Source organism: Mesoplodon bidens (assembly GCF_964165515.1).
Source record: "Mesoplodon bidens genome assembly, contig: HAP1_SCAFFOLD_96, whole genome shotgun sequence".
Classification (NCBI taxonomy): domain Eukaryota; kingdom Metazoa; phylum Chordata; class Mammalia; order Artiodactyla; family Ziphiidae; genus Mesoplodon; species Mesoplodon bidens.
Genome location: NW_027671845.1, coordinates 1,824,470 through 1,896,558, shown reverse-complemented (window position 1 = coordinate 1,896,558; position 72,089 = coordinate 1,824,470). Strand labels below are relative to the sequence as shown.

The following is a 72,089-nucleotide window of genomic DNA, read 5'->3' as shown; positions in this document are numbered from 1 at the left end:
AGATGAAGAGATTTGGAGTTATTTGAGGTCGCTCTTAATGATGGCTGGTGTTGGTGATTAAAGTTGTAGGTTTTAGAGTTGGAAGTGATCTTGCTGAGTCTCACAGTTATGGCAAATCTCTCCCTACTGTAGCATCCCTGACAGATGATCAAGTCTGAGCTTGAATAACTGTATATGAAAGACCCTAACCAGGGCACCCTCCTAGCTCTGCCAGGTCAGATAGAATTTTGGACTATTCTCTTTCTCTCTCTTGTAGACAGCCACTGTCATTTGGTAAGCCATAAGCCTTCCTTTGCTTTGACTGTGGTTAGTGTGTTTGCTGGATTTCTAAAATATATTTTTAGTGTTTACTTGTTTAGATTGAAAAGATTGGGCTATATTTTTAAAAGTTTATCCCTCCATTTTGGAAGGCCTTTTAAGTTGAGATATTGCATGCAAGAGAGCTAAGGGAATTCTGGACTCCATATTTTCGTTTTTACCTTTTTTTTTCTTCTCAGACTTTGAACTAACAATGGCTAAGAATGAGAGGCACTCAGACCCGAATATTTTTTCCCTTGTCAAGCACAGAGAATATGGGAAAGAATGAAATTGGGAAATTGTTTTGCTCCTCTTCCTTTCCTCCTTTTTGGTCAGTTACCTTAGTCGTCCACCTCACTTTGTATTTCTAGCCTGGCTTCAGAAGACCTGAATTTGATGAACTACACACTGATGGAGTAGTAGATTGCTAGAAGGAATGGCGGCTTCACAGAATTATTTTCAAGAAGGATGGTCCAGCCAATTTCCTCACTTCCACTGTGAAAGGAGTTCCCTATTCCTAAGAAAATGGACCTATGTCCGACTGACACAGAAGATGGAGATTTATCCCAGTGCATGTATATATGTATATCTATTAAATTTATGTATATATATATAATGCCTAATGGAAACATCTCAGATGTTCTCTTTGGTATTTTTCTTTAATTTTACTTATAAAATTGTGACCATTTTTTAATTCAGAAGAGGAGAACCTTAAAAATTAATTAAGAAGACATCCTCAGTAGTCTAAGGTTCAGAGTGACTTGGCAGAGAAAATTGCTGAATGGTTAGATAATAGTGCTGGTATGCTTGGCTATTGTAACACTTTACATTTGAGTTTCTCTTCCTTGAAATTACAAGAACTATATGACTCAAGAGAAAGATTGATAATTAGGAATATTCTGCTTGCTTTATTTTATTTATTTTGTTGTTGTCGTTGTTGCGGTACGCGGGCCTCTCACTGCTGCGGCCTCTCCCGTTGCGGAGCACAGGCTCCGGACGCGCAGGCCCAGCGGCCATGGCTCACGGGCCCAGCCGCTCCGCGGCATGTGGGATCCTCCTGGGCACGAACCCGTCTCCCCTGCATCGGCAGGCAGACTCCCAACCACTGTGCCACCAGGGAAGCCCCTCTGCTTGCTTTTTATATAGCGTATTGAAGAACATTTTAATTATTTGGAGGTCATAGGAAGGAACCTTCATGATCTAAGTTTTGAACAAGTAGTGTTGCAACACAAAGCTATGACTTAAAAAGGAAATTTGAAATGACCTATTTCTTTTGGCATCTCAATCCAGATATCTGTCAGTAAAATGAGTCACTTTTCAGTCAAATGGGTGGTCAGCAATATAATTTTTTATTGGGAAGCTGAAAGACACCATTGCCAAGCAGAGCACCTGCAGTGTTCACATCTATATTTGAGCATCTTTCGTTTTCCCAAGGGGTGCAAGTGAAGAGAAGGCAGGCAGAGAAATGGCACTTGAATAAAGTTTTTCAAGATGGATAGAACAGAGAGCATTCCCAGAGGCAGGTCAAGTCCAACCCAAGAACAACTCTCTCAGTGCTTTCACAACTAGGTAAAATACAAGACCAGTAGTAACTCAGCTCTCAAATCAGTGCTGAAATCCAGTGGAAGGTTGTTAATATTGATACGGTTAACATACATCAAATAGGATTACTGAATTTTCTGAATCCAACTGAACTCCCAGGATTGTTTGGTTTCATAGGCTATTGGGCTCAAGACGCATTTGGTTTTAAATAATCCTTCCTAAAATGTTCAGCTTTCAGTCTAATATGATTGAAACCCAGCTTGAGTGTGTCTTATAATACACTGGACTGGAAAGACTATGGGCATTGAATTATTCAAAACATGGCAGGCGAAGGAGTGATATGTGGGGAGGATGTGATCATAGAAATGAGTGAGACTTGATATGTCTTGTTATCCCATTTGATTTACCTGTTAGAACTCTTCCAAATATTAGAGGAAAGAAATCAATATCAATTTTCACCTGTCACGTTCCACACTTCAATGATTAATGAATGTCAAATTTGACCACAGTTTTCTGTACCACCTGCTCTGAAATAATATTTCTGGGCCTTTATTAAAAATGTAAAATTTTCATTGAATTTCCAAATATGATTCTGCAGTGGCTAATTCAGCTTGTTTTATTAGTAAGCAAGTTCTGATGAGTAATACTAATTTAATAAGCCTGCATGTGAGGTTAAAGTGTCAACTGTTCCTGCCGAAGGTGATGAGATATGACTGTGATGAGGTGGTAGGACACTCACCTTCCTGAACGAACCCTGCGAGCACACAGTTCTTGGGAGAAACCAGTACTGCATATAGTAGCAAATCTGATATCATTTTGCATGTCTCCTGTAGCAGTGGAATGCGCACACATACAAACATGATCATGGGTGAAAAAACACACATGCGCACCTTAGAGGCTTACATTAATTTCTGAATATAGTTCTCCGGAAAGAAAAAGCTTTACTGATGATTTGTATTTTTATAGTTTATTGTTTTATCCATACTAAAACACTTCATGAAATCACTTCCTGTTTTGTTGTCCATGGAATCCTTTCCATTTTGAGATGCTAAATATAAATCGAAATAATGATTATAGTCCTTGGCCATGAAAGACTAAGTTACAGAGAACCCGGTGACTGGAGGTCAGAGCTGCCACGGAATTATTCTCTGCTCCAGAGACCATCAGAATATCACTGTGTACCCACTTAAGGATAGAATGCTGCTATTGAGAAACGAGCTCTCTTTTATTTCTACTAAAAGGAGAGAACAGTAGGGGACCTTGGCTGCGCGAGTGTATGAGACTTTCTCTGTTTTGTACAATAAGCCAAAAACAATACCTGAAATAGCCTCACGCCTTTTGTCTTTTGTACCCAGCTCCTTCCTGTATTGCTCCTGATCCATTACACTGAAATCAACAAGAGTTGCTTGAACATTTTGACAGTTATGTTCCCCATACCCTGAAGCCTTTTTAAAGGGTTACTGAGATAAAGCTATTTCAAAAATACTCCCTCCAAATTTTTTCAGGGTGGCATCAATGAAAGTAACTTAGAGGAAAAAAACTTGAGTTCCTGGCCTACCACTCTAAGGCCAGGCAAGCATAAACCTTCATAGCAAAACCTAAGTTTGCTCCCAGTTGAGAATTTGGTTTCCACGGTCTTATATAAAAAGTATATGGAGACTTTAATTCCCTATAAGCCCTTTCCAAAGAGTGAATACAGTTCATCATTCGTAAGAGATGATGAAAGTTACAATTTTGTTGAATAGGTGGAATATATATTACATATAATATACATATTTATTTTTAATATATATATATAATATATATAAAGTTACTATTCAGAGTCCTAAAACGTGGATTTTTCTTACTTACCAAGAATGAACAGTAACTTGATCTCTAAACAATAAAGCACCTGGTCATAACAGAATCATAACAAATATTTGATATCAGAATGAATTCACTGTTCAGGTGTAAAGAGGGAATAGCTTCAGTTTTCCTCTTTCGTGCACCCCATTATTGCATCCTGGACAGAGGGGATTTTCTTGATTTTAATCTAAAGGAGAAATGGTCACTTTTGTTGAGATGGAAATTGACCACCTCAGTAGGCAGAGGCACTGTTTTTATTTGGCTGAATTCATGTTTCTAGTGATAATTCAAGGTGTAATAGGGTTTTCTCAGCCACTCCAAAATCTGAAAATGATAAGCATCTCACCAGAGTTTCAGGATGGCCCATTACCTATTCTGTGGAAAGGATATTCAAAATACCATGCTTCATCAATGTCTTCTTTGACTTATTAATGAATGGACAACTACTGAGTTAAGACAGTGTCTTATCCTTGCTTAAAAAAAATAAAAACAGAAAACCCCCACAAACACAAAAAAACTGTTAACAACGAAAACTTATTATGCCAGGCCTTAGTATGGCCTGACTTGGAAATTTAGTTTCAGAGGCTTTTGTGAATATACCAAGGAAAGAGGACCTAGGTGTATCTTATTCCCACAGGCCGCCAATAAATATTTGCTTAACGGACAAAATATGAATATATAGTGTAGGAGAGAACCTGACAGATGCTTAACATTATTGAGTGATAGCAATGCCCAAACTCATCTGTGATCAAACACTATGAAAGTATCCTCCTAAGGATAAACTTATTACAAATCAGAAGTGAAAATTCAGTTATGCAGATACTTTCAGTGTCAGCTCTGATATGCAAAAAGCATGGAAGTTGTCACTGTATCTTGTCCTTACAAGATAATGCTGTACAAAATGAAAATCAGTGACTTTTCTCAGACGTGATTAATAAAACATGTAACTATGAAAGAATTTTCAAACGGTAATTATGTATGTGTATATATGTGTCTCTGAAAAATCTTTGTCAAAGAAAACTGAGGCTATCAGTATAAACTTCTTTAACTTCTATCTCTTCTTACCTTTATTTCCTCCCAAACTTACCAGTATCCATCCAGCTCGAAGGATACAAGTGATTTTTATATACTGTGCAAGGTGTTTTTCTTATTCATATGTCCGTGTTTCCCCAATTCTCTAAATTATTATCTACATCTTCAGGATCTCCTTTATCGGTTCCTCCATTTCAACATATAAAATACAAGTCCTTCTCATTCTAAAAAATTCTTTTTTGCTAATTATTTTCTCTTTTCATCCAAACTCCTTGAGAGCAGCCTATTCCCACTGTCCTCACTAGCCCCGCCTGGCCCCGACAGGCAGCCCTACACCCTCAGTTTATTGCCATCTGGCTTTCTGTCCACCACTTCCCTGCACTGCTCTCAGGTCACTGGGGACCTAACTGCCCGAATCCAATGGACACTCACAGTCTCTGAAGGACGACGCTGGCATCTCCTTCCTCCTTCTTGAATCTCTAGCACCTCTCTCCTTCCCAGAATTCTTTCTCTGCTTATCACTGAAACGTTGTCAGGACTCACAATTCTCTGACATCTCATCCATTTTCATGATTTTAATGACTGCTGCTATGTGCTGAGGACATTCAAATTTTTATCTTTCCATGTCTTCACGTGCATGTCCAGTTATCTACCAGTTTGTCTTCGGAATTCTACAGGTGCTTCAAAATTCTACATGTCCAGAACTAAAGTCTTTTCCCCACTTCAGTTCTTTATCCCCTATTTCCAAACTCAATGATACCACCACCCAACCTTAGTCACACAGATGGGGGTTCAGCCTCCGCCTCCTACTTCTTCCGTACTTCCCAAGGTCAAGTCTTGCTGGTAATTTCCTAAATACAATTAGAACTTATTTCCTCCCTTCATCTATACCTTATTTCAGACCCCTTTCTTCTTGCTATTACCTGGTCTAGAAGTTACGAAATTGCTCTTCGGTGGAACCAGTTGTTAGACATTCTATTAAAAAAGGACTCTAGGGTCAAATAGCTTTGAGGATGGCTGTGTACCATACGCCTACTGTGACGATCCAGAATGAACATTAGCCTACAGCAGCCCCGAGAAGCTGTACAGTAAAGGAACCTGATTAACTTTACTTAAGCCAGGTTCTCCCTTCTGCCGGCCTATAAACCTTTCAGTAGGGACAGGAGAGGAGGTGGCAGCGTGAAAATCCCACTTGAAAATATAAAGCACTGCTCCTCAGAAGAGTGGGGCATAATTATCTCCAGGCTTCTTCAGATTCCTCATCCATACTGACGTCAGTGGTCTAAAATGCCACCCGAACTTGTCCTTTCCATTCTTAGCTATTTTCTGAGGAAACCAGCTCCACGCACATGGTTGGTTAAGACATGCTCTCCTCCTCCTCACTGCCTCCTTTAGGGGCACTTGCCGCTGCCTGGGGACACTGCACTGATCCTCCAGAGCCTGTGCCTGTGGCTCTGTAACACACCCCTCGCACACTCACGGCTCTGGACTTCCGCTGTCCACTCTGCCTTGAGTATCCTTGCCTTTCACCGGCTGACTCACCAGTTTCTCACGAGTCCTTTAAGACTTAGCTTAGGGACTGCCCCTTTTGATGACTTTTCTTTGCCTCACGGCTCCCCCTCTTCTTCCACAAACACTGACTAAACGCCCTGAATATGCCCGTCACAGCAGGTCACGTGCAGGATGAGACATCTGCTGTGCGTCTTCCCCTCTGACTCCACTGCTAAAGGGCCAACACTACATCTTGCTCATTGTTTCACTCCTCTTACACTCAACCCATGACTAATGAACTAACTAGTACTGTAGTAGCCCTCTTAGTAACAATCAGGCAGGACCTTCTACAAGAAATCTGACACTCCAGCTTTTCTCTGATCTCACCTTTCACTCTGATTGAACTAAAGACTTATCTGTACATGTTTTACCAGGGAGACATAATTTAATCCAGAGATGTGTCATCACATACTCTTACATACTCTGCCGTTTAAAAATTCTGCTCACAATGGGGGAAGGAGACAGGTGTGCTTTCTGACAGCCCCACTGTTTTTGCACTTCTAGTGGTCACTGGCTTCTCTCTGTGCCTTCCTTAAACCCTTCTTAACAAGGGAACAGGATAACAAAGTAATTAAGAGCCTGGTTACAGCCTATGTGTGAACAGAAACATAAACAGGGACATAGAGAATAGACTAGCGGTTGCCAAGGAGGAGGGGGTGGGAGAGGGTTGGATTGGGAGTTTGGGATTAGCAGATGCAAACTGGTGTATATACAGGATGGATAAACATAAAGGTCCTACATGGGACTTCCCTGGTGGCGCAGTGGTTAAGAATACGCCTGCCAATGCAGGGGACATGGGTTCAAGCCCTGGTCCGGGAAGATCCCACATGCCAGAGAGCAACTAAGCCGGATGTCACAACTACTGAAGTCCAGGCACCTAGAGCCCGTGCTCTGCAACAAGAGAAGCCACCACAATGAGAAGCATGTGCACCTCAACTAGAGGAAGCCCACGTGCAGCAACAAAGGCCAAACACAGCCAAAAATAAATACATACATGCATTTATTTTTAAAAAGTGCATGTATTTAAAAAAAACCCAAAAAGGTCCTACTGTAGAGCACAGGGAACTATATTCTATATCCTGTGATAAACCGTAATGGAAAAGAATATGAAAAAGAATGTACATAAATGTGTAACTGAGTCACTTTCCTGTACAGCAGTAATTAACACAACACTGTAATTCAAGTGTATGTCAATAAAAAATAAAATTTAAAAAAATTGCCAGAAAAATAGTCACATAAGGGGAACTTCCCTGGTGGTCCAGTGGTTAAGACTTTGCCTTCCAATGGAGGGGGTGAGGGTTCAATCCCTGGTCGGGGAGCTAAGATCCCACATGCCTTGAGGCCAAAAAACCAAAATATAAAACAGAAGCAATACTGTAACAAATGCAATAAACACTTTAAAAATGGTTGACAGCATAAAAAATCTTTAAAGAAAAAATTCACATAAATCAGAAACAAATGAAAGATAATAAAGTCCATACATTAAAAAAAAAAAAAGAGCATGGGTTCGGGTCACATTGCAACTTCCCACTTACTTATAGCTGTGTAATTCTGGGCAACTCACATAATGTCTCCTCAGACTGTTCATCTATAAAATGGGGATGGTAAGAGTTCCCTACCTCAGAGCGTTGCTGTAATCCATAAACACGGTTAAGTGTCTTGGTAAATGTTTGAGGCTCTCTGGTTATTATGAATTAAAATATGTCAATGGCTTCTGGCTGTGTGATTTATATAATAGTTTGATGTTTAACCAAATGGTAAAACTATTCCATTTATTATTCCCATCTCTTTTTAACCCTTAGCCTGCTTTGTTGTTTATGTTTTCTGCCACCACAGAGTGCTAGTTCCAGGAGAGTAAAGGCTTTATTTTGTTCACTGCTGAAAGCAACAGCACCCAGAAAAGTACTGTACATATGAAGCCCTCAGTAAACACTAGCTGAATGAATGGTGCAAAGTGTTACAAGGAAAAGTACACCCAAACTTTCATTATAATAAAAAAGTATAGATAAAAAAATCTTTCTCTAATGGCTTCCAGTCAAGTAACTGAAAACACCATATGCTATAATAATAACATAAGTAATTTATTAAAATTTGAAGGCAAAAACATAATTTTAAAAGATTTAGACCTACATTAGGTGTGATAGAGTATGGATGCTTTCTTGAAATTCACAATCAGATCCAAGAGTATCACTTTCAGACTGTTCTAGTACACTGAGTTTACTTTTAGTTGTCTTTGATGACACAGTCACTATTCTACTCTCTTTCTTAACAGAAATGTGTTTTCTCGAAGACTCACTTTTAATTGGTTTATTAACCAAAGAATTATTTTGCCCAATTCCTTTGCTTTTCTGCTTTACAGGTGAGTCAGAGCAGGAATGCAGGTCCTTCCCAGGTTGTTTCTTAGCAGAGTATTTTTTGGTCTATTCATCTGCTTTGCTCATTTTCTCTGAAGAAGACCTGCTCTTTCTAGATAATTCCTCTTCTTTTCTTTGACTTCCAGTTCCAGAAATGACGTCTGCTGAAGGAGAATATGTTCTAGCAATGAAATCTTCAAAAGACTCCTGCCGCTGCTCTGTGACTGGGACCCCCAGGTTGTCTTTGGAAGTTTCTAAGGCCTCCTGAGTAGACGCTGGGACACGGAAGGAGTCGAGAGGCAAAGGAATCCTAGCATCACCTGTAATTTTCGGAAAGTGGAGGGGAAGACAAAAGACAAGACAAAAATTCAGTGATGAACAAAGCCAACCATTAAAAAGTAGAGTTCAGAACTTCAATGTTACTCTGTAATCTTATTATTAACACAGTCAATTGATTAATCAGAAGATTTCAGAGCCAGTTTTTTTTGTAATTATATCTTGCCAAGTGATTCTCAGCTTAACCTAGCTATATCCAAGGCTATGTCCGCTACGTTTTCAGACTTTGGTGATTGGGGTAGTTATTACCCATTTCCTTTCCCTCACTAAAAATAAAACCCTATTCTGTAGGATAATTAATGTCTTTTCCATCCTCCAGGCACATGTAAACCGTATGTAGTTTGTGACCAGGCTGTGTTCTCAAGCTGTCAGTTCCCAAGACCACTCTGAGATGGGCTGATGGGGGCTCCAAGTAAGGCTGGAGGAAAAGCTGACAGGTTTTCCCCTCCCATTCCCATAACCAGGTGATTCACTCTAATATGTTACCTATTAGCTATGTCTGGATTACTTATTTTAAAAATTATATCAGTATGTGTACCTTCATTACTGTTCCTTCATTGTAAGCTGACTGCATACAAATAGAAACCTAGATAAAATATGAACAGAATAGACATTTATACAATTTAAAATCTGGAATATTTTCTCTAATGTCTTCTTTCTTCATTAAGGATAGTTTGCTTTAACTCATAAATTTTCTCAAGAACTTCCAGTCTCCTTATTTACAAAAGTACAGTATCATGAAATGGGCCCACATTTACTAATCTCAGATTTCGAAAGGATTCCAGAGTCTTCTAGCTCCCGGGCATGTGAACTATTAGAGACTGATCGTTATTGTTTTCTCGCTGACTTGGACATTTCCTTTTTGCTAATCACTCTTAGAATCATTAAGTGCTGTTCTGTCCATTTACTTGGCTATTTTGCATTTGTTATGGGGCACCCTGTTTTGATTCTGATTTTTCCTCTTCAAGTGCCTTCTTTTCTTCTTTAGGTGGACTACTAACAGGAGAATTCATCTGGGGACGACCTAGTAAATGAAAATCTGACTGATCTATACCAGCCATTGTGGCCAACTGCCCAAGCCTAGACAAGAGGAGGAAAGGAGAAAAGACAAAGGTTATTATAATCACAGAAGAGCAGTTTAGATTTCCCCAGACTTAAAATCATGAAATACTTCTAAAATCTTTTTTTTTTTTTTTTTTTTTTTTTGCGGTACACGGGCCTCTCACTCCTGTGGCCTCTCCCATTGCGGAGCACAGGCTCCGGACGCGCAGGCTCAGCGGCCATGGTCACGGGCCCAGCCGCTCCGCGCCATGCGGGATCCTCCCAGACCTGGGCACAAACCATAGCCCCTGCATCGGCAGGCGGACTCTCAACCACCCCGCCACCAGGGAAGCCCTACTTCTAAAATCTTAAAAGCTAACATCCTACTCCAGACTACAAGCCTCTCTCTCCCCCAAATCCTCAGCCATTTCCAGATTCATCCTCTAGGAGACATCCCACTGTCTCACTAGAAGCTTCAATATGTTCCATGCACCCTGTCCACTGCCTGTCACACCTCCATTCCTACACTTCTTTACCACCTTTCCTCCAGTTTCCAAGAATGTGTTTGTTCCTTCCTTCCCAACACCAACACCAATTCATTCACTGACAAAACACCACTCCATCAACTATCAATCTCCACTTCCCTCTTTCAGCAAAATTGCTCCCGGTTGAGAACCACTGACCTATATCTCCCCTGCAGATTAATAATCATTTTTATGTCTAAGGCAAAGATAACTTTAATTCAAACTTACCAAACAAGCAAAAGAAGTGAAAGATAGGAAAATTCTTATGCATTCCCGACTATTTTCAATGAAAACTGCCTTTAATTTAGTCTTTACAAAACAACTATACCTACTAATTACTCTGTCTACAGGTTACTCTTTTATAATGGGCTCCCCACTCTACCAAAGCAGGCTTCCCTATTTGCATTTCTTAGAAAATTTAATTCCTCATTTTAAAATGTCAACTATATTACCTATAATTACACTAAATTTGGCTAAATATAGCCACGTAAGTGATGAAAATTGCTCCAGTTCCTCAGCAAACTACCATTAGAGTCGCAAAGAGAAGAATGCCATGAAGAGAAATGAACTAACCCAGCATCTTTAAGGAGAACCAGGAAAGCATGGAACTTCTGAAAAGAATTCTCAGTGCTGCCCCAAACACCTTCATCATCCAGGATCATGCTTGTCAATGAGTGGGCATGAAGGGCTTCAGACAAAGAGAAAGTTGTGTTTCTTAACTGGGCATTTTCATGTTCCAGCTATACAAGAAGACTGAAAACGTCTGACATGATTTTTTCTCATTGTCATCAAAAGTAGTCTTGCCTTGGGCTTCCCTGGTGGCGCAGTGGTTGCGAGTCCGCCTGCCGATGCAGGGGACACGGGTTCGTGCCCCACTCTGGGAAGATCCCACATGCTGCGTAGCGGCTGGGCCCGTGAGCCATGGCCGCTGAGCCTGTGCGTCCGGAGTCTGTGCTCCGCAACGGGAGAGGCCACAACAGTAAGAGGCTCACATACCGCAAAAAAAAACCCAAAAAACAACAAACAAAGAAAAAGTAGTCTTGCCTAGTTTCAAGGAACAAAACTAAAACACTCAAAATGTAATTATTTTATAATTAATGTAACCCTCCGCCAGTAAAGACAGAGACCATATCACATAATAACCAAAGCCCACAGGCACCCAACAAAGTTTCCTATATAACACTTAGGTGGTATATAAATAAACCCAAGTTACCGTTTTATTAATGATCTTTCACAAAAGATCACATTTCTAACTGGTTCAATTCATAATGGAGCCTCATTCCACATTAGAAAATGACCTGCTTTAAGTTTCCCTTAAATTAGAAAGTGAATTATAGAATCTGATTTGAACAAAACATATTACAACTCTGATGAATGTTAAGAATTAACTTTAGTGAGTAAAATATCTAATGCTTACGTTTAAAAGTCCTAAATCATACCCAACCCAATTTATTAAATGTACGATCACCAATATTTTCTTTGGCTTCTTGAACATATTCACCCCCGTGCACTCTTCCCCTTCCGCTCAGCATCTACGCACTTAAAACCCCCTGTAAGCTCAACTCTCGTATTTCTCAGAAAGGCCGTTAATGTTCATGATGCCCCTTTTGCCTTACATGAGCAGGTACTCAACATTTATTGAATGAGTGTCTGCCAATCCACTGGATGCACTTTTAAAACTTCCTCCCTACACTCACCCTGTGATAAATTATATTTAGATAGAACTTTTTAGATTATGCCCTGCTTTCATGCACATTACCTAATGTAATTCTCATAGTATATATTTTTATCTTTCATTGCATTCTTAGAAGTTTTCCAATATCTTAAATTTATTTAAATGATTCACTTTCCTAATTCATTGCCAGGAGAGTCTCATCATGTCTTTTATGTTACTGTATATACAATACATGCACAGAAAGTGCCTTCTTGAATCAAAGAATCATGAACAGGAAATAAGCTAATGTCATATAAAAGCACACACACACACACACACATACACAAAACCAGATTTTCACATCTTTAAAAACATGCTTTCTGGGGCCTCCCTGGTGGCGCAGTGGTTGACAGTCCGCCTGCCGATGCAGGGGATACGGGTTCGTGCCCCGGTCTGGGAGGATCCCATATGCCGCGGAGCGGCTGGGCCCGTGAGACATGGCCGCTGGGCCTGCGCATCCGGAGCCTGTGCTCCGCAACGGGAGAGGCCACAACAGTGAGAGGCCCGCATACCGCAAAAAGAAAAAAAAAAAAAAAAAATGCTTTCTGGAATATAGATCATATGATCACTAAATACCAGTAAATGCAAAAGTCCATATGATACCACCGATTTGCAACATATTACAGTTTTAAAGCTTACAAAATATGTGTATATGGCTTAAAATCAAATCAAAATAAAACCAAAACACTCTCAAAAGCAGATGAAACGTGTTTACCTCACTGACTCGTCTATCAGCCTTCAGTCTTATTACTCTTTCCTCCTTTAACTGCTTTAGGCACTCCTCCAGGGTTTCCTAAACAAACGGAGTCAATATTATAAGTAATTCATAGTATAATATCCAAAAGCCTTTCCAGCTATTGGTCTCATCAGGATTTAGGGGCAGAGCCAGAAGTGAACTCAGATTTTAGTCTGCTACTGGTCATATTATACCATGCCAGTGAAATGAATGATCAAAATCTATCCAATTTGCAAAGATTTATTTAAATTCCACTCTTTCCAACATAAATTTGTGGCAGCCCACCATAAAAGGCATATGCATATAACATAGTAAGTCAGAAATAAGAAGTTACGACCAAGAAAGAAAAATTCTATTTTTATTTGTGGGTCTCTTTATAGCAGGAAGTCCTATTAACGAACCTGCTTAGCATACCTGAATTGCATAATTGCAGATTCAAAAGCATGTTTTAAAAAAGTAATCACTTTTAAAGCAATTTACAGTCAAGCACTGTTCCTGGAGTTCCCTGGGTATTAAATAATCGAATCATCAAAACCCTAAGAGGGGGCTTCCCTACTGGCACAGTGGTTAAGAATCCGCCTGCCAGTGCAGGGGACACGGGTTCGAGCCCTAGTCCAGGAAGAACCCACATGCCGCAGAGCAACTAAGCCTGTGCGTCACGACTACCGAGCCTACGCTCTATAACCCACGTGCCACAACTCCTGAAGCCTGCGCGCCTAGAGCCTGTGCTCCGCAATAAGAGAAGCCACCGCACCGCAACGAAGAGTAGCCCCCCGCTCGACTCAACTGGAGAAAGCTGGCGAGCAGCAACGAAGACCCAACGCGGCCAAAAATAAATTTATAAAACAAAAAACCCTACGAGGAAAGAACGATCACTAACTCCATGTTATTTTACAGATGAGGGAAACAGAGGCAGAGAAGTAGAGTAAGTAGAGCAGCACAGCCAAGGTCACACCACTAAGTAGCAGAGCCACACTGTGGACTCAGGAAGCTGGCTGCCATTCCTGCTCACGGCGGTGGTAGTCTTCCCTTCACCAAGGTCACTGAAATAAAATGAACACTGATAAACTATCTTAGGAGTTTTAGGAGCTAAGACACTTCGGTCCTTGAAGTGGGGACACTGCTTGCAATAGGCAGAATTCTGACAGAGCCTCCAAGATGACCACTTACTGAAGTACACAAACCTTCCACTTATCCAATCAAACTCTAAATGTAGGTGCTGTAGTGAAGGGATTTTGCACATGGAATTAAGGTTCAAAATCAGTTGATCTTTTAAGATAGGGAGATTACTTTAGGTGGATGTGGCCTACTCAGGCACCCCACGAAAAGGACCTGAACTCTTCCTGAATTGAAGTACAAAATGGACAAGAGGGAGACTCTCCATTGCTGGCTCTGAAGAAGTCCAATGCTGCGGCAGAGAAGGCAAGCGAGAGGCCTCTAGGAGCTGAAACTCTCCCCCGACTGACAGCCAGCAAGGAAATGGGGACCTCTGTCCTGCAACTCCAGAATCTGAATTATGCCAACAAGCCGGAAGAAGCCTGTAGGCATTCTTGCCCAGAGCCTCTGGACGCTAACACAGCCAGACTGACATCTTGATTTCAGCTCTGTGGCCCACACAAACTATGGTGAACATCCAACGTTTGGGGCTCAATATCTTACACTTAAATTTCACGTGCTTTAACACTCTCAGGAGGGAACCCACATGTTCCCGTGTGTATCTGAGCAGGAAGCCCAGTCACGCTGTGCCTGGACTTCTGACCTACAGAACTCTGAGCTAGTCAAATAGGTATTGTTTTCAGTCAGTAAGAGTGTAGTAAAAGAATTAATATTCTACTCAACCTCCAGGTTCGTGAACAAAATAAATGATTGTCATTGTTTTAGGCCACTGTTTTGGGGTGGTTTCTTATGCAGTGATAAACAATCATAATACCTATACTTATGAAAACAGTAAGGTATATTTATACATGTTAACTGCTTTGAACAATCACTTAAAGAATGAGGAACTCTATTACCTGCCATCATTGGGAGAGGAGCTGGTATCACTTTCTGGAGAGTAGCTTTTGGTACCTAACAACAATCCTACATCAGGAGTTTACCCTAAGGAAATCAAAGATGTGGGCAAAGATTTATCTACCAACATGATGTCATAAGATTGTTGATAACCAAACCCTAGAAGAAAGCTAAGAGCCTCCGAATTGGGACTGGTTTAAATAAAAACAGCTCATCGTCTGAAGGAATGCTCTATGAAGCCACTGAGAATGACAAGAGGTCTCAACCAGAGTTCATGAACGGGCTTCAGGAGTGCTACATTCAAAATATATCTGTGCGTTTTTCCTGGGAGATGATGCATAAGCTTAATCAAATTCTCTGATGTAGAAGAGTAGTTAGTGACATGGCAAAATATTTCTGATACTTTTTTAAGACAAAAGAACAGATTAGGTGTGTGTACATGCAGAGGTGGCTTTTATTTCCTTCAAGAAGTTATTCATTGTTTTCAAACATTTGCTCAATGAACATATATTTTTATATTCAGAACATGTTTAAAAAATTGACAGTCTAAGAACTTCAAATTCTTTAATGTTTCATCACTAAAGCCAGTCAAGTTTTCAATGGGGAAAAAGGGGAAAAAATTGCAAAATTCCTCTACTTTTAATATAATGGTTTAGTCAATCTTCTAAAACTGATTTCAAAGAAATTCTAAACAAATAAACAAAAAAACAAAAAACCCTCAGCACGGTCAGAGGAAAGTAGACTAAAATTCCTGACTGGTTCTAAATAGCACATCAAAGTGCAATTACATGCAACAGTTTCTCCCTCTAATGGAGGGAATTAGAACACAGTGTTCAATTTTTGTGAAAAAGTGTACCCTCCTCCTACAAAATATTCAGAATTCATGTCCCTTACATGGAAATATGGAACCAAAAAAGTTAGAAAGTAAAATTGCTTGATATTCTATTACTTAAGTAAGACTAATGATAAGGCTTTGGAATAATTTTCCTTCCTTCCATCTGCTCTCCATTCCACCCTTCTGTACACCAGCTAGGGTGATTTTTCTGGGGCAAAGCTCCCATCATATTGGATATCAAATTTTATGTTCAACTTTTCTCCATTTAACATTGAAATCAATCATTTCTCCTATAATCAGGGGATTCATAACCTTGATTTTTTTGTGCGGGCTACAAAATATTCCACTGAGTGGGTTTACTGGTTAACCATTTTACAGATTTAAATTCTTTCCAACTTTTCAGTATTATCAGACAAAATAACCGTTTTTATGCATGAAGGCTTTTTTCCATATTGAGAATAACATTCTTACAATAAATCCATAAAAATGAGTTTGAGATCAAAGCAAATGAACATTTTTAAGGCTCTGAGGTACCTATCTCCAGACTTCTTTCCAAAAGATTTCTGAGATTTTACACTGCCATCAGCGATGTATCACTTGGTATATAACCTCTACTGTAACTGTTGGCTTACTTCCTCACTTAGAGTGCAAGTTATTTGAAGATAGGGGGTGTATTTTATTAAGTGTTTATCCCCAGCACCTGTGCCTAGCACAACGTAGACGGTCAATAAATAATTGCTTAATAAGGAAAATCCCTGCCACGCACGTACATATAAGATGTACGTGTGTGAAAGACAGACTGTGTGTTTTTCTCTAACTGGATAGATGAAAACTTGTCATCTTCTTTAATGTGCAATTTTTTTGCTTATAATTAGTCATTAAATTTCTCTTTTAGATTATATTGTAAATATTCAGATTCTCTGAGGCAAATGGGCCTGGCACTACCCATTAGCTACATAACCTTGGACAAGTTGTATAACTCTAGGCCTCAACTTCCTCATCTATAAAATGGAGATAAGCTCCCATATTACAGAGCTCTTGTGAGAATTACATGAGTTAAAACACATATAAAATTAGAAGAGTGCTTGGTACATAGAATATGTGCAATTAATGCTGAATGAATGAACATGCGAATGCAAACAGTAGTGAAGGGCTTCAAATGAAACGGTCTCATCCCACTCCCACATCCAGCACTCAAGAAGCGACCGATTCTTTATGCAGTTTTTAATTGTAAAATACGATATGTGTACTGAGAAGTGCACAGAACAAAACTGTCAATGTGACAAAGAAAAAGAGAATACTTACATAAGCACTACTCGAAGCTGAAAGTATTGATCCTTGTCAGCATCGCAAAAACCCCCCATATCCTTTTCTCATCACAAGCTCCTTCCCTCTTCCCGGTTAAACACCAACCTCACTTCTTGACAGTCATTTCCTTTAACCTGCATGCATCCCTAACAAAAGAGTTTAGTTGTGTCAACATCTAACTTTATGTACAGGATCATAGTATATGAAGTCTTTTCTATCTTATTTCTTTCTCTCAACGTTGGTTTAAAAAATTCATCCACATTGCTGCCTGTAGCTCTAGTTCATTCAATTTTATTGCTGGATAGTTTTCCCACTGTACAAATACACATCATTTATTTAATTTTTGACTCTTAATGGACATTTGGTTTGTTTTCAGTTTGTGCTAATGCAAATCATGGACAGGAATCCTGCTGTACCCGTTATTCTGGTGCATTTACACAGGGCGGGGGTGAGGGCTGCTGGCTCACAGGCTATTTATATACCTTCAGGTGATGGAGAGGGCTAAATGCTTTCCAAAGTAGTTGTGTCGATTTATACTCCAGTATAAACAGGGTAGAAGATTCCCATAGTACTTCAGGTCTACAATACCTGATACTACCAGACTTTTTATTTATGTATTTGTCAATCTGATTGACATGTAGTTTCCTTGGTTTTGACTCACTTTTCACTTATTACTTCATGAAGTCGTACACTTTTCTGTGTTTACTGGCTGTATGGATTTCCTTTTTTATGAGGTTTACATCAAATATTGTTATTTTTTATTATTTTATTATTATTATTTACTTTTGGCTGTATTGGGTCTTCGTTGCTGCGTGCAGGTTTTCTCTAGTTGCGGCGAGCGGGGGCTACTCTTCATTGCGGTGGCTTCTCTTGTTATAAAGCACAGGATATAGGCGCGCAGGCTTCAGTAGTTGTGGCACGTGGGCTCAGTAGTTGTGGCTCACGGGCTCTAGAGCACAGGCTCCGTAGTTCTGGTGCACGGGCTTCGCTGCTCCGTGGCATGTGGGATCTTCCCGGACCAGGGCTCGAACCCGTGTCCCCTGCCTTGGCAGGCAGTTTCTTAACCACTGCGCCATCAGGGAGGTCCAACTATTGTTATTTTGAATTCTTCTCCATGTCCAAGTAATACTCTTACATGACTATTTTCTCACTAAATTGGAGGCGTTATCAGTTCACTTTCTAACTTACTAATAAGTAAGGGTTTAGTTCCTCTACACTCTTTCCTATGTCCACACTGCTCAGTAAAGTTATGTCATCATGAGTTATTCCACTGCTCATGATCGCTTTGACTTGTAGTCATATACTTAAAAACCTACATTGTTGATCAACTAGAAGCTCTCTCAACGTCACGCTTTGTAAAATGAGGACATTCTTACCATCTTCCCTTTTTTCTACCTCCTGTCTACCTTCCAAACCCAGCTGTTACGTTGTCAAAGTTGAAATTTATATTCTGTTCTATGTGCAGTTAAGTCTTCTGTTACTTGAGAGTCAGTACGGAGTAAGGTTTAAGAGAACAGGCAGAGAGCCTAAACTCAAAGCCTTGATCCAACCTTAAATTAGGTACAGCCTGGGCAAGTTCCTTCCCTGACTTAGCTTCCTGCTCTCAAAAGTGGGAATGATATTAGCACCAACCTCATAAGGCTATTCAGAGGATTAAATGAGTTAATATATGCAAAAACACTTAGAGCCTAATATATGCTAAGTACATACTAGTACACAATACATTTCAGTACATACCAAGTTAATACTAATACATACTAAGTATAGTTTACTTTAGTTATTTGTGATTACATGCAAGTTGGCAATAAAAGCTGCAAACCAAGACAGTATTGCCATTATTACAATGAAATTAATATTGCCCACTGCAGATGTACTGTGTCTCTGTGTATAGACTATACCTCGTTCCATACTGTGCCAGTGTCACTGCCCTTGTGCAGGGTGACCACATACCCCAAGCCGCCTTGGGCTGTTCCAGTTTATACCTGTTGTCCTGATGTTACAGCATTAGAATGCCTCCTTACACTATTGAAGTGTAAGGATTTTGGACAAGTTCCGGTTTGGACAACAAATTATATAGGTGGTCATTACCCCTGTGTGTCACTGAAAAGGGGGACATCTATAGTGTCAAGTTGAAGTGGATTCTTCCCTTCCTCACCAATATTAGGTTAAAAATCAACCATAGTTCAGTGTGCTTCAGCTTTATGTCCGTATAGCCTTTTCTCCTCTGGAGTTCAAGTTCCTTCTCCTCTTCCTCTCCATCCTCCCTTCCAACAGTGCCTAACACCTAGTAAGTACGATATGCCTCAAGGTGTTTCTAAGCTCTCAATCACACAATCAATAGAAGCCTCTCCACTATAGACTAGCTGCAATCTGCACTGAATCCCCTATTACCTTCCTTCTTGGTTTATTGCCTCATTTTGCTGGATTATGTCTATAAATAGCTTAAGGTGTAGCACAGGAGGTCAATTTTTCAAATTTCTTTGGGTACAAAATATCTTCTTCAGCCTCCACTTATGACTGATAGTTTGGCTGGATACAAAACCCCAGGGTGAAAATTATGTGCCTGAAAAACTTTGGAGGTATCTTTCTAATGCCTTCCAGGATCCATGGTGCTCATGACAAGTATGATAAAGTCAGATTGTAACCTTTTTTTTTAGGTGACCAGTATTTTTCTCTCTGGAATGGATGTATCCTCTCAGTATTTTATTCTATTTTAATTTATTTTTTAAGTATTTGAAAGTTTCACAATGAAGGGTGCCTAGGTATGAGTCTATTCTTACTCATCTTGCATAACTATTTTCAATCTGAGGCCTGATGTCTACTTTCAGCTGTGGGGAATTTTGTTGCCCTTTGACAGCTTCCCTCCATTTTTTTTCTGGGTCTGGACTTTCTAATAGTAACATGTGGGATCTCCCAGATGCAGCCTCTCTAACATATTTCTATCACATTTTCCATTGTGTCTTTCTTTTTTATATACTGAGAAATTTTTTAAATTCCTACTGAATTTATTTCAGCAACCATATTTTCATTTCCAGGAGACCTCTCTTGCTTTCTGACCATTCTCCTTTTCATTAATACCCTAGTCTTATTTTATAGTTGCTAGCTCTTTTTAAACCTCTCTCAGGATGCTAATTAGGGTTTTTTCTTAAATTATTCTGTGCCCTAAATTGTCCCTGGTCCTACTAGGATATGTTTGCACTCTTTCCCCCTCTCTCATGTTGTAAGCTTTACTCAACTAACAGGCAAATGACAGTTATTTTCTATTTAAGAATGAGCGCAGAAAGCTCCCTGAAGTCAACGATTGATTGGCTTCTTATGCAGGAAGAAGCGGGGAGTAACTGTAACAGGATCTCCCCCAAAAACAGTTTTCTAGGGTGTAAAAACTCACAGTAGCTGCCCCAGTTCTCGCCAGTTTCACTGTCTTCAAAATGAAATCATCTCATTTCAGGAGGGTGAGGGCGGGGCAGGGAGTCCACTCCTCCAAACACATCCCTTCAATGAGCTCCCCTATTGGTCACACTTTTAACTAACTCCACCCTCTCTCCTACATGCGCACCTGAGCATGGGGCTACTTTTTCAGGTGGGGTCAGAATCCTCCTCAGTTGCACGTGGTCCCTGTGCATATTCTAGGTGATGCTTTTCCTCTGTTCTACTGCTTCAGTTTCACACTCTTCCACCTGTCTTCTTTCAAAACTATGTTGAAATCTCTTGATAGTTGTGTGCATATATACTTAAACACTTTGATACCATCATTGTAGTGTCTTGTCAAAACAGAGAAGAGCTAAAAGGGTTCTCAGTGCATTCTGAATCTGCTATTCTGTGGTCCCAGTGTTTAAACTTCTTGGACTTCCCCACTGTCTATTACTGCTTTTACAAATACAATCTCATGGTCTATTCGTGAAGGAAATGAATACACCACATCTAAAATAACAAGGAATGCGGGTTACATGCTCTAGGGTCTAGTCATACTCTGCCATTTACTAATAAACCACTTACGTTCTACAAATTGTAGGTGCGCATTTATAAAACGAAAGGGAGTAACTCTACATGAACTATAGATTTCTCCTACTCTAACATTTCATAATTTTCTAAGTTATTTTCTTAAAATTTCTCTATATTATCATTAATTTTAATTAAAAAATAAAAATCTAACTTTCTCTTTTGAAAATCAAAGAGTAGTTCCCGTAGTCCTACAATAATGGGATAATTAGTTCTGAAACCTGTCAAGTGTCATGTTTCATACGAAGAGAAAATCATATTAAATAATTTTAAAAAATTAAACATGGACTTTGTAGCACAAAGACAAGGTCCCCCCCAAATGGTGTTCCTTTATTTACTAGAAATGTTCAGCTCTGCATTAAAGTTGAAATAAAATAAATATATTAATTTTGAGGTGCAAAAATTTCTTATAAAAATCAATTTTTCTTTTCTGTCCATACAAACAAAAGTATGGAATGACATTAGAGGTCAGGTTTATTTGGCAATAGAATGTAGCTTCTTGATATTTTTGATTTTAGGAAAGGAGAATATCAACATCAAAACTTTTTTCAACTTTACTTTTATTTAAAATGAGGCCATATTTTCCTCTTATAAAAAGAGAGTTCAACTAGAACTGTCTATTTTCTCATCTGTAAAACAAGAGCACTGAATCAGCTGACTGTATTCATTCAGAACTCAATTTCCTTATCTTATGATCACTAAGCTTCTCCCTAAATCTAAAATACTAAGCTTCTAAGCAAAGGAAAATATATTACTAACGACATGTTTTGATTTTAGTTTCTTAGAGTTCAAATGTCCACCATTCACCTTGGTCTAAGCTTAAGGAACCATTCAAGGGGATACAACGCAGATGGGAGGAGAAAACAGAACCCTCACACAAGCTGTGCTGTGTTGCAATCAGCCTTCCGTTTGAAAAATAATCTTCTCTATAGCTTTAAAGTGATAACTTTGTACCTGCAATGCTTCTTGTTTCAAACGGATTTTCTCTGGCTCCTCCTGAACACGTTCTGAGGAGTCGTCGACCTCTTCGATTTCTGAGGAGGAAGGACTCTCTACTGTCACAGTCACAGGAAATTCTGATGGACCTGAGTGTCACAAGAAGAAGATAGGAAACCACAGAGTTGTTACACTAAAGTGCAAAGAAAGAAGACAAGATTGTATAAAAGACAACACAAGCCAGATACCAAATATCCAAATATTAGAGGACATTTAACAAAAGTGATCTGAGGTATCATTATTTATAAATGTCTCTCACTGCTCTTTAGTGTAAAACAGGCAATGACTAAGTAAAAGTACAGGAACTTATTTTTGCTATGTTACTGTACAGACCTCTGTTGTACGTGGTTAGGATTAGTAATGGGAATTGCCCATATTATTTTATTACGTTTCTTTCACAGAAGCCAAGTGAAGATCCAAGGTAAACATTTTTTCTCAGATCAACTTTATACTGCAAATGAAAAATTTATTCTTCACCATCAGACAAAAACAGTCTGGAAGAAAATGTAGTTTTTCAGAGGAAAATACATCAGTAAAGGGACTGATGAATAATCAGGAAGTCAACATATCTAAGCTGTGAATAATAGACATTAGAATTAAAAAAAATAAATCACATACACATACACAACTAAAACTGACCCATCAAAAATTTCATCTTCTCACCACCCTTAAGCCAAAACTAGGGCAACAATTCTCCCAGCAAGCTTCACTGCCACTGCAATGTTGTTCAATAGGACATTTCCAAACATTTAAAAACTGACCTGGCCACAACCCCATAAAAGTTTACAGATCATAAAGAACTGTGCTGGGATTATAAACCACGCAGAAGACAAGTCACTAGGACATCATTTTGACAACAAGCAGCAAACCCTGCAGCATAGGAAAACCCTAACAGGAGAACGAGGTGCACACCCCTCTCTCTGGGAATGCAAGGCCAGGACTGACACCCAAGATGCTCTTCTCTCAACCTCAGCAGTGGTGCCTTTCACAGAGCAACTATGCAGTCTCCCAAGACCACTGGGAAGGAGAGTCTGATACTGACAGTATTAGCTTGCCACGAGGCCATAAGCGAGGGAATGTGTGTGGTCTTGGTGAGAGAGCAGAGGTTTGGGAGATGTTGCTTTATATTGGCTTTCAGATCAGGAATTTGTACATATAGCCCGCAAACAACGTTTCTTGAAAACGTGAACATTCTTGAGTATGACAGCTCCATGTGAGGGGTCAGAAATGGCAGTCAAGTTCGTTTCACTGGGTAACAGCTGATTTGCGGACTGGAAAACAGGCTTCCTTGTTTACAGACATAACCACAAGGCTGCCAGGTGTTCCCTAAATCCACACAAATACACAGTTGCATTGGGAGAGCGACCAAACATGTTTTTTTTTGTTTTGTTTTGTTTTGTTTTTCTTTTTTGCGGTATGCGGGCCTCTCACTGTTGTGGCCTCTCCCGTTGCGGAGCACAGGCTCCGGACGCGCAGGCCCAGCGGCCATGACTCACGGGCCCAGCCGCTCCACGGCATATGGGATCCTCCCAGACCGGGGCACGAACCCGTATCCCCTGCATCGGCAGGCGGACTCTCAACCACTGCGCCACCAGGGAGGCCCCAAACATGTTTTACATGGATTTATTTCAGAGAGGGAAATGCTTCATGTAAGGCTCTGTCAGTTTAAAAAGCAAGAAGAATGACCATCCACCTTTCCCAATTCAAGCCCTATATATCATAAATATGATAGCTACACACCACCAACTGATTACATACATCACGAGCTTTGATGAATAGAAAGCCCCTAAAAAGATAGCAACAAAACGAAGTTAGATCTTCATGTAAATACATCACCAGTTAAACCCAGTTAATACAACTATTTAGTAGTATGAACAGTATCCATACAGAATTGTGTATAAAAATAAATAAGCTCAAAACAAGGACCTGGAGGGCTCTGCTACGGAGAAAACAGAACAGAATTCAGCCTACTGGCTTGGTAATCACTCTCTGAACTGCTGAGAGGCCCCTTCAGCTCCTGTGTTCAGGATGGTTGAGATTTCAGTCTCACTTCTTTAAATGGTGATATTAATCGTTCTCTAATTTACCACCCTGTGTGAGGAGGATGGACCTGCGATTAAGTGTCTCAGGAAGAAGACAGGAGACCACAGAGCTGTGAAACTCAAGTGCAAACACTGGGGATTCAACACTATAGTTTATGCAACAGCAATTCACATTACCATTTGCAAAAAAGTAGTCGGTTGTCCAGTGGGGATTAGAAACATCCATTTAACATGAGCAACTGAACAGATATTTTACACAGTAACTACTTCAAGTACTATTTAAAATCAATTCTCTTTGTTTTCTTAAGCAATTGTTAATCCCCAATTTCCTGATTACTACCAAGTAAGTCACCTGAAGATCATCTAGAGCCATCTATTTCACTTAGCAAGCCTAAAGCTATAATTCAACCATTTTATTTACTGTTCTGTGACAAAAATTACTATGAACAGCTATCCCCTGGATAAGAAATCAGCTAATGCTAGTTTGACTCACTAAATCTGATTTACTGAGTTAATAAGCCAGTTGATTTAAAATAGGTCTAATGCACATTTTTCATCCATTCTGCATTAAACTATTTCCCATGCCTAAAATGTCTTTTTTCCCATTCATACGTATCCAAATTCCTACTTCTGTGCTGTAGGGCTTCGCTCAACTACACCTGCCTTTAATCAAACTTCTCTCACATGCACAATTGGTGATCATTTTAGTCTCCTCAAGACTCCCACGGAGTTACCTCTGTTGTGACACTTGAGAAACAACTTGAAACTCCCAATTACTTTTAATTTTTCTTCCTTAGAGGGCTCATTAGGCAGAAGCCATGTGTGAGTTACCTTTTTTCCTCTACACAAAATACCAGAGACCACCCACATAATACAAGTTCCAAAATAAAGAACTCTAAATGACTGAAAAAGACAGGGAATGCAAACAGGTTACCTGTTGCTTTTTGCACTTTCTGCAGGACACAATGGCCGGAAACCAGACACTCCAGGTGGTAGCGCTTCAGGAGGGTAACATTCTTTACCAGCAGAGTATTTCCTTCCATTACTTACAGGCTTCTTTGCGGCCAAGACTACGTTTGACAAAGCATGAAAAGAAGGAATCAAGATGCACCAAAGGTCTACAGAGCAAATGTCACACGTGCACACGTCGAAAGGAATCAAAAAGGCACTTGACAACGATGCCAAGCCCATTAAAAAGAGGATCGGTTTTGTACAAAGGTTTTCCATAAGCCAGCATTTTAAAAAAACATAAGTTCTCTACAGTAACAAGTTATTTTAACTAAAACAAAAGTATTGAGATGTGCAGAAATGCAAAAATAAAAGTTTAAAAAAAATCCCAAAGTATGATACATTTTATGTATCATGCAGAAACACTCAAGTTTCCTGAATCTTAGAACACCTTTGGCATTTCTGAATCTCAAGGACACAGAAACACAGATACACCCATGACTTCTGCCAAACAGAATCTTCAGAAGTAGACCAAAAGTTAAATTTAAGATGAATTTTTCTATGTAAAAACAATACAAGTTATAAGGCTGCAAGTTGCTGGGGGGTAGGTGAGTCAATTTTACCCTCCTATAAGCCTGTCAACCTTCACTGCTCCTTTGATTTCATATAGAAAACGCACAAAAAAACAAATGAAACCCACTGGATGAAAGAGTGAAATGTGGAGACTTACCCTATATTTCAGTAGTAAAGAGGCAAGTATCTTTATAGGAAACATTTGGTTGCAAAAACTAGACCTACGTGTTAATATTTTACTTAGAACAAGCCATATATTAAAATTCACATTTAAATATTTAATTTGAATTTACTGAAAACAAACATCATAGGTTAAAATGGTTATATTTATCCTTCAAAGCTACTATATTTTATGTTATTTTATTTATTTATTTTAATAGATCTTGATTGGAGTATAATTGCTTCACAATTCTGTGTTAGTTTCTGTTACACAACAAAGCGAATCAGCCATATGCATACACATGTCCCCATATCCCACCCTCTTGAGCCTCCCTCCCACCCTCCCTATCCCACCCCTCTAGGTCATCGCAAAGCACCAAGCTGATCTCCCTGTGCTATGCTGCTGCTTTCTACTATATTTTAGCAGCATTAGGATGCAGGGTAAAATGGAGTGTATTCGGTAATATAGGACAAATATTTCATAGAGTGTAGCTTATTGATAATCACCACACGATCCTCTGTGATTTACATGCCTCTTAAAAATATATAGGAGGGCTTCCCTGGTGGCGCAGTGGTTGAGAGTCCACCTGCCGATGCAGGGGACACGGGTTCGTGCCCCGGTCCGGGAAGATCCCACATGCTGCGGAGCGACTGGGCCCGTGAGCCATGGCCGCTGAGCCTGTGCTCCGCAACGGGAGAGGCCACAAAAGTGAGAGGCCCACGTACCACACACGCACACACACACACAAATATATATATATATATATATATATATGTATTAAAATTTTTTAAAATTACACTTTTCTTGTTAGGAGATTAAAAAATTTCTAATAAAAGTTCCCATCTTTTTTTTTTTTTTTTTTTTTTTTTTGTGGTACGCGGGCCTCTCACTGTTGTGGCCTCTCCCATGGCAGAGCACAGGCTCCGGACGCGCAGGCTCAGCGGCCATGGCTCACGGGCCCAGCCGCTCCGCGGCATGTGGGATCTTCCCAGACTGGGGCACGAACCCGTGTCCCCTGCATCGGCAGGCGGACTCTCAACCACTGCGCCACCAGGGAAGCCCAAAGTTCCCATCTTTTATTAGGCATACATAAGTACAATATAAATGGGACACAATTCACACCATTATTTCACCCCTATACTCCCCTGGATCTAGGTATATACCCAGATACTGATTTGCCTTACTTCTATGTCTCCAAATAACTGAGGCAAATACAAAAAAAAAAGCCCAAGAAATAAAATTACTCTTAAAAGAGCTCAATGAGCTTGTATACTGCAGTTACATTTCCACTTTGTTTAATCATGCTAACTAAAAAAAAATGTTTAACTGTTCTCATTCCATGATGCCCTATTATTCTGTACTAATTTTACAGAATTCCAAATATGTTGTACATATACATGTTTTATTTATATATCCTTCCATTTCTAATATCATAGCAAAAGTCAATGTAGCTATTTTAAGAATGCTTTACATAGGATATAAATTTTTAATAATAATATCTAATTAGTGTGATATCACAAATCTTAACTTCTTTGAATGTACTATTTGATTATTAAAATATCACTCTCTTTAGCGGAGGGGGTAGCGGAGGCGCGCGGGAGAATCCATGTCCTTCTTAGAACCGTTTCCTCTAAATACTTTTAAACCAACAGCTCTTGGCGAAAGTCTTCATCCCTTTAAGGCTAAGTTCTCGCGAGACGACAAGACGCCGGATAGCTTAATCGCACGTTGTGCCTGCGCGCGCTGGGGCAGCTCGCACTTCCGCCCGAGGCGTGTTGCGACTCACAGCAGCTGCCGGTCTCGCGTGTTGACGCAGCTGTTTTTTCTCGGCTAGGTCTGCTGTAACGGACGGAGGCCGCCTGAGCTGCGGAGTTGCAGAATCTGGCGTTCGGAGCTGCGGTTCTTGGCGAGATTTCGCGTTGCCCGTCCTCAGCCGTTTCACCGATAATCAGCGGATCGCTTTGTCAAGTGCCGGGAAGAACAAAGGAATTCGGAAGGAGACTCTCGGCTCCCGGCCGCCTTTCTCTGAGTGGCTTCGTTTCCCGCTCGCGCCTGTCCGGAGAAACTGGACTTATAACCGTCACTGGATTGTAAGTACCCGAGGCGAAGAGAGCTCACTACGCCCCGCTTTTTGCGTATCTTTGTTCCGGGAGAGTTTGTGGATTGGGAGTATCTGCTGAGCCTTACTTTCTGTGCCGAAAATCATTCCGTAGGAGCCGCCATTTGCTTTCCCTGCGTTGTCCTGCAGCGGCAGGACAACCTCTATCTAGAGGTTGGAACTTGGCATTGCAGCTAACAGATTTAAATGGACCTGAGTAAGGCAATGCGTCATTAACGACTGGTATTGTCACAGCATATTTAGAAAGACTTGGAACTTAATTCCGAATAGACGCTTAGTTGCTCTTCTACCTAGAACTCTTTGTAATTAAAGACGTCAATTTATAAAGAACTGGTCTTTCTGTTGAAATAGCTGAAATTTTTTAGTGCAACAAGTGGTTATTAGAGAAAAACTGAGTCACAAAGAAGTAAAGATGAGTAAGAGCAAAGATGATGCTCCTCACGAAGTAGAGAGCCAGTTTATCTTACGCCTACCTCCGGAGTATGCCTCTACTGTGAGGCGGGCGATACAGTCTGGTCATGTCAACCTGAAGGACAGACTGACAATTGAGTTACACCCTGATGGGCGTCATGGAATTGTCAGAGTGGACCAGGTCCCATTGGCGTCAAAATTGGTAGATCTGCCATGTGTTATGGAAAGTTTGAAAACTATTGATAAAAAAACCTTTTACAAGACAGCTGATATCTCTCAGATGCTTGTCTGTACAGCTGATGGTGATCTCTATCCTCCTGTTGAGGAACCAGTTGCCACTGCTGATCCCAAAGCAAGCAAGAAAAAGGATAAGGACAAAGAGAAAAAGTTTATATGGAACCATGGAATTACTCTGCCTCTAAAAAATGTCAGAAAGAGAAGGTTCCGTAAGACAGCAAAGAAGAAATATATTGAGTCTCCAGATGTGGAAAAAGAAGTAAAGCGGTTGCTGAGCACAGATGCTGAAGCTGTCAGTACCCGTTGGGAAATAATTGCTGAAGATGAAACAAAAGAAGCAGAAAGTCAAGGCCTTGATATCTCTTCCCCAGGAATGTCTGGCCACAGGCAGGGCCATGACTCATTAGAACATGATGAGCTTCGGGAGATATTCAATGACCTCAGCAGCAGCAGTGAAGATGAAGATGAGACACAGCATCAAGATGAAGAAGATATAAACATCATTGACACTGAGGAAGATCTGGAAAGGCAGCTACAGCACAAGCTAAATGAGTCAGATGAACACCACCAAGAAAACGAGGGAACTAATCAGCTGGTTATGGGAATTCAGAAACAGATTGATAACATGAAAGGCAAGCTCCAAGAGACCCAGGACAGGGCAAAGCGACAGGAGGATCTCATCATGAAAGTGGAGAACCTGGCTCTCAAGAACAGATTTCAGGCTGTGCTGGATGAACTGAAACAAAAGGAAGACCGAGAAAAGGAGCAGCTCAGCTCTTTGCAAGAAGAGCTAGAATCACTCCTAGAGAAGTGAGGAGAGTTTTGATACTTAATTTCATTCCTGACAGTGGTCAGCCTTGAAAGAAAAACTTTGTTTTCATCACCTGGACTAGACAGTAAAACTTTGCAGTAGTTCCCAGTTTCCTCCACTGCCTTCTATTGGATTTGTTTTATAATTGTGAATTTCTATCTCATTTGTTTTTTGGAACCACTTCGGTGGGTGTTTGTCCTGTAGTAAGTAGGAATGTATAGACAGATAAATGTAGGGAAGTTGTAGGATTAGTGGAGTGAACAGTTCAGTTTGGTAATTAATCACAGCTTCACTGCAGGACTTTGCTGCTGTTTCTCCGTTTACCAGAAGCTGCCATTGCTACTCTGTGATGCCATCTGAGATAAATTAGTAGATTCTAGTTTGGTGGCAGTGAAGTTTGTTTACATACGTTTTCCCATGCTGTAGCTATTTTCCCAGTTATTCAAAGCAGTTTTCCACATTTTGCATTGCAAATCATTTCATAAAGTTGTTTTAACAATAAATAAAAGCAAGTAATTTTCACCTTAAAAAAAATAAAATATCACTCTTGAAATAACAATTGGCAGACGATCATAAGCTTTTTTTTGACTTCATAAACACTCTTAACAACTTATTTAATACACTATTGTCCAAGCAAGTTGATTAATAGAGAATCAAAAACATACAACTTGAAGTAGAAAAAAAAAAGCTGTATTTATGAAGATGTTTACAATAGTTTATTTGAGGTTATTTCCAATTTTTCACCAATTTAAAAAATTGACCTACTCAATGAAACCATGTGAATGCAATGTTAAAAAGTATAACTATGAATCACAGAATTTAAATTTAGTATGAAAAGATAAGAATGGCAAATTATATTGAAGCTATGTGGAATTATGTTTATAGACAGCAGGAAGAGAAAATTAAAATGTAAATATTGCTTGATAGGATAATGGGATTAGAGGTGGTCTTTTACATTTTTCATTTTTATGCTAATACCTTTATAAAACCCAAAAATCTTCAAACAACACATTTTTTAAAAATTGTGGTAAACGACACAAAACAGAAAATTTATAATTTTAACCATTTTAAAGTGGACCGTTCATTGATATGAAGTCAACAAATTTTTTAAACTTTCAGAGGGCACCTGAATAAAAGATGTGTTGTCCACTGGTGATTTTAATGTATCTGGTATATAACTAAAGTCACCACAAAACCCTTTCTGGGAAATTGGCAGATCATAAACATAAAAAATTTATTTTGCTTTTTATTAAACCTTATTGTTTTGCTGTTTCAATATTCAAATTTACTCACAAGAAAGAGTCAGTTTCATATTAGATTTGGTTTCACAAATGCTGCTCCTGCTATTCATTCTTATCACCAAAAAAAAAAAAAGACTATTTGTGACTAACGATAATATGTTACAGAAAATAAAAAGTTAAAAGGTTTTCAATCCGCATATCTGGGAACCTAAATTAAAGCATCACACAACATTTTCAAAAACAGAAAAGCCATTTGATTTGACTAAAATCTTAGTTTTAAGATGGCAGAAAGTACCTTGATAATTTTCTTTTAAGAAAGAAAGAAAACCAAGCCATTAAAGAGAAATTCTTCCAAGAGAACTGAAACATGCTATATACCTCTGACTTGGCACTCCTTCTATCTGGAGAACTTGTTTGGTAACTGTTTTCATCACAGAATGATCTAAAGTAAAATGAATTGAAATTAGAGTAATTATTTTCCAATGAGTGGCTATTTCCATTTAAAACCAAAAGCCAACTAATTATTGCTTTTCCCAGACATTTAAATATGAAATCTACATTATATAATTATACACTTATTTCCCCCTTTGTGTATTCTAATTTCTTCCTCAGAAACCTAAGATGCCATCTTGCAGACTGCCCACAGTGGCTACTATTTTGGCAGCAGCAAAGGTCAACTTGAAACATTTTGCATCTGAAGTGGCTTTGGATACCTTTGGATACAAAGTACAGTCTGAGCACCGTCCAGACGCTTAGATACCTAAAGAGCATCTAAGATATCAAACCAGGGCATCCAAGATAACAAACCAAGTCCTGATATTCCCTCAAAAGCTGCTCCTCCCATCAGCTCCCTTCTTCTAAGTGATACTACCCAGTTGCACACATAATCATCAACGACTTGTCTCCTTGTTACTATTTCCTTCATACCTCACATCTATCTGCAGGTCTTGAGAGCTACACCCTCAAAACACAACCTGAATTCAACCACTTTTCATTTGCTGCAAACTTCCAACCTAACCTAGGCCATAAACATCTCTTATTTGGAGCACTGTGATAGTCTCCTAACTGGTCTCCCTGTTCCTCTTCTTTTTTTTTTTTTTTTTTTTTTTTTTGCTGTACACGGGCCTCTCACTGTTGTGGCCTCTCTCGTTGCGGAGCACAGGCTCCGGACGCGCAGGCTCAGCGGCCATGGCTCATGGGCCCAGTCGCTCCGCGGCATGTGGGATCTTCCTGGACCGGGGCACGAACCCGCGTCCCCTGCATCGGCAGGTGGATTCTCAACCACTGCGGCACCAGGGAAGCCCCCTGTTCCTCTTCTTTATCCTCCCAAGTCCCTTCTCTATACCAGGTCACCTTATTCAGATACGATTTGGATCATGCCTTTTTCCAGTTCAAACCCCTCTACTCATTTAGAATAATCCACATCTTTACTCTGGCCTTCAAGACTTTACAAGAGCAGACCCCTGGCTAGCTCCTTGACCTCATGTCATACCACACTCTTCTTCACTCAGTACTCTGCCCAGATTGGCCTCCTTGCTTTTCCTTAAATACTCCACCCACCTACATGCCTACATACTCATTGCCTCCTTGTCCTGGAATGTGCTTACTCCACATCTTCCATGGCTTGCTCCTCTCTTCATTCAGGTCTCCGTTCAAATGCCACTTCTCCAGTGAAGCTGTCCCCTAACAAACCTATCCAATGGAGTCCTACCTGCTCTCCCTCACTCTCCTTACATTAAGATAGTTTTGCACTTCCTACTCTCTAAAATTATATGACTTATCTGTTTACTCATTTCTATCTGATGTCCTTCACTAGAATGTAAGTTCCATGAGGGCAAGACTTTTGTCTGTCTGGTTCACTGCTTTATCCCTAGTCCCTAAACCCGTATCTGGCACACAGAAGATGATTACAAAATTACTTGTGAATCTGACAAATGAATAAAGTACTCCTGGCAAGAATTCAGAGGCTGCACAGGAAAGAAAGAATGCTCTTGGTGGAAGCAGGCTTAGTATCTAGGTTCACCTCTATTCAGAGTAGAGATAAGAAAAATTGACAAGTATAATTCACTTTAGTTAGTACAGTAGCTGCTAAAAACATAAGGGAAGTGCAACACTAGAAAAGTACAGTTGAAGCTTGAACAACATGGGTTTGAACCTCGCGGGTCCACTGACACACGCATAGTTTTCAATACATATGTACTATCGTCCTACATGATCCAAGGTTGGTTGAATCCACAGATGTGGAACCACTGACTATAAACTTATACCCAGATCTTGAACTGTGTAGGGGTCGACAGCCCTAACCCCACGTTGTTCACGGGCCAACTGTATATGATGAGGAAAGTTAAACACATTGTTTTAAAAAACTGTCAATACCTGAACAAATTGTTTTTGTTTTGCTATGTGTTCATCAATTTAAAAAAAGTGACCACATACCAACAAGCAGATTTTTTCTTATATCCAGAACGAGCAGAGTTCTGTTGGTTTCAGGGGCCTTTAGTAAAGCCTTTGCTCCTTCACTGGTGAGGCCGCACTGCTGCAGGTCAAGTGCTTTCGATGAAAGACAAACGTCACTTGCTAACTCTACAGATTTAACATATAGACAACTCTCATTTTCTCACGTGTGGAAGAGTCCTGCACAAGACAAGTCATGGCAGGTTTGTAATTTTGGGTATGGAAAAGAACAGAAACATATATGCACACACATAATGCATAATCCAATTTAAAAACCTCTTCTTGGATGTGCAGTGATAACCCTGGCTTTAGTACCAATAAATCATACAACGTATTTTACAATTACAGAACTGAAGAATAACTGTATATAACCTATGAGCAAAAAGCATCACAAAATGAATCTCAGTTCATAATTAGCAAGGGCGGCAGGGGCATGTAAACCTCACAAGCAAAACCTGGTGGAGCTCAGAAATGCACTGCATTCTTTTGATCATGATCTTCAGCTCCAAATCACACTTGAAACTAGTTCAAAGGGGAAAACAAAATAGAAGAAATGTAATAACTGTTAGTTTTAGAGGAAAAAAAGACAAATCTAAGAGGATACAAATAATAAAAACTTTCAACAATGTGTGAATAGAGAATACATACTAAAAACCTATCATGAAAGTAGGATGGTCAAGAACCCTCGCAGTAAAAGGTCAGACAAAACCCAGAAAAACTGATCATGAATTCTAGTAGTTCTGGGGCTGAACAACCTACTCATTTAAACCAAAGGGATCATCACTAAAGCACAGGTATTAAAAAATATTACATGAAAGGAAACTATCATGAGTCTTTTGTTTAAGTGTTGTGTGGACCATCACATTAAAATAACTGGAGTCTTTCAACACCCCCATGACGCACAGAAATAGCAAGTCAGACATACGGATCTGACAGGATATGATACAACCCTTACAAACTCTCACTACAGAAGAATGGACACAGGGTATAATTAACCAAATAGCCAAAGTAATACAAACAGCCAGTAAACCTCACCAGTCAATCAGATGAATACAAAATAAAACAAAATGTGGTTATTGTCCTATCAGATGAAGCCAAGATTCTGTAAGAAAAGCCTTTAAATAATGTCTATACCCTTTGGATCCAACAACTCTCTTTCTAAGAATTTAACCAAAAGAAATAGTCAGAGATATAGGTAAGGATATATATCAGAGTACTATTTGTAACTGAAAAACTGGACAAAGCTTATATACAAGAATGGATAAGCTATGTGCACTGTGGCATATTCATATAATGGAATACTGAACAATCACAAAAAATGATGTAGGAGATGCAAATTTACTGACTTGCTAAAATGCTCATACTAAATTAATTGAAAAAAGTTATAAAATTTGGAGTAATCCCACTTGCATAGAAAATGGAGAGGTACTCATTTTTGTAGTTTCACATTTTTTTACAACTGCTACAGGCCAGTGTTTGTGAGAGGCAGGCTTCACATCTACTGTTGGGGTGGACTACAAATTGGCATAGCCTTTCTGGGTGGTAATTTGGCCATGTGTATCAAATGTCTTAAAAATAGGTCACACTTAGTCATTCCACTTGTAGTACCTTATTCTACAGAAGTAATCCCGATGGACACAGAGATGTATATACAACGTATTCACATTGTTTCTGACAGGGAAAAGCAAACTGTCTAAATAGAATTGCAAAGAATTGATTAAACTATGGGACATCAATACGACGCAATACTACATGATACATCTTTAAGTGAAAAAAGCAGGAATGTGAAATAGCAAGTATACTACAATTCTATTTTTGTAATCCCTAAGTGTACATATATATTTGTAGAAGAAAAAAAGACTGAAAGTATATACGCCAAAATGAACAGTGATTATATCTGGGTATTAAAATTATAGGTTCTCTTGTAACTCTGTATTTTCTGTAAAGGATATATGCAACTCTTAGAGAAAGTTTAAAAGCAAAATAAAAGCTATCAGTAAAATGAGGCTTTAAAACATCCTATCACAATAGTATCATGCCAAAAGCTAAGCATATTAAAAATTCAGTATTTTCAATTTTAGAATTTCCCTCTAAGCCATAAATCGTCACTAAGAGATTCTGCCAAAGCACTTGCACCCAGGTCACCAATGAGCGTGTTGCAGTTCAGAGTGATGCGCCTCAAACCAGCCATGCAGTCAAGATCACGTCTCCTGGAATGAAGACTCTCAGCCCAGGTTTCTTCATGCCTTCTGGTAGTCGGATACTTCAAAGATTTAATGGGATGAAATTAAGATGCTTGAATAAGGAAACAGGGTGTGCCTGAGTATGGCTTATTCTGTCAGAGAGTTACACACACACACAGATCAAGCATATATGCCAGGAGCATCAACCTGAGAACTTCAACAGTCACTTCTGGTTTACGAGTCCAGTGAGTGACCCAGATTCTGCTCGGTCAGTGATTAGATTCTAGCCACTGCATTTCCTGTTTCTGAACACTTATGTAAAGTTGGACAACTCAATTACAGTCTATGAATTATTTTCCTTATCTTCTAAGTCAGGGAATTGGTTCTAAATTCTATCTTTGCTGAGGCCCTATATTTCATCATCCTGTCCTCCAATGGCCTCCAAACACCTGACTGGGCAAATCATAAGAAAACTTTTTAATATGCATCTTATTTATTAACAAATTATATACACAAAGTTCCATACATAGAATTTATGTACATGATAAACTACACAGATTTTTAAAAATAATACAAAGGTAAAAATGTTCTAATATTTTCTTTTCCTAACTCCTAAGGCATTATTTTATTTTACTTATTTTTTTATAAAGATTTATTTATTTATTTGCTTGTTTGTTTGTTTGGCTGTGCCGGGTCTTTAGTTGCAGCATGCCGGATCTTTTAGTTGTGGCATGTGGGCTCTTAGTTATGGCAGGCACGTGGGATCTAGTTCCTTGAGCAGGGATCGAACCCAAGCCCCCTACATTGGGAGCACATAGTGTTAACTGCTGGACCGCCAGGGAAGTCTCAAGCATTATTTAAAAAACTATATTTACAAAATGTATCTCACATGCTACCTAGGGTGTGCACACAAGCTTTAGAGGCCTGGACTATGCAGAGCCAGTTTGATGTGCCTTGGGAAAATAATGGTTTGACATTTAAGCAAAAGTACTGTCTTGAAGATATTCAATTCTTTATATTCATAAAGTAAATTTTGGTAACAGGGAACACTGACTGTCAATGAAAAAAGTCTTATTACATTCCTGAAAATGTAAAAGACTCAAAGTGCCTTTGTTACTCTATAAGGAAAATCATTAGTGTCATTTTTCTATTAACAATAACTTATTAAAGCTCCAAGCAGAAACAACAGCAATCACTTACACAGAGCTTAGTATGTGCCAGGCACTATTTATACAAATAAGTGCATTTAAACCTCATAATGAGGCATAGAGGTTAAGTGATTTGCCCATGGTCACTAGCTATGAAATGGGAGAAAGGGAATTTGAACCTAGGCCATTTGGCTTCCGCACCCAAGTTCCTGTTTTCTACCTCAGGGGTCAATGGACTTGCCCTGTATAGGCTCAAAGAAGTTTTCAATTTTTAAAATCTAAATTTAAACATTTTTCCAGATTTGTGGGCTATACAGTTTCTGTTGCAACTACTCGGCCCCACTGGTGTAGGGTGAAAGGAGCCATAACTACCACGTAAACAATGGGTGCGACTATGTTCCAGAAAAACTTCCTTTACAAAGCCAGGCGACGGGCTGGATCTGGCCCACCAGCCAGAGTTTACCTATCCCTGATCTGCACCATCAAACTATTAAAAAGCCTTCATGTCAAATTATTAACTAACTTTAGGCCTAAATACAGTCATTATAACCACTGTAAAGTTGTTAAGGCATTATTTCAAAAACTGTATTTACAAATTGCTGATGTACTGACTTTTATTAGTTTAAAAACTACAACAGCTAATAAACACTTGATTCATTTAAGTCTTGAAGACTAGAATGGCATAGTTTCTTCACAGTATTACAATAAATGTTTTCAGTAAAAAAATACATAAAAGTATTATTACGTATTATATATTAAATCTCTTATTTCTAAAATTAAGTGGACTATCTTTACTAAATGGTAGAATCCCAAACTGAAAACTGGTCATATTCTTTCAGCAAAATGAAAGCTGTGCTCACATGTATCAAAAGGCAAAAATTAGGGCTTCCCTGGTGGCGCAGTGGTTGAGAGTCCGCCTGCCAATGCAGGGGACATGGGTTCGTGCCCCGGTCCGGGAAGATCCCACATGCCACGGAGCGGCTAGGTCCGTGAGCTATGGCCGCTGAGCCTGCGCGTCCAGAGCCTGTGCTCCGCAACGGGAGAGGCCACAACAGTACCACACACACACACAAAAAAAGACAAAAATTAACTGCCCTCTGTATCAATATATTAATGTGTTTCAATCACATATGTTTTCATGAAAGTTTAAACATAAAATCACCTTTAAGATCTAGGCCATGTGATCTGCTCCATGCCATGTCAGAATACACCCCGTGACGTTTACTTAACTTGTCTTAAGTGTGATAGAATTCTTTATACCTTGACAAATAACTAAAAGGAAAAAAAAAACCCACACACACAAAAGATGAAGAGCCTATACATTTGTCAATCTTGACTTATTTGCTTTTCTTGAGTCAGTTGGAGGTTTATAGCCACATTCTCAAAATCATTAACTACAATCTTCCCAAACAGGTAATTGACGAACAGATGCATTCTAAAACTTGTCAGTAACAAAGTGCTATTCCACTTTACAGCAACAGTTTAATTCTATTTAGATACTAAAACTGAATACACTGAATACTGCAAACTTTATTCCCAACCACTCAGCAAAGTACTACATACCTTTTCAGATATAGGAAAAAAAAGAAAAAAAAAAAAGCATACGATTCTTCCTATTTTCATTTCCAAAGATACATCCCAATCTTAATGATCAATCAGCGATTTAAACGTCAACTGCAAACCCAGTATACTGCTGCTATGCAGTGTACTAGAGCAATAGAAGAGAGAGGACCTCAAACCCTCTGTTCCCTCAAATTCAAAGGCAGGCTTCCTGACCCCTCCAGACCACTACTGGACACAGGGAAGGCACACTAATGTTTCAGGACCCCAACCAACAGTCACCTGCTTTGTGATTACTTCCATGACACACCCTCACCAACACCAGAGTTTGCTGCTCCTACGGGACGTTACATGTATTTACTATTTTAACACATACCACAGTGCATCATAATTATGATTGCAGATAGATGTTCTAACAATTGAAAGAGAATGATGACTTTTTTGCTCTTTACATCTTGCTATTTCCCTTCCCATAATATTTCTTGAAGCGAAACCATAAAATATAGACAAACACAAAAAACAGAAAATATAAAAAACGTGTGCTTTGCACCTTAACACAAACTTAAGTAAAATTAGTTCTGACAGTATCCAGCATGACAAACTTCCATGGTACAAATGAGAATGGACCAAGGTTTGAGCAGGTACAGGAGACAATCCAGGCATGAACAACACCAAGGAAAGGTAGACAGGAAGTAACATGGTGTGTAGGAAATCACGAGATCAGTCTGATGGGAAGAGACTTAAACAAGACTGAAACTCACTTCCTAAACCTCCATCTCCAACTGGACAATTCGCAGGACACAGGTGCACCAAAGTGGCCAATTTATTCAATCCCTTTAATATGGAGGAAGAGTTTAAAATTTTACTGGTTTAATTTGCCCCCAAAGCAACTCTCAACAGTTATGGCCTCTGTCGTCGGAGCTTTGTATGAAATTAAGTCAAAGTGTGGAGCTCCTTTGCCTTTTTTTTTTCTCCTTAAAAAAGAAAAGAAACAATTGTTCCGAGTAAAAACAAACATATTCCGAAGCATGTGTACATTGAAAAGTAAAGAAACTTTATTAACAACTTCATAAAAACTGACTTAAAATTTTAAAAAGAAAAAAACATGTTTCAAAGTCCTTCCGACTGGAGTCGTGTCTCATCGTGTCCTTTCTTTACAGAAATAGTCGTATTAGGACACATATGCACAAGGATTAACACCATGACACACTGTACACGGCGGGCCCCGGCGAGCTCACCAGGCGTCGTCTGAGTCCAGGTCTCTGGGGAGGATCCACTCCACGGATGAGCCCAGCAGAGTCTGAAGCTCGTTCGTGAACTCCACCACATCTAAGAGCTCCTTACTTTCCGGATTAAAGGACTCCAGGTCTTTGGGGCAACAGAATAAGAGACTTGCTGACACTTGCCGGTAGAACTCGGCCTCCGCGATGGTGACAATTTCCACATTTGGAAAATTGCAGCGGAATATGCAGGAGGACATTTGCAGTTTCTTGAGCAGGTCTGAGAGCAACAGCCAGTTACGACGCCTACACCAGAGAAAGGACAGTGGTTTGAGTTTCCGGCAAAATTAGAGGTGCTCCCAACTATAAACTACCCGTCTCCTGGCGGTGAAAGGGCCTGCTACTTCCACTTTGATTACCCCACCCCCACCCCACTTCTCACTGTCCTTAGAAGATCTACTACTTTTTTTTTTTTTTAATTTAATTTATTTATTTATTTTTGGCTGCATTGGGCCTGTTGCTGTGCACGGGCTTTCTCTAGTTGTGGCTCGCGGGCTCTAGAGTGCAGGCTCATTAGCTGTGGCGCACGGGCTTAGTTGCTCCGTGGCATGTGGGATCTTCCCGGACCAGGGCTCGAACCTGTGTCCCCTGAAATGGCAGGCAGATTCTTAACCACTGTGCCACCAGGGAAGCCCGGAAGATCTACTTCTAGCGGGGGAACTCTGGACTCATGTGCATGTGTTAAGAGACCACCTAGGGCAGATCAGCCAACTTAGACAAAAGCAGGAGCAGCGCCCCTGAACCAGCCTCGTTGCAGGCCACCTCAGTGCTGCCTTGGCTCTGGCCACAACTCAGGTCACCCCTCTCCAAGTAAGTGCACCCCGTTCTAGTCACTGGGGAAAACCAGTCTGTATGCCAACCCAAGGGAGATGGCAAACACCTCTTTGACCTCTCCTCTCCTCCGGCCCTCACGGAGAGAGCATGAGAAACACTCGAGGTCACCTGGCTTTCCTTGCCTTTCCCACACCTCCAACCCGCCCCTCAATGCTGCCGGGAGTGAGGCTTTTTCGAGAAGGGAGGTGGTACAATCCTTCCTGATACCCTGCCACGCTTTATGATCTCTATCCCGAATACAATGTCACCACAAAGGCAGACACGGTCCCAGCCTCAGAGTCCAAGGAGGATGCTACTCCTTAAGCACCGGGGTCAACACACAGCAGAGCAAGGTTTCCTGATGTGTTCACTCCGAAGGGTTGGTCATGGGGCACAGTGGCCCGACTGTGGGGACAAGACTCGATCTAAGCAAATCTGAAGACACATAAGATCCCAGGTGCCACATACAGCTTTTTCTAATCTTATACGAGAAGAGGGTACACATCAGTATTGTCCCGTGGACCTCACGCGCCTTGGAAGGCCCCTATGGTAGCCGTTTGGGGAGGATCCCTTCCCCAAGAGTTTAGTGACTGAAACTGTACAATTGCAGTCGCTGACTCCCGTGTCCTTTGGGCTCTAGGGGTGTGTTCCAATGAGGGCAGTTGGCTGGGGAGCCCTCCCATCCCCCAAACTTTTCTGGAAAAGTTCCACTGCATTATGTGAGGTCGGTGGACACTTGGTGAGGAATTCACTCACCCCCCAACCCATCCACCCTCATCTGCTGAAGGGGATTTCTAACTCCTGCCACCCCACAGAGCAGCTGGGCTGGCTCTCGACCACACGCTGGCCACGCTCACCCCTGAGCGACGGACACCTGGACGTTATAACACGGCAAAACGGGGTCTTCGGAAAATTCAGATTCCAATAGGTCACCATAGGCCTCGTTGCTGTCATCCTGGTCCTCCGGTCCTGGGGGATTTGCTAAAACATCGTAACCACTTTCATCATCTGGTTCTAACCGGGGGGGCAAACAAGAGAGAGGTCAGTAAGCTGGAGCAAGATTCCAGCTGTTCTCCAAAAAGGACCCTGGAAAAATTCTTTCCCAAGCAAGCCCTGCTCACAGCACCACCCCCACCCCCACCCCCACCCCCACAAGCCCAACTGAAACGAACAAGGCTGCTCACCACACACACAGCTGCCAGAGAACTCCGAAGAGCAACCGGGGTTACCGTCGTCAGGAGCCTGCAGGTTATTTCAACAGTGTGGAGAGAGAGGGGGAGAGAGACAGAGAGAGAGAAACAAGATAACGCCTGCTGGTAAGAGGCAAATGCTGCTGGAGTTCGGGAACATCTCACGCTGGGGCTGGTGTCACCTCCTGACAAGTCCCACTGCACACGCCTCCAGGTATCTGACTGAAACCTCCCCACGCGTCCACCCGCCTTCCTGAGGGACTGCCCGCCTCACCGCCCCAGCCTGCCAAACAAAAGCTAGCCTGGCTAGCTAAGAGTTTTCCAGCCCCCCACCTCGCAAAACTCAAAGTACGTATCTCTTCTTTGACAGACTAACGTTGGGCCGCTTTTCCCAGTAAAGGGTCACTTAGAGTAAACGGGGGGGTGGGGGTAGGGGGAACCCAGGTGAAAGGCTGTGAAGTCACCGTCTAGATGCTTGAACAAGACCGTGTCTTGACCTCTGCCGTACCTGTTAAGAACTTCTCCAGAAGTTCGCTGTGGTTCACTTTCTTGATGGTTCTACCTGAGTATGTAGCCAGGGTAGGAACAGCACCGTAGGAGAGGAGCAAGCGGACAATTTCGAGATGATCATTCTTGACAGCATCGTGGAGAGGCCTAGGAGAGGTGCGGGGGATTACACCCGTGCACGAGACGCTTGCTTCTAAGGACACGGGGCAAAATCGAGCGTGTGCGGCCAAGCCTCGTAGGCGCGCTATTTCACCGAGGAGGTGAGTGTACGGTCGCTGCGACAAATTACTCTGTTATTTCAACACATAACCCTTTACGGGACAGGTGAAGGGACCATCTCAGGCCTCATTCTTCAATGCAAATCTCTCTTAATGCATGGCCCAAGGAGGAACTCAGGCCACGATGAAAACGTTTCCAATGAACTTAAATAGTGACAGACTGTAAGAAGGTAACGTACGGAGGGGTGGGGGGAAGAATCCCAGCATCACGGAAGCAGATACGACAAGCCATTGTTATACCATTACAAACAAAACCCAAAAAGTGCAGTTTGTCAAAGAAACTGGGGGCAAAGTGGAACCTCTCCTGAAACCAACTTGGAGATGAGTGATCAACCCTCTCGCCCAGAAGCAGTCGACAGGCAGGGCGAGTTCTCAGGAGGATACAGAGTCCTCCTGCCCGTGTCCGCTGGGGTCAGGAACACTGTCCGCAGTCCCATCCAGAAAGGATGCGATTTGGAAACCACGAACCACCAAATACCTTACAGTTTTGCTAATGTTATGACCGTCAGGAAAGCCCCAGTGCCCTGCCTCGTGGTGGCATCCCAGGTACAACCAGGAAGATGCTTGGGCTGACTCACACCTGGGCCTCTGGCCAATAAACCGAGGTCAAGGACAGAGTGGGGGCCAGGCCCGGGGATGTGGGTGGACACGGCAGGTCCTATCAAGCCAGTTGCCACTGGACCTGTCTGTACTCCTGCAACTTTCAACTCACATATATGTTCAAGAGTGAGATTCAACAGACGCTGGTGAAGAGTCCAGGGTCTTAAAAGAGAACACCCCTGATTATTCATGCAGGCTCAACATTTTCAGGGACCTCTGTCCATAAGAGTGTCACAGAGTTTTAAAGTTCTATGTAAATTTGCCAGAAAGATCTGTCCGATTCCATTCTAGAGGACTCCACCACCAGTGTGCTTACATGGCACTCACTCTCCATCTTTCCTTCTGGGGTTCCCCGCACACCCTGAGAACCACTGCCTATGCCCCAGCAGGGCCAGGCCAAGAGCAAGACCGCCACTGACCCGGTTCCATCCTGGGCACTGCAGTTGACATCGGCGCCATATTCAAGGAGGTGTCGTACGATGTTGAGCCAACCTCTTGCACAAGCCTCGTGCAGGGCACAGTAACCCGCATTGTCGCGGTGGTTCACATCACAAATCTTGTTCTCCAGGCAGTACAAGACCACTTCCTACGGGGAGAGGAGAGGAGAGGAGAGGAGAGGAGATACCATCAGTCAACCATACAGTGAACCTTGTAAGGGTGACCTCCCCATAGCTTGGCGGTGCCCACTTTCAAAGGCATACATCCTTGGGGCCAAAAGCCCACCATAGCGCGGGCAGGCGGCAGGCATCCTGGTCGGGGGTGAGAGTGTGTGAGAAGGGCTTGGAGATGCAGACAGTGTTGTCTAAGGCTCTGCTGCACCAGTGGCCTGGCCATGGGCAAGTTACCCTTGAACTTCTCCAAGCTTCCACAGGGCTGCTGAGAGGACGCATTCGGATAGCGATGAAAGCCCTCAGCCCAGGGGCCGACGTGACCAGTACAGAAGTGTCACAGCTGCTAACATCTTAGATGACACATTGCCAAGCACAGACCATTCTCACTTGATGGGTCTGTTCAGTCAGTGGCAGTGGACGATAACACAAGTTTAGATCAAAGTATGGATGACCAACACTTAAAGAGAGCTTAAATCAGCCAGAGAACATTCCCCAGCTTAGAGAAGCAGGGACACACAGGTCAGCTACATCCTCGCGCCCCCTGTTAAGACCCCAAATCAGAACCTGGGCCTCAGATGCTCTTGTCTGTACGTTAAGTAGAGTTAAAGAGAAGCTCTCTCCCTCCATCCTCGAGGAATGACACAAAATGCCTCCAATAACCCCACCCTCTATTTTGCCTCACTCCACCCTCTCGGGGCAGAATCAGTCTAATATTCTCATATTTACTCAAGTTAATGACAGGAACCTGATACACCACAGGCTGCAACCTCCACATTTCAAGAATCAAATAAAACATTCACCCCCGCCCCCGGAGATGTTCTGTGTCAACACTGTGCATTAGAATCACTGTTATTAACCTTATTTCTTTGGCTTGTTAAAATATTAATATGAACCACTCCCAGTAAGCAGAGCAGGAACTTATTCAATGTTTTATTACCTTAAGAAAGTTTTCAGACACATCGAAAGCATTTGCCACCAGAAAACACATTATACTGTTTATACTGGGTAAGTCGTGCCCAGCAGAGAGCCGTCAGGTTCTGAGAGCTGGGAGTAGGCAGAACGTGCATGTGGCCCAACACATGGTCTGCTGGGTAAGGGGGGATGGGATGGGGTCAGAACAGGCCTCCTTGTGACATCTCTCAGGTAACTCATCTGTTAAACCTAAAACGGGGGTCATTCTAGCCGCCCATAAGTGCGAGATGGGTTCTGTAAAACCTTTTATGCCCTTTGGAGGACACGCCAATCAAAGGTGACCACTCACTTGGGAGCGAACTAGAATGTTCCATTTGCTTACCACGTGAACCTAATGGGGCATGCTGGTAAACCTGGCCATTGGTGCCCTGTTACTTCAGGTCACTGCAGCAGCTCCCTTCCAAAACAAGAGGAGGAAGAGAAAAGGCACGCCCACGAATGCATTTCTCCGTTTACATCCCAACCTGCCAGAAAGCCCACAATCCTCTGGGCTCCCAGGCCACCTGCCCCGAGCCCTGGTATCCAGGATACCGCATGAAGCTGCTGCTCTTTTAGCAGGCCCTCACTAGCCAGACTTGAGTGGACGGCTGCAAGCTAATGAGTTGTGTGCGCCAGCCAGGGAGAGGCCCTGTCACGTGGCTCTGGGATCAGGTCTGAACGCCACCAACTGCTGTGCACACATCAATTTACTCAACCCAGGGTTTATTTGCTGTGACAATCATGGCCTTCACCTGGAAACCTTCATCACTACTAGGGCAGATTCAAGGGTACCTAGAAATGAAAGGCCGTCCAAGCTGGTGGGTAAGTCAACTCTCTTCTCCTGGAAGATGGCAGCAAAGGCAGCAGTAGCCCCACGGCCAGGTCAGACTTTTTGCCACGGGCTGTCCTAACTCAACCACGTTGATCCCACTGTTTACACAGTGCTTCTCATTCCCCAGATGAGGACGTCTTCTGTCACCCACAGGAACCCAGGAGCTACCAGGAAAGGAAGGTAGTACTATCCTCATTCAACACTTGGAAACTGAGGCCCAGAGATATTAAACCCCAAGTTCAATTAACATGAAGTACTAGACCTAAAACTCAGGTCTTTGGTACCTGGTCAGCTGGGAAGATTCAAAAGGCCCAAGAGGGCCCCAGTTAGAGGGATGCAATCCAGCTGTGACGAGCACCCCACAGGCCTTCTCTGTTGGGGGTCAAGTGGGCTAACTACACTCTCCTAGCTAAGAGGGTGATGGCCTCTAAATGGATGGCAACCGTCGCCACCAACACTTTCTCTAACTGAAAGGTGAAGAGGCGGGGCGAGTCTGTCGACGCAACACATTCCTTGGTTTATTTTCTCTGCTAGAAATAAACGGGAGTGTCTGAAGGGCAGCCCAGCCATTCCAGAGCAAAGTCAAACTGCTTTTGTCGGACAGCTCTCTGTTCAGCGGCTATAAGCCGAATGCCACTACCCGCAAAATGTAACCATAAAGGCCATAAGCCCGACGTTGTGAGTTAATTAAATGCCTCATTAACTTTTTAAAAAACATGACTTATTCAATTCATAGAAAATTTAACCATCACCGCTAAAGGCACAAGCATGTGGTTGCACACTAGCGTTTTAGCCTAAGAAATAGAAGCCTTTTTCCCAGGAGGGAAAGGTTTGAGGTCTTTGGCCACGCAAGTGATCTATTTAACTCGGATCTGAAGCCAGAGTGTGTTTCTAAACTTCCAGAACCACATTATCATGACATAAAGCTCAGACAGCCTTTATACTGCACATGGTATCTTTGGCTAAGCAGAAGAAAATAACCAAGAATGCTGAAGACAAAACTTCAGGAAAACCCTCCCAAACCACAGCCTTATCTGCTTAAGCAAACTGTCCTTCAATTTGAAAAGGTTGAAGCTGCCACATCTCCCAACTGGGCCATCATCCCAACATTTAAAATTCTGCCCAGAGAAATCCCAGAAACTTGGATTCAAAGTTGAAAGCGTTCATCTACTTGTCACAATGTTCAGCATCAACACTGGTGATGTGTGGAATCTACATATTGAAATTTACATTTGAAGAAAAAAACAAATCCGACCGTAAACATTCCCAAGGCTTCCTGTGCAATCAAAGGCCAGGTAGCCTAAAAAAGGATGGATCAAGTGCCCCTTGGTGCAGGCCTCAGAGCCACCAAACCAAAATGGAAACTGTCTTAGAGGACCAACGAGGGTCTTTTGACCTCTCTGGTCCCAAAGGGAGGCTGCTGGAAATGATGCCAAGTTCACAGGTGGGGCTCGGAGCCCCGCCCTCCACGGCGGGTGCAGCAGCACCCCGCCCCCCCATCTCCAGCATTTGCTGGAAGCGGGAGTCTACTTTCTCAACCCTAACCCAAAAGTTGGGGTTAGGGGTCTCCCCCCCACCTCCAGCGTTTGCTGGAAGCAAGGAGACTATCTTCTCAACCACGGGGGGGTCTAGCTCAACACTATGTGCAACATCTGCTCTGTCCTCCTAGGCGCCCGCTCTCAGCTCTTGGGAAACCAACTGGGTGCTCCTTGGACTTCACCTGCAAGTAACTGCGCTAACTACCAGAAAGTGCTCTCTAGCTAATGGAGAGGTCTCCAAGAGACGTGTAGATATAAACAACAGCACATTCAACCCACAACAACAACAACAAAACACCCCAAACTAAGCATAGCCCTAGTGCTTCCAACTTCCCACCCACAGTCATGCCTTAAGGCCAAGGCAGGCACACTTCCAAGGGCTCACGGCACTATGGACCGGGGTGGGGGGACACGACGGGAGACGGGGGACAGGGGCACAGAGCTGGCTGAGGGTGTGGGCGCCAGGGCTCCGGGCCAGCCTGGGTCCTGCCACCCCAGTGCTCAGCCACACCTCCACGCTCAGCCTGCTGAACCGCGTTTTACTGTCACCATTCAACTCCCAGAGGGCTGATGCCAGCACAGAAAAATGCCTTTGCCCTGTGGGCTATTACATCACAATTGCTACTGACAAGTATGGTGGGGGAACTGCACAGGGCATGGAGAGTCATCTGTCTCACAGAGGTTTTGAACTGTCAAAAGGGCAATTCCAGTGTGAGCCAGTCTTGCTGAGGAGCGTGGTGGGCTGTGGAGCACTGCTGGATTGCTACCTGTACGGGTATCAGCTAACCCCTCTGAGGCTCAGTTTCCTCATCCGAGAGTGGGCTAGTACGCGTTACTCCCAAGTGAACATGTTAAAAGGGTGAAAGGAGTTACTACAGATCACACGGGCTTAGGCAGATATCAGCTATCATTCTATGTTGCTCTAGCAAGAGGCCATCACTGTCATCAGCCGTGCTGGGTTGGGATACAGCAGTGTGGACAGGGAGTTTTGTGCAAGGCTCAACCCCTGCTCCCCGCCCATCAGCCCTCGGCTCCCATGCCCTCTCAGAAAGAGACTGCTCAGGTCTGCCCCACTCCCACCCCTACTCTGCACAGACACTTCCCACCCGCTACCCCACAGGGGCATCACTCTGCCCCAAACAGCACAAGTTAGTAGAGCTAATAACTACTCTCCTACTCTCCTTCTTGCTATTCAGAATCCAAAAGGGCTCATTAAAATTCCCCTGGTCGCCAAGCCCTGGGTTAGGTCAGATTTTATATCAGAGATAAGTGAGCCAGACTGGCCGAAGCAGCCTGCCTGCCTGAACGGGAACAGAACATCAGAGAGGCCTGCCTTTCTTTTCACACCACGACTGAACAAGCCACCAAAGAGCCCGCAGTGTGAGCGGGAGCCAACGCAAACACCCTGCTGGAACACCCAGCCCAGCCCGCCACGTGGAGGGGGCTGGGCTCTGAGACCCGCCCCCCATCCCCAGCCAGTGTGTCCCCCACCCAAGGAGCAGCAGCCGGTGGATCCTGATCCGGGGCACCCACAAGGATGCTCACCTCGTAGCCAAGCCGGGAGGCCTGCTGTAGGAGGGTCTCGCCCGCGTTCTTATTGACAATAAGTCTCCGCGCTTCCGGTGGCATCGGGCGGGACTGGGTGGTCTCTGGAGGGGAGCTTGACCATGTCAGCTGCGAGGCCTGGGAAGCTGGTAACAATTGCTGCAAACAGTCCAAGGGCTTCTGGTCCTGCTTGGCCGGCGAAAGATCATAGCCGAAACTGGGCTCAGGCCGCTTTCAAAATCTCCGGACGGTCACCTATCACGAAACCAGGCAGCGCACACATTTCAGGCTGTCCTTCCTCCACCCGCCTGGTTCGCCTCCTCCCTGAGTTACAAACCTGAGTGGAGGAAAGCACTTTTCCTCCTCTCAGTCTGGGGGAGGCGGGGCGCGAGGAAGGGGTTGCATTTTTACTAGCTGGAAACTTCACCACCACCCAGGAGACACGTCCCCTAGGAAGGGGCAGGGACGTTTTGGGGGGAGGGGTTCAGGAAAAGGAAAGCTTTGTCCCCAGAAGCAGAGAAGCAGGCAGGCGGGATGTGCCTGCACGGGCCCAGGGGGCGGGGGAGAGCCAGGGGCAAGAGGTACCTTGCCATCCGCATTGTCCACCTAGGAGTCCCCTGGCAGCGGCAAGCCCCGCCTGGGCTCCTGAGGGATCAAATGCTTGGTTTTGCACGGTCGCTTCCCGGATGGTTTCTCGCTGTTGTCGGTGTATTGCTGCGGCAGGGGCGAAGGCTGCCGATCCATTTCTTCGTCCATGCACAGCACATCTGTCAGGGGGAGAAGCAGCGGGCGTTACACAGTTGTAGCCGGTGAGGAAAGAAAAGCCCATTGTTAGCACTGATCGTTGGAGCAGCTTCAGTTTTTAAAGATATACCAATTATGTTTTCAAAGCGCTAATATGTTAATCATCCCACATTCAACCGGCAAATAGGCTAACCCACGAAACGCCAAATGGCAAGTCGCTTCAAAGGGCCGCAAGAGAGGGCAGAAGCCAGCCCTTCGTGCGCTCCCGTCCCCACCCGTGGGGGGCCTGGGTGCTCGGGACAGGGCAACTGGGGACAGCCTGAGGCTGGAATGAGGGCACTGACAAGCGCCCGGGGTCACCCAAGACTTCCCTTCCTGCCCAGCCGTGGGCTGGGTGATGAGGAGCAGCCCAGGAAGTCGAGCTCCCGCCTCACTGTCCATTCCATAAGGAAGTGTGCAGGCTGAAAGGACCTCAGGAAGAAAACTCCCCGCTCGCCACACGCTACTCTTGTCAACTTGGATGGCGCTCAGGTCCCCTCCAGGGCCGTTTCCCACAGAGGGCGGGTGATCCACCCTCCAGGAGCGCCCCCCGCCCCGTGCGTACCTTGTTCATTGTCACTGCGTTTAAGGGACTCCTCCAACCAGCTGCTGTTGCTTTTGGCCTCTGCCCTTTTCCTGCCAGGTTTCTCTTCGGAGATGCTATTGCCCTGGGGGGTGACCGCAGGCTGAACCGCCTGGATCACTTCCTTCCTGCCCTGCCGGCCAGGTTTGCTCTCTGCTCCCGCCGTTCTCTAAGGTGCAGCAAGCGGCGCTGCTTTCTGGGATGGAGCCCTGTTAATTCAATGCACACCTCAGGTTGGTCAGCTCACTATAATGTGGCTCTTCTAAGTGGTGAGAGGAACTGTTTGTCATTTCCCTCTCAGGCCAGTCAGCTAATGGAGAAATAACTACAAATTAATGAAGAAGCCCCCCGGGCCGGGGGTGGTGGTGCGGGGAACAAACTGTCTTACACATCACTAACAGGGGTGGGGGAGGGGAGGGGTGTGGTCACTGTGTTGGCTGGAACTTGTCACCAAGTCTCGGGAGGGGGTCTATTTGCCTTTGGCCACCTTTGGGCTCCAGCCCCGCCACCTGGCTTTGGGGGGGTGGGGGGTGGGGAGGTGTGAGTGGCTCCCCCCAGGGATCCAGGGTGGGACTGGAACTTTCCACTGCTCCGCTCCAGGACTTCCGTAGGGTGCCCTGCGGGCCCGAAGCCAAACCGAGCTCACCTTTGGAGACCCGTCTCCGCTTGGCTTTCAGCAGAGAGTCCTCCGGGAGCACAGTGGTCTCAGTGTGGTTCCTATTGCCAGAGACCTTGCGCTTTCTGTTCAGCCGGAGGGTGGGGCTGCGTGACGCGTCCGGGGCCGCCTGGTCGGCGGGGGACTCTCTGGGGGGCTCCGTGTCCATATCCTCAGGAAGATCACTGTCTTCTGGGGCTTCAAAGCGGTCAGGTTTGCTTCCATCATAACACTCCCCTAGGGGAGGGGAGACAACCCGGAAAGGAGGGAACAAAGGTCACCAGGAGCAGGCAGGACCCCCACGCCCAAGGCAATCTGCTACCAACAGACCACCCCCCTTTGGAGACCAGGGGCCTCACACGCCAGAAGCACAAAACCCTCAGAAAGACGTCCCAAAGGAAGGACAGCTGAACACAACCAGCAAAGAAAGCAGAAAATGAGGCGCGTAGCCCACTCACAATCCATCCTTCAAGGGTCAAGGTGAGGCATCTACACCATCCGTCTATAGGCATGTGAGATCACTCCCTAACTGCTTAACTCTCCAAGGTGGCTTACTTTTAAAGGGGGGGTGAGTGACCTCACAGTAAGATCCAACCAATCAGGGCAGAGCTACAACGGGGGGTGAGTGACCTCACAGTAAGATCCAACCAATCAGGGCAGAGCTACAAATGACTATGGAAACAGCTGCTAGTCAACAAAAAAGGCTGATGTCATCAAGAGACCAAATAGCCCCCAACTGCCATCTACACAGACATAGCACCAATGTTCACTTGGGTCAGCAGGGGCGAGGGTGAAGAAAAAGGGTAGGGAAAGAATGGTGGGAGGCTGGGAAGCTGGGGAGACCAAGGCAAGAGGAGCCTGGCAAAGGGAAAGGAAAGGCTTCCTGGTGCACACACAAGGGTCAAGGGCAATTTCAAAGAACTCAACCAGATTGCTACAAGTCCGTCTGTCCTCTTTCCACACCCGTGGGGGGAAAGCATTTCACTGCCATCGAGGGGCTGCTCCTAGTTCCTGTCTACGAAGAAGGCCCTCAGTGACACCAGTCACCCACCTGGCACGTCTCCACGCCTTCCTTCCCAGGCAACAAGCATCTAAGGACATTTCAAAGACAAGACTCCAACCCCCTTCGTGGGGGTGGGGTGGGGGGGTGCGGCGGGCAGGGCTGAAGTACTCACACCTCAGCTCCGCCTGTGTTGCTCCTGCCCCTCTGCTCAATCTAGCATCCACTTAGGGCTTTTCCTCCAATCACCCCAGCCTAACATCACTCCTCACTTTTGCTCTAGCCAAAGAAACAGTTCAACTGCTTTGCTAGTCACATTGTTTCTAACACACAAATAATTCCATAATGATCACTGTGCTGTTAAAGAGTTCCCCGAAGATGACCCTGTGTCCATCACCGGCCGGGGGTGGGGGTGGGTGTATGAGTTTGGTATTTCGTTAACACCTGAGCTAAGCTCCCACAGCCCGTTTTTCTAGATGAAATCATGGACACACCCCTCACATGCTGCTCGCATTCCTCCTCCTCTCCCTAGACCACTTCAAGTATCACTCCCACTTCTGCTCAGCAGGCTGGTCCCCTGATCAGCCTCTCTTGGGAGCATTCCCAGCATTTAATGGCAGCCAGTTGTGGGGATAAACCTCACCCTGGCCTGGGCTAGCCTGACCTGTGTTCTCAAGGGTGGAACACACTTAGCTTTTCTCCAAGGGTATCCCAAGGTGGGAGAGATCCCCATCTAGTCTTGCCGGAATGGTGGAATCACCCCAACCGCGAGGGTCTCCTGCCATGGCAGCAGGAGAAACCCCAAACTCCTGGCCTGTGCTTACGGGTGATGCAGCCCAGGCTACCGCAGGCCCGGTGAAGACGGCGTGCTGCAACTCTCACTCTGGCTGCTCTGTGACCCTCTTAAACACTCGGGCAGGAATGGCGCCGCTTTACAACTCGGCCCCCTTCACTTGTAAAGTGGGAATGTTGGGTTTCCTTGGTGGCGCAGTGGTTGAGAGTCCGCCTGCCGATGCAGGGGACACGGGTTCGTGCCCCGGTCTGGGAAGATCCCACATGCTGCGGAGCGGCTGGGCCCGTGAGCCATGGCCGCTGGGCCTGCGCGTCCGGAGCCTGTGCTCCGCAACGGGAGAGGCCACAACAGTGAGAGGCCCGCATACCGCAAAAAAAAAAAAAAAAGTGGGAATGTTACTGCTAGCCTCCCTCCAGGGTGGGCTTCATAATCACGGGCCGGGCTCAGCACAGAGAAAGGCTGGAAAAATCCCTTTAACCAAAAGATGCCAAGACTTTCAGACCAGCCTGAATCTCAGGCCTGAAATGTAGGAAATTTTAAGAGGTGAGCCCTGCTGGTTACACCATTGGACTTCTCTGGTCCAATCAGCCTTCCCTAAAAGCTCCGTGGGAGGGGATCCATGGAGGGATGGAAGGGCTACCTTAAGAACCCCCATGTCCAAGTTGAAAGTTTCTTTTTCCAAACTAGGTCCATCCACCCTTCCCCCAACCCCAGAGCCTTTTAGGGCAAAGATCTCAATTCCCCTCAGCTAAGGCCCCCCAAGACCTTACGCTAGTGTGACCTTACCCAGGCCAGTAATAACCCTGAAGGACACCCACCCCGACTGCCCAAGATGCCCATGGCCACCAGCTATGGGGTAGAGGCTCCGTGTCACTTGGAGCTTCTCAAAGACTGTTCTAACCACGACCCACACGAGGATGACCCTTAAGGGCAAAAGAGATGGGGAGATAAATAGATGCACGGGGATCCTAACCATCAGGCTTTGCCATCATTGCTACTTTTGGCCCTTCTAAAAGTGGGAAGCCATGTGCCCTTGGTCACCCAGTCTAAGCAAGATGTGAACGTGGTCCCTGCAGCATGGTCTTATGACTCACAGCACATATATCCCAAATTCATTATGGTTGTACCATAGCATCACCTCACAGAAGCATCACCACAGCAACATTTACAAGTCACTGTGGCAACAAAGCACCCTCACCACTGTTGAGCCATGCCCAGTGAGGCCTAAACAAGGTGAGAGGGTTCTGAGTCGCTGCAAGGCTCCCCAGGATTAAAATCCCCTTCTCTGTAGCTTAACTGTAATAGCACCTCCAGTCAGGGCTAACCTTGTTCAAAGTTACACCCGCTACACAAGGAGTGCAGGGGATCTCTGTTCCAAAGTAGTTTACAAACGTGCAGGTGCTCAGCTGGAAGAGAAGTTCCCTGAGCAAAGAAGTTTCATGAAGCCCCTTGACTGAGCCTTCCTCCAGCTCCTGGCCAGGCACTGCCACTGAGCAGGACCTAGGCCTGTCCCAGCCAAGTGGTTCGCAAGGGAGATGGTTACTCCAAGTTTGAGAAGGAAGGGACCAATGCCTCCTTGCCCCGCCCCATCTTCAAATGCCACTGAGGGTTCCTAGTGATGAACTTCCAAGTCTGAGGAACCTCCAAACTCATTTGGTGAACTTCCAAAATAAAAATTTCACTCAGCCACCCATGTGATCATAAAGAATAAATGAGTATCTCGGCCACTGTGTTTTCAAGTTAATTCCTTTTTTTAAACAACCCCTAGCAACAAGATGCACCCGCGCCAGGACAACCAGGGCCGTGCAAACAGCACCCACCACCTTAGAAGCTCCTGGGCCCTCCATGGGTAGGGGCTGCCTCAGAAGGGGGAAGGCATCTTGAAGGCGTCCTGGACCCTCTCTGGGACCCATGCCCGCCCCAAATCCCCGCCCCAGCTCCCATGTGCTCACAGCTCGGCTCTCGGCCACACCGACACCCATGAGAAGGACCTGAGCCCATATCAGCTGAAGACGTGATGGCCCAAGAACAAGAAGGCCCGTTCATATCCAGCTGAATGGAATGAACACCTGCTGGGCCTTGGACGTGGAGGCTGCAGTAAGAACAGTGGCCCCTTCAGGTGACCTTTCCTGACCAGCTATTTACAAACCCCACGTCTCTACAAGACAGAGGGTGGGTGGGGAACCCACCTCCATTGCCCCAACCTTTCAAACGGAGCCCCTCACCTTCCCCAACCCTTCTCCTGCCCTCCCATGGTGGCGATTCATGGCTCACTGGGCCACGTCCCGGGTGCTCCAGGAAGAGACCCGTCGGTCGGTCTGAGATTGGAGGCAGGCGGTGGGGGGAGGGGGCTTTCGGAATCATCTGGGGCTCAGGCCCTGCTCCCCATCAGCCACACCGAGTTCTCGTCTCCACGGTCAGCAGGAAAGACTGGGAAGGACGCACACTAACGTCTCTGGGAAGAAGGGTGGGTGAGGCCACTGAGACATGAAGGGCAGCGGCCACCCTGGGTTTGGCCACGTTGCTGGAGAAAAGGGCGAGAAGACTCGAGGCCGGTTAACTGCCCGCTCCCTTCCTCCAGCCTCCCTCACCATCCACCCGCAACAGGCAGATTCCCTCCTCAGAAAAGTGCATCCCCGTGAACTTGGCCTTGCCCACTTTTACCACATCTCTCTGAGAAACTTCCCTAGGAGCTGAGTTATGAGGCCACTCAGGAGGGTAAGGGCTGCGTGTCAGCTGTGAGCACAGGCAAGGAGGGAGGCCTTCTTGCTGCTTCACTCCAGGGTGGCCTGGACCCTCCGTTTTTCATTCCAATCCCGAGGGGGAGGAGCTCGGAATCGTCTACTCCAGGCACATCAAGAGCCCCATCCCTCGGGTAAGGCCGCCACTGACTAGCCCCAGAAATCCCCTTCTACGGGAGCCACGTGGGACACACCGGTCCCGGTGTGGCTTACCCAGAACCCTGGCCACAGGCCTTTGTCTGACCCCAAAGATGAGCTGGGGGAGGGCAGTGCTCCAAGCAGCAGAGAGAAGCACACGCTGCTGCTGACCACAATTTTCCCGAACTGCATCAGGCACCCACGACCTAAGCGTGCGGGCCAACGCCGACCCTACGACTGGGTCCAAGGGCCTGGGCCTCCCAAACGTGCCCACCACCCCCGACTGTCCCGTCTCAGGAGGATTGCACGCCCACCCTGTCCTCGACGTTCACCTAGGTGCCCTCACTCACCATCACCGGTGAGGTTTCTGGGGTCCGGAGCAGGCTGCAGGCCACAGGCCACAAGCACGCACACTGAAGAAAGCGGGAGAAAGACCTCCACTTGCTGCCAACGCATCTCATTAGCCCAGGAAGTCTCGAGGGCAAAGCCCGAAGTCAACCCCAGTGGGGGAGCAGCCGAGGGGACCGCAGAGTGTGACTCGAGGCCAACACGAGCTTTCTCTCCAGTTCGGCCTCCAGAACAGAACACAGCCGTCTGGTGGGAAGAATGGCCTCGCTGATCCCACGGCCTGGGAGCGTGGTGTCAGCTCCTCATGACTGCAAACGAGCCTCCACAGAACACAATGATGCTCATCTCTCTGGGGCCTTCATCAGCCCTCATCGCACGTGAACGAAACCTCTGCCTCTGGAGGGAGAGTCCGAGTACTCTCCACCCCCTCCCACAGGAGACTGTCACTCTGGAGGGTCTGGCTCTGGCTGCAAGTGTCATCCCACTGCTACCAAAAACCCGTGTCCGTACCTGCTACACAACAGAACACATACCTGCTACGCCGGAGGTCCTGTACTGCCATTCCTCTGCTCTACTGTATCAGACTATTACTAACTACAGGACTAGCATTGCTCCGGAAAAAGGAGACGCGTGCCAGGAAACAGCATTTCATAGGTGCTTCACTCCTGGATGCCGCAACGCTCAAAAGGACAACCAGCCTTGCAATCCACAGCTGGGAAGGGTGGCCAGAAGCAGCCCGTTCTCCGAACAGCCAGCACCCAGACGCTGGGCCGTCGGAAGCGTACTGCTTCCTCTCACCTCCCTCGGCACTGGGAGCGGAACCGCCCCGTTCCCACCGACGTGGTACCACACGCGAGCCGCCTGGGTTCACTTACATCTCTCAGTGTCGTTCTGGTCGGCAATGGCCTCCTCCGGGGTGACCGACTTTGGCTTTTTGTCCTGACTTCCTTTCAGCCTTTCCCAGTCAGCGGGGCTGAATTTGCGCACCTCGGAGTCTTTGGTCGTGGGGTGGCCACCTTCTCGCTCTTTCATCTCCAACTCTGAGAAGCGCATCACTGCACGCTACAAAGAGAACGGAGATGGAAAAAAGACACACCTTACCACCAAAGCTATTTCACTGCCCTTACCTTAAAGGAAAGTATCTTCAAAGAAAAGTTTGCCCAAAACCAACCACAATTTATGATACAACTGAGATATTTTAAAATTGAACGATAAAACGTAAGAGTGTCTATGTGTAACTAGTCACACACTCTTTATTCGTAAAGCCATACGTATGTAGAGATATATGTGGTGTGTATATATAGCCATACATACACTGTGGCATACAGACAGACATTCTCTTTCGAAGGTAAATAAAACAAAACAAAAACACAACGCAAAGAAAGCGAAACAAAAACACAACAGAAAAGAAAACAAATGCACAGTGAATAAAGACGACCATGGCCCACAAACTTCCCTTTGTATATTTGGAAATGAAATTTAACTCAAAAGGTTTATGGAAGATTCTAGTAATAAAAATTTGAAGAATTGACCTCACAGTAAGCAGCGGGTAGACATAAAATACTGTCCTCTTGTAATCCTTCCATCTATGTAATTAAAATGGGCACTCAATGGATCATTTAGATAACTTCAGCCATTTTTATAAGCATAAACCAATTTTTTTCTTAACATTGCAAAACAATTTGGCTTTATTTGTCTTTTAATTAAAAGTAAAATATCTTAAGGAAATTCCTATACAACATCTATCATTCACTAGCAAGTTAAATACATACTCTATCCCATTAAGCAAGGTTTGTGTTTTTGTTTTGTTTGTTTGTTTGTTTTTTGGGTGGAAAAAAAAATTGCACGAATCTCACAGACATGCGGCCGCTACACACCTCCACCAAGTATCACGTAAGGCATTCTAAGCAGCGCTTTTAGGTATATTTGTTAACGTACAGTAACGGCAGAGAAATCAAAGCGATTGATAGGTAAATGTCATGCAGTCTTTTAGACATCCTTCGCAATAATTAAAACTTCCGTTATCAGCATTCGAGTGGAGTTCGCTTAAAATCTACAGAATAACTTCAAGTATCCACTTACGTCCCCTTACTGGACACATTTCAAACATTTAAATTATCCTAAGCTTCATTAACCAAATCAGCCCAGTGTCCTGCCCTATCATACCCCCGGCCCCCTCCTCTTCACACATTAAAAAAACCTGACAACTGGTCAGGCTCCTGAAATTCGGGTGCTGGGGGCTCACCTGCAATGCCCGCTCCTCCCGACTGAGCTGACGGGAGTCTGCGTACAGTCCGGTAGCGACACACTTGAACCGGTCACCCACGTAACCAGCGGAGTTTGCGATTCTCTTTGCCAGCTTAGATGGCTTCGGTTTCAGAACTTTGCCATCGGTTGATCCTGCCTCGTCAGCTCCGTCTTTGGTGTAGGTGGGGGTGACGTCCACACTCGGTGGGGCACTGCCCACGCAAAATCGTTTGGGATCCTCTTGGGTTTTCCCGAACGTGACCGCAGAGCCGTCGCTCCCCAGGGTCGGCTCCAGGAATGCAGTCGAGACCGGCGTCACCAGGTTCTCCTTGTTGGTTACCGCTGGAACATTCTCCTTGCTTAAGCCGGAAACTGGCTGGCCCGGAGCCTGTTTGAAAGTATAGGCTTCGTGGAAGTCACTGATGCACCCCAACTCCTCTCTCAGGGCAATGAAATCCCGGTGTGGCTGTAGGGCCATATTTTACTTTTTTATTTTTTAATATATGTTCACATGTTTCCATAAAGGATCCAAGGTGGCCCATAACGTAAGGACACACAATATTAGCTTTAAAAAAACATGGAAAAAAAAAAAAAAAAAGGGAAATCATGATCCTGGAAATGGGTTGCATCCTTTTAAGGGGTGAGAATAACAGAATGAGTGAGCCAAAGATTTGGGAAAGGATCTCACATTTCCAAACGTCCAAATCTTAAAATTGCACCAAGTGGGAATGTAGCTGTGGCAGTATTAACCTGAGAGAGCTCTATGATCGTTGTCTTTACTCATCACTTGGTTGCAAGGTTATAAACGACAGGGTAAGTGAAGGAGGGCAAGTAGACAGATAAGAGTCATTTCCTGATTCTCAAAAGAAGGGGCATCACCTAGGGAAGGGGACTGCAAAATCTACAGGAATCCTCTTCATATACTAAATTTTCTAGGTGGCAAAAGTATCTCCTTTGACCCTAGCAGCCAGATGGAACTTAGAAAAGTAGTGAAAAGCTACTCAACTGAATGCAAGTCATAAGACTAGGAGCATGTCAGTGAAAAGTTCAAGGGAAGATGCTGTGGAAGAGCAGTTCACCTTGTGGTTGAGCGTCCTCAGAACGTGCAATGGGAGGTGCAGTACCTGCTCTGTCTCACAGGGACCCTCCAACCTCTAAACGCATCTTTCCTGGGAAGCTGAATTCAAAAAGTCAATTTTAAAAAAAGATAGGGCTTCCCTGGTGGCGCAGTGGTTGAGAGTCCGCCTGCCGATGCAGGGGACACGGGTTCGTGCCCCGGTCCGGGAAGATCCCACATGCCGCGGAGCGGCTGGGCCCGTGAGCCACGGCCGCCGAGCCTGCGCGTCTGGAGCCTGTGCTCCGCAATGGGAGAGGCCACAACAGTGAGAGGCCCGCGTACCACAATAAATAAATAAATAAATAAATAAATTTTAAAAAGATAAAAGTCTCTAGTAGAGAAATTGTATCAGAGCCTAGTATTAAGAGCTGTAGAGCCACAAGTTTCCCATGATACGGCCTTAGCAGAGGCTGTTAAGGCAGTGACAGAAAATTTGTACCGAGGGAAATAGCAGAAGAGTTTGCCTACAATTCACGAAAATGCTCCCTGCACTTGGCCTGAAGGAAATCAGCAAAATTTGTAACAGCTTGTGTATTTGTATGCGGGATGGAGAACGAGTTTAATTTTTTAATTTCTCTGAATTATCACGTAAGATTCAGAAGATGCTCTCTCTGCCTAGAAGCCACCCCACTGGGATAACTATGCCTACGGAGTGCCTTTGCCTATGACTCCTACTTGCTAACAGACTGGCAGCCTGGCCCCAGGGCCTGGTCGCTGCTCCCAGTGCAATGGTGGATATGGTGTCAACGGTTGCAAAATCAAAGCCCCTTACATCCTCTCCATGCCTCGGTCCCACCCCCCACCCCACTCACCATTGATGTTCAGGAAGGGGAAGGTGTCCTGGATGGGAACGTGGTGCTGTGACTGGTCCAGCTCACCTTCCTCATCTTCTTCATCCACACCATTATCTTTCTCATCCCAAGGAGCAGATCCAGTGGATCCTACCCGAGAAACACACACACACACACACAAAGGTCAAAAGTGAGGCGCTCACGTTGCACTGTCATCCCTGCAGCCCACTCCCAGCTCCTCCTACGGAGCCCCAGTGCAAGCTCTCATCCCCTCCCCTATCCAGGACCTGCAGACCCTACTCCCTTCTCCTAGAAACCTTTTAATTCCTACTCTAAACCCCTTTCTACACATTCGCATCCCTTCTAAGGACCCAAGGAGCACAGCTTCTCTCCTCTATAAGCTTACTGTGAAGACAGACCCTTCCCTCATGGCAGAGCCTCACTAGATTCACTGGAGGTCAAGTCTAAATTATCTGGCTCTTAGTCGGAACTGGCTCAACATTGAGTAAATATAGGGATCAGGTGGTATTCTCCTAGGAAAAATACCATACAAATTAAATGATCACTTACCCATCATTTATAAAGAGAACTTAATAGCCTTCATAATGTCATGGCAATTGATTCTTAGAACAGCCTTTGAAATACGCAGGAAAGATGAGAACCCAGATTTTATAGTGGAAGAAGCTGAGGCTCAAAATGTTGAATGACTTGATTCAATGTCCCACAAGTAGTGAAATAGAAAGACCGAGGTTTATAACTCAGACCTTCTAAGTTTTAAGCCCTCCTTCTTCTAAACTACCTGGCCTCTGTTCTCAGTGTTGAGTCCCAAGAGAAGTTATTTTTTATAGAACTCAATACCCCCTCTTCTTTCTAATGCTTTACTGTTCCACTGGGTGGGCAGGAAGACTGTGCTGAGTTTATATCTTTTGTTCTCTGGGTTCTTTCTAGGGACAGCATTTCTTGCTTTATTTACCAGTCTTCAACTTTGTAAGCGAGGCGACTTTCAAGTCGACTATCGCTTTAAGGGTCCAGCCCGGAACCTGGCACACTGTCCACCTTCTCCCCAGCAGCTGGGGCCTCACCTGGGTTAATGATAGAGCCCTGGGGCTGGGGGATGTCACACACTTGATATATCTTCACTGGGTTCATGGGCACCTCCTTGGTGCCGTCGTACATCAGGTTGAATTCCCTGCTCTTGTTGAGCGCACAGCGGAGCTGGGCCTTCCATTTAGCTGGGTCGGGGTCGTCCACCCCTTCCTGGTACTTCCCCTGTCTCCACAGCCCAGGCCTGAGGGATAGGAAACTGCAGTGAGTGCCTGATTGTTGCCCAGAAACACTGGAAAGTGTGCCCGCCCTCCCTCATACAGACACAGATACACACAGCCCTGCCTGACCGCCCCATCGCCCCAACTCCAATTTACAGAGACTGCAGCAGAAAACACCACGCTGGGGACCAGGCAAGGCAGGGCCTGAGACAAATTCAGCCAAATGCAAATACAGTATTTTAAAAAGAGGAGTCTCATCTCAAGTGCTTGTGCCAGCATCATCTGTCAAGACTACAATGGCCTTAATGAAGGGTTAAAAATAAAGAAAAATCTGGAACAAGTATACACCAAAATACTAATGGCAACTTTTGGATAGCAAGATTTCAGGTAATTTTGTTTTGTTTGGCTTGCCTTATTTGTTTTTCACATGAATTGCTTATATAATAAGAAGAGAAAGGGAGGTGGCATATGATATGAAGAATTTAGGCTTGCAGTTCCCTCTCCCTTCAGTCTTTAACCTGATGCACAAATAACTGTTGAAACCAAGTACCTTTAGGAGTAGCAGCCCATAGGAGGGCAGGAAGCACGCTCTGGGGGTTCAGCTGGCCTCAGTGCGAGGCTGAGGGCCTCAAGTCCTAATAAACTCACACCACCTGCCTTTCCCTGCTTCCTCAAACTCCCACATTGGGAACATTTTGCTGGGAACACCAGTGGCTGGTGGCCTGGGCCAAAACCAGTGTGGCCCCGCCTCTCTGGTTTTCAATTTCCAGGTCTAACAGGCATCTATGTGTCTGTTCACGGGATATCAGCCCTCCCCCACTGTTAACGTATCTCAGATGTCTACACTTTCTTCAGGGCTGTGACGTATGTGCTGGTGCAGAAAAGGGGGATGTCTTTTGCAGAGGACTCAAGATCAAGAGAACGAGATGGACCGGCCAGACTGCTCCCACTTGATGTTAGGAAGATAAGGTGGCCATGTAGTTAGAATTCTGCAGGGGAACATAGCCTATAGAGTCTATGGGTTTGCGGATCCACAACTTTTATTTTTTCAGTAATGCCAACCAAGCTCGTAAGACACTGACATATAATCCAGAATGCCAGTCTACTCGTTTTCAAAGGGGGATAAAGCTGGTCAGTGACCAGCATGGTTAAGTCCAATAACCTGGACATAACCATGTATGATCTCAACCAGTAACTCCTGTATCTGGTTTCTAATGACAATTCCAAGAACATAAGACCCACTCAACATTTAAATCCAAATTTTCAGATGACTCCAAAGCTAAATGGAAATGATTTGATATTGAACTCTAAATCTGCATTATCTAGACTATCTCTTACCCAGTTGGGTAACCCAGAAGCGACAGTAAGAGGCTCCTGCTTTCCCAAAAATCACAGGGCATAAAGATGAAAAGCACTGGAAAGGCAAGACCCCCAGTGAATTTGCAAAGCTGCTCTTGTGTCTTTTTCTTTTTGACCTTGAAGCCAGGAGAAATTCTAAAAATACAAATGTATTAATTTTTAAAACTTGACTTTACTGAATATTGTTCAGATCCCCAAGCCTACAAAAATAATTTTATTTTTTTAAAAATGCTCCCTCTTCAGACTATACTACAAAGCTACAGTAATCAAGACAGTGTGGTACTGGCACAAAAACAGAAAGATAGATCAATGGAACAGGATAGAAAGCCCAGAGATAAACCCACACACATATGCTCAACTTATCTTTGATAAAGGAGGCAGGAATGTACAGTGGAGAAAGGAAAGCCTCTTCAATAAGTGGTGCTGGGAAAACTGGACAGGGACATGTAGAAGTATGAGACTAGATCATTCCCTAATACAATACACAAAAATAAGCTCAAAATGGATTAAAGACCTAAATATAAGGCCAGAAACTATCAAACTCTTAGAGGAAAACATAGGCAGAACACTCTATGACATAAATCACAGCAAGATCCTTTTGGACCCACCTCCTAGAGAAATGGAAATAAAAACAAAGATAAACAAATGGGACCGAATGAAACTTCAAAGCTTTTGCACAGCAAAGGAAACCATAAACAAGACCAAAAGACAACCCTCAGAATGGGAGAAAATATTTGCAAATGAAGCAACTGACAAAGGATTAATCTCCAAAATTTATAAACAGCTCATGCAGCTCAATAGCAAAAAAACAAACAACCCAATCCAAAAATGGGCAGAAGACTTAAATAGGCATTTCTCCAAAGAAGATATACAGACTGCCAACAAACACATGAAAGAATGCTCAACATCATTAATCATTAGAGAAATGCAAATCAAAACTACAATGAGATATCATCTCACACCAGTCAGAGTGGCCATCATCAAGAAATCTAGAAACAATAAATGCTGGAGAGGGTGTGGAGAAAAGGGAACACTCTTGCACTGCTGGTGGGAATGTGAATTGGTACAGCCACTATGGAGAACAGTATGGAGGTTCCTTAAAAAACTAAAAATAGAACTACCATATGACCCAGCAATCCCACTACTAGGCATATACCCTGAGAAAACCATAATTCAAAAAGAGACATGTACCAAAATGTTCATTGCAGCTCTATTCACAATAGCCCGCAGATGGAAATAACCTAAGTGTCTATCATCGGATGAATGGATAAAGAAGATGTGGCACATATATACAACAGAATATTACTCAGCCATAAAAAGAAACGAAACTGAGCTATTTGTAATGAGGTGGATAGACCTAGAGTCTGTCATACAGTGTGAAGTAAGTCAGAAAGAGAAAGACAAATACCGTATGCTAACACATATATATGGAATTTTTAAAAAATGTCATGAAGAACCTAGGGGTAAAACGGGAATAAAGACACAAACCTACTTGAGAATGGACTTGAGGATATGGGGAGGGGGAAGGGTAAGCTGTGACAAAGCGAAAGAGAGGCATGGACATATATACACTACCAAATGTAAGGTAGATAGATAGTGGGAAGCAGCCGCAGAGCACAGGGAGATCAGCTCGGTGCTTTGTGACCGCCTGGAGGGGTGGGATGGGGAGGGTGGGAGGGAGGGAGATGCATGAGGAAGGGATGTGGGAACAGATGTATATGTGTAACTGATTCACTTTGTTATAAAGCAGAAACTAATAAAAATAAATAAATAAATAAATAAATAAATAAATAAAATACAAAAAATACAAAAATAAAAATGCTCCCTGCCTCAAAGGAGTTTACAATCTCTTAAAGGAGACAGATGAGTCAATAGATCAGAAATATAGATACTATGTAACACCAGTAAAACTGCCTAATCCATAAAGAGTCGGGGGGTAGGTATGGTTGGCTAAGTTTATCAGAATTTATGATTCTAGGGCTGAATCTTGAACATGGGTAGAAGTTAACCAGGTGAGAAGCGTGGGTCACGATACTCTAAGCAGAAGAAGCTTTATGGGCAAAGGCAGAGGCTGAAAAGCACAGTGCTTAGGGGACCTACAAGCAGTTCAGCTTGCGTGGAGGCAGCATGAGATGAAAGTCTGGGCTTGTAAGTAGGAACCATGCCAAGGAGTTTGGACCTGATTCTTAGAACACTGAGAACCACTGAGAGATTTAAGCAGGTTGTGATGGGATCAGATTTAAGTTTTAGAACGAACCCTCTAGCTGCAGGACTGAAAAGGGTTTAGAGGGAGGCAAGGCATGAAGATAACACATAGTCTCTATATAAACCATATAATAGTGTCACTAGGGTCTGAACTAAGGAGGTGGCGGTAGGGATAGAGGATACAGGTAACGAAGGAGCCGTTAAAGACGCTGACTTGACACAGCTTGATGATGAACTGAGTCCTTGAAGAAGGTGAGAGAGAAATCAAGGATGATTCCCTGGTTTAGGGTTTGGGAGACTGGGTGGGGGGTGATGCTGGCCACTGAGATAGGAGCAGGTTTAGAAAGATGATTTCCCTTTGGAAATGTCGGAGTTCAAATGCCTGTGGAAGGCCTAGGGGAGGAGGCCCAGCATGCCCAGGGCAGTTTCTTATCCCCACTCACCTCTCACATCACCTGAGGGACTCTCCCTGCCTGCCTCCAGCCTGGAAGAAGGTCCACCAGATTACGGACATCTCTGCCCTGTGGGCAAGGACCAATTTCTTTTCATTTCTGTATCCCTGCTCAGGCTTTAGCACACAGTAGGTCAATGTGTATTTGTTGAATTGCCTCAAATTTACAGAAATACACTTCTTGGGGAATGAATAAGTTGCTATTACGGATGGAAGACCAGGAAAACAGCTATGAGCAGAAGGCCAAGGAGACACTGCAGAAAGTGCTGGAGGAGAAAATGCGTGCACAACAGCAACTGCAGAGCAAACAGGTGTGGGGATGCTCCATAATCCTTGGGGCTGGGAACCCTGGGGCAGTCTGGGTGGCAAGGGAGCCAGCTGCACAACTCCCTGGAACCCCCAAGGCACCACCCTCTCCTCTGATCTCCCTCAGCGGTCCCTGGCCCTGGCCGAGCACAAGTGTGAAGAGTGGAAGAGCCAGTACGAGAGCCACCCCCAGCATGCAACTGTCCCCTACCCTGCCAGCCCAGTAATCATGAACGCCGTCTTCCTTCTCTTTTTTACAATGTGGTACATATGGATTTTTTTTGAATGAGATTTAACCAGCTTTTAAACCTTTCTTCTTTCTAACAATATCAGTACTCTCTGACTCTCCAAATGCACCTTTTCAAGTTGATTTAATTTATGGAAAAATCACCCTTCATACTTTCCCTTTTTTAAGCTTCCCCATGGTAGTGTAATGTAGTAGAAGGAGATTTGGCCTGGGAGTTTGGACACCAGGGTTCTAGCGGCAGTAACCCACAGTTACACACGTTATATTATTAAAGAAAAAAGTAACTTACAGAAATGTATGAGGCCATTATGCACATACACACAAATATATATTCACTCATATATCCATAAAAAAGTAGTCTGGAAGGTTCTATAAAATGTTAAAGGTGTTCATCCCACGGTGGAGGAGATATACGTTAACTGTATTACCCTCTTAAATTTTTACAGTAAATATATATTACTTTTATAATTTAAAAAGCCAAACTTTTCATTTTTAAAAACCTAAAACATGAAAGAAAACTGGAAAACCAACAAAATTAAAACAATCCCTAAGTCTGAGGCAACGATTTTTTTATCCGAGTCCAAGTGATGAATGAAAATACTAAGAATGGTGTGTGACACCTTAAAGTATAGAAAAAAATACAGTAAGGCAAGTAGGCATTAAGATAATAGAATATAAAAAGTTACCCAGATATATTCAGACAATGGACTATTATTCCAGTAATAAAAAGAAATGAATTACTAATATGAGCTACACGGATGAGTCACAACATGAGGAGCCAAAGAAGCCACGTGCAAAAGGGTACTTATTGTATGCTTCCATTCATATGAATTTCTAGAAAAGGAAACACTAATACATAGTGAAAGAAAGCATGTCAGTGGTTGCCTGATGCCAGGCCTGGGAAACTGACTGTAAAAGGATAAGAAGGAACTTGTTGCAGGTATTGGAAGTGTTCTGTATCTTGACTTTGGCGATGACAATATAGATATACACATTTGTCAAAACTTATCAAATTACACGCTTAAAATGGGTACACCATGTTGAATGTAATTCATACTTCAATAAAGTTGATTTTAAAGTTAAATTAAAAAGTCACCTATGGGGACTTCCCTGGTGGCACAGTGGTTAAGAATTCGCCTGCTAATGCAGGGGACGTGGTTTCAAGCCCTAGTCTGGGGAGATCCCACATGTCGCCGAGCAACTAAGCCCGTGCGCCACAACTACAGAGCCTGTGCTCTAGAGCCCGTGAGCCACAACTACTGAGCCCGTGTGCCACAACTAGCGAAGCCCACGTGCCTAGAGCCCATGCTCCACAACAAGAGAAGCCACCACAGTGAGAAGCCGGCGCACTGCAACAAAGACACAATGCAGCCAGAAATAAATAAATTAATGATAATTTTTAAAAAAATAGTCACCTAGATGTCTGAGTGAGACAGAGTCCCTTTCAGCTTTCAGTCCCAGCTCTTCTCTGAAGCCTCCCCTCGTTTACCCTGGCAGCATGTGACCACTTTGCATCTCTTTAACACCTTATATTTATCGGTTCCATTCAGATTTGATGCTTGAAAAGTTTTGTATATTTTATGTCTAGCTTCCATTAAACTTGGTTCCTCTAAGGCAGGAACAATAATCTCTTTCATAAATTGAGACCATTACAAAAACAGAATTATGTTCCCTTTCCTCCCAATCAGGGGAATTTGAAGTAGGATTGATGAAATCCTGGAAATCGTAAGCAAAAATGTCATTTCTGCATTTTTATGGCCACAGGGTCCTGTGTTTTCATCAGATTCTTGAAGATATCACAGAGCCCAACAATGCTAAGAATCTCTGCTTTGAATCCATGTGCTTTGACCCAGCTCTGTGGTACAAGGCACCCTGCCCCTGGGGCAATCTGTCTGTGGTCCCTGCAAAGATGATAAACCCACATCACAGACACTCACTCTTCTGCATGTCAGTGGACTCCACTGCCAGCTCTTCCTCCACAATGACGTCACTATCGCCATCTTCAAGATTCATTTCTGTCTCATCTAGAACACTGTCTTCCTCCTCTTCCTCCTCCTCATCTTCCTTGGAGACATCCTTTAATGTGGCAAGTAGTCTGTTGTAACCAGAAACTTGTTCTGGTTCACTCTATGCTTCACTTTCAGAACTTGAAGTATCTATAAACTCTCTGACTAAAAGGAAAATGGGGATTTTAAAAACAAAAATTATACTGGTCTTGTTGCTACCCCACGACTATCATCAGGCCCACAGTGGAACCAAGTTCAGACTTTTCTAAATAAAAACTAGCTTTTCTGCAAATATGCAATCCTATCTATTCAACCAGACCGAGCACCAAATTTGTTTCAAACAGCTAATCTAGCTATGATTCTAGAAGCGCTTCCTCTTCTTTGAACTGCTCATGTTCCACATGGGAAGACAGCAAACTAAACACATGGAGCTTTAGGTTATAAGGCGATCTAACCTATGTGTCAGACATTTGGCACCTTTAAAGGAGCAACAGGAAAACTTACAACAAAAAAGTACTTTATTTCTGAGTCTGTGGTAATGAAATAAGACCTTTGATGATTTTGCACTCTATTTTATGTTAAGCAAACATGACATTCCCTCTTAGGATTCACCAAGAGCCCTCTGGTAAGCCTCCTTAACAGGTTCTAACAGGCTAATCTCTCAGGACAGTTCCATACTCTATACTACATTAGTTATCACAATGGCATTTTAACAGACATCTGCACTTAAAACTAAGCAATATTACTAAAATATAGCTTACATCTAAAATCAAAGAGAGTGGAAATGTAGCCAAACTTTAGTACCATATATAATCTTAAAAGTAACAGTCCAGAATCTACTATCATAAAGAAGGTATAAAGCATTACCAGTTGACAAGTCTGTGGTTTTGTTTCCTTTCTGGAAACCCTGAGAAGAAACAGGCAATGTTAAACTTTAACTACTAGTAGGTAGCAATTAGGAAAAGTCTAATGATACAACTTTAAATGAACATGGCAGACTATACCGTTATAAATACATTATATCTATTGTCAAGTAAAAACTCCATATGCATTTGGACAGGTTTTGGAAGGATACGCCAAATAGATAATAAGAGACGAATGAAAAAGTCTAACAAGACCACATGACAAATACTACAGTCACACAGTAACAGGCTCTCATCCAAAAGATGGGAAATTTTGGCAAATAAAAGCCCTCGGGGTTCACCTTTTCTAGCAAATTTCTTAAGTAGACTATCCCTCTAACTGTTGATAAAGCAGCCCAAAGGGGTGGGATGAGCACTAAGATCATAACTGAGAGTCTGGACACTTAGAGAGGAACCCACAACTACCCAAACATTAGTTTCCTCATGGTCATTGAATAGATAGGTGATGTCGAGGGTCCCAAGCAATTCTTTTTTTATTTTTTTTAACTTCTTTAATTTATTTATTTTGGCCTGCTATGGGTCTTCGTTGCTGCGCCCGGGCTTTCTCTAGTTGCGGCGACAGGTGGCTTCTCTTGTTGCGGAGCAGGGGCTCTAGGCTCGCGGGCATCAGTAGTTGCACCAACCTGGCTCAGTAGTTGTGGCTCGCGGGCTCTAGAGTGCAGGCTCAATAGTTGTGGCGCACGGGCTTACTTGCACCGCGGCATGTGGGATCTTCCCGGACCAGGGCTCGAACCCCTGTCCCCTCCCTTGGCAGGCGGATTCTTAACCACTGCGCCACCAGGGAAGCCCCCAAGCAATTCTTTAAAAACATAGAAAACGAACACAAGCTTATAAAACCTCTGCCCAGTCGCCACACAGGAGGCGTGCCGTCTAGCATAAAACTACAGGCTCAACAAAGGGTAGGAAGACCGGCGAAGAACCCCACCTCAGGCGGGAAGCCGCCAGGATCCCCGGGCGAGCTAGGCCGGCGCCGGGGCAGCGTGGCACGCGGCGGGAGCTGCCCTGTCACTACCCCCGGGGCACCGGCGGACCAAACGCGGGGACACGCGGGCTCCCACCGGGAAAGGACGCCGGCAGCGCCGGTCCCAGCCTTGCCTCTCCATACCTGTCATAGAAGGGATGCTCCTCGCCGAAATCCCTTAGATGATGCTTCTGCTTTTTAGTTAGGGAGTTGAGCAGCTGGCTCTGGCTCCGGCTCCGGCTCCGGCTCCGGCTCCGGCTCCGGCTCCCGCGTTTGCCCATGGGGAAGACGTCAAGTCAGCCAACCTCCAAGAACCGCGTTTTTCACCTGGCAGTCGTCTCGTCAACCCACTCACGCGGGATTGCCAATGGCGCTTTACGGCGGAAGCAGGGTGCCATAAAGCAGACCCGCTTTACGTCGCGCTTGTACGACAGGCGTTAGAACTTCCTGTTTCCCATTCCGCCCCCTAGCGAGGCGCTTTGGAAGCACGCGCACGCATGCGCAGCTGTTCTCTGAGCCCCGTAAGGAAGGCAGGCAAGGGAGGCTTCGGGCTTCCCCAGGTATGTCAATGGGTGGGTGTACTTTGTGCGTCTGTTTTGGCTGTGAGAATCAGCCTGCATAAACGTGTAGTAACTGAGATGGTTGAATGCAGTGCCTTTCTATTATGCCATAATACAAATACCAACTAACATTTAAGGCTGCCGGTGCATCTCAATTCATCCTCACAACAGTAAACAAATAGACCTTGTTAATAAGCCTGATATTGGAGATGAGAAAGCTGATGCTTACAAAAGGTTACATACACACTAGCAAGAGAGGAGATGGAAACCTAATTCTCTCTGGTGCGACCACAGGCTTTTCCCACTAGGATCTGCCACATGCGTGTGCTGTGTGAAGAATGAGGACGCAAGGCTGAGATCCCCGCCCTTACCCTACCCCCTCATTTTCTGAAAGTATTGCAAGGGCCCTTGGTAACACATCTGTTCTGGCATTTTTCATGTTATAAAAGCAAAAACACATCCAGAGAGGTAAAGTGACTTTCCTAAATCACCCGGAGAGTCGATGTTAGAGAAAGCAGTAAAACTCAATAAAGTGTCTCAAAACTGAATTGGGGCAAATTGGGATGGAAAACTTTTAAAGGGTAAGTAACTTTTCTATATCTGGGTCGTGGTGGTGGTTACACCTGGTATACAATTACCAAAATTAATCAAACTGTACCTTTGAAATTGGTACATTTTAATGCAAGTAAATAATAATCTCAATAAACAAAGAGGTAAAAACAGCGCAACTGGACTTAATACTCTAGAGACAGGCAGAGTGTGCAGGGATACTTAAAAACCACAGGATAGGGCTTCCCTGGTGGCGCAGTAGTTGAGAGTCCGCCTGCCGATGCAGGGGACATGGGTTCGTGTTCCGGTCCGGGAGGATCCCACATGCCGCGGAACGGCTGGGCCCGTGGGCTATGGCCACTGAGCCTGTGCGTCCGGAGCCTGTGCTCCACAACGGGAGAGGCCACAACAGTGAGAGGCCCACGTACCGCAAAAAAAAAAAAAAAAAAAGAATGCATATTATAGTCTTCAGGATGACTACTAAGAGAATAGTAGAAGAGTGAAAAACTTAATTAATGTGTGATTTTGGTGAGTCAAGGATGAATGCTATTGTCTTACTATTACTAAAAGAATAGTAAAAAAGTGAAATATTTCCAAGCTAATAGAGGGCGAAAGTGGAATAAGAGAAAACCATCCACTCAGAAGGAGGCAAGAAAGGAGAGAAAAAGGAATATAGCACAGATGGTACAACTGGTATTGAGCAAGAAGGTAGATTTAAACCCCAGTACACGAGTAATTACATAATATAAATGGACTAAAAGTCAAAGATTGTCAAACTGGATTTTGTAAAAATGATACGCTATTTGAAGGCATATGTCTAAACCTTAAGACAAAAATTGACAGAGAACATATGAAAAAGATATGGTATGAAAACTCTAACCAACAGAAAGCCAGTGATGAAGCTAAATGACAAAGGAGACGTGAAGGGAGAAACACTACTAGAGATGAAAAGGGACATTTCATGATGATCTAAAGTTTTGCTCTACAGGAAGTATTAGGATTCTAAATTTATATGCACCTAGTAACACAGCCTCAAAATATATAAAGCAAAAATCGTTCATATTAAAAGAAGAAACACACAAATGACAAACATGTTGAGATTTTTAAAAACATTCTCAATGATGGAACAAAAAGACAAAAAAAATCAATATGAGAATTTAAGTTGGAACAACATCATTGGCAAACTTGATTTAATGGATCAATTCTTTCTTAGATAATTTCACAATTAATATCTGAAGGCAGTCTAGGGTTGTGGTTACACACAGGAGCTTTGGAGTCAGGCAGACCTGGATTCAAGCTCTGCCACAACTACTTTATGCAAGTGAACTTGGATAACTTCCTTCACCTCTGTGAGCCTCAGTTTTCCCAACTGTAAAGTGGGGTGAATACCAGTATAGACCGCATGGGGTCATTGTGAGGATGAACAGAGATGATGCAGGTGGTGTGCTTGCCCCAGAGTGGTTCCCAGGCCGACCTGTCCCTGCCATACCTTGCTCTTTTCCCACAGCGTCATAGAGATCAGGCTCTGCTCGGTACTGCTCCTTTTCAGCTCCACCCTGAGCTTCCTCATTTCTTTTTCCATGTCATGGATTTGCTGAAAGAGTTCCAACAACAGGGAAGTCAACTTCACAACGCATTTCATCCGGTTCATTAAGGCAGAAACCTAGTCTGGGATTCGCTTCATTCCTTCCCTTGGGGGACAATTCCACATCTTTGAGGCAAAGTAGACTTTCTTTCAACGGATGCAATGAAAGGGCTGGGTGAGGGAAAACTTGAGTTTCTTTTGAAGATCAGCATGGATCCTGGATTAAACAGTACAAGATACCTATCCACTCATTAGAGTCTCTTTCCTTGGGGCACATTTTTGAGTTCAATCTAAATAAGGGCTGTTTGGAAGACACAATGGGCA

The 72,089-nt window shown here is 43.9% G+C and overlaps 2 protein-coding genes and 1 long non-coding RNA gene across 4 annotated transcripts; 1 reads left to right on the top strand and 2 right to left on the bottom strand.

The window, feature by feature from the left end:
• The first annotated feature begins 28,203 nt into the window (after positions 1-28,203).
• LOC308610920 (transcription initiation factor TFIID subunit 7-like) lies at positions 28,204-30,013 on the top strand. Its single transcript, XM_081259902.1, has one exon. It carries the CDS (start codon positions 28,375-28,377, stop codon positions 29,422-29,424), a length of 1,050 nt encoding a protein of 349 aa, XP_081116028.1. The 5' UTR covers positions 28,204-28,374; the 3' UTR covers positions 29,425-30,013.
• An 18,070-nt stretch (positions 30,014-48,083) lies between these two features.
• On the bottom strand, positions 48,084-58,007 carry LOC308610900 (BCL-6 corepressor-like). Of its 2 annotated transcripts, none has more exons than XM_081259890.1 (5): positions 57,439-58,007; positions 56,069-56,255; positions 50,165-50,410; positions 48,738-48,919; positions 48,084-48,407 (listed from the first exon to the last, which is right to left on the bottom strand). In XM_081259890.1, exons 1-4 carry the CDS (start codon positions 57,916-57,918, stop codon positions 48,759-48,761), a joined length of 1,074 nt encoding a protein of 357 aa, XP_081116016.1. In that variant the 5' UTR covers positions 57,919-58,007; the 3' UTR covers positions 48,084-48,407; positions 48,738-48,758. The 2 variants fall into 2 exon arrangements, 1 of the variants encoding a protein (XP_081116016.1); XR_014014696.1 differs by lacking the exon at positions 48,084-48,407 and adding an exon at positions 49,501-49,727 and having other exon boundaries at positions 48,867-48,919.
• A 9,022-nt stretch (positions 58,008-67,029) lies between these two features.
• On the bottom strand, positions 67,030-69,433 carry LOC308610919. Its single transcript, XR_014014698.1, has 3 exons — positions 69,216-69,433; positions 68,055-68,094; positions 67,030-67,352 (listed from the first exon to the last, which is right to left on the bottom strand). It is a non-coding gene; the product is annotated as an uncharacterized lncRNA (long non-coding RNA).
• Positions 69,434-72,089: the final 2,656 nt, after the last annotated feature.

What these genes read in the sequence shown, in the direction of transcription:
- LOC308610920 (XM_081259902.1), top strand. Translation starts at nt 28,375, where the DNA reads ATGAGTAAGAGCAAAGATGATGCTCCTCACGAAGTAGAGAGCCAGTTT.
- LOC308610900 (XM_081259890.1), bottom strand. Translation starts at nt 57,918, where the DNA reads ATGGCCCTACAGCCACACCGGGATTTCATTGCCCTGAGAGAGGAGTTG. An exon ending in GGGAGGAGCGGGCATTGCAG is followed by an intron (nt 56,256 to 57,438) that starts GTGAGCCCCCAG and finishes TTCTCTTTGTAG; the next exon opens with CGTGCAGTGATGCGCTTCTC. An exon ending in GCGGAGACGGGTCTCCAAAG is followed by an intron (nt 48,920 to 50,164) that starts GTGAGCTCGGTT and finishes TCCCCCTGACAG; the next exon opens with ATGTGCTGTGCATGGACGAA.